This window comes from Camelus bactrianus, chromosome 28 (assembly GCF_048773025.1).
Source record: "Camelus bactrianus isolate YW-2024 breed Bactrian camel chromosome 28, ASM4877302v1, whole genome shotgun sequence".
In the NCBI taxonomy this organism is placed as follows: Eukaryota; Metazoa; Chordata; class Mammalia; order Artiodactyla; family Camelidae; genus Camelus; species Camelus bactrianus.
Window position 1 is genome coordinate 10,038,911 of NC_133566.1, and position 72,089 is coordinate 10,110,999.

The following is a 72,089-nucleotide window of genomic DNA, read 5'->3' on the forward strand; positions in this document are numbered from 1 at the left end:
AAATATAATTTACTAACTATATTCTTAGAGAAATACAATTTTTTGAAATTGAATATCTAATCATGCTGGTTTTAATTTTATCTGGAGCATATTTTAAATAGTTTGTTCTAGAAAGATCTGTTGATTCCAGCATAGCAGAATGAGTGGGATGATATTTTAGATCATGAATGGTGCCCCTAGTGAGTCTCAACAAAACAAAACAGAGCCACAAACAAACAAAAAGATTTTATTGGCTGAAAATGGCTTAATAGGTTATATTCCTTCCTAACATTTTCAGGTTAACAGGAAGTTTTAGTACCTCCAAACAAAACAGTAATGTGAAAATCTCAGGTGGCCAGGCATGGCTTGCAAGGGAGATATATTTGCACAAAGGTAGGCTTGGGCACGAGACACTCTGAAATGCCAGCATTAGAGGCAAGCTGAGGAGGAGAGTAAACCCAGTCTGAACAGGACAGGCCTTGGGGAGCTGACCTGAGCTGAGCTGGTTCTGTAAAGTGCAACTCAGCCTCAGGTCTGGTTTAGGTCATGAAGACGTGGTGATGGGCAGAGGGTAAGTGCAGGGTGGGAAAGGCCCGGGTACTCTGTGTCAGGTGGGGACCCACATCCCAGCAGGGGACACAGACGAGGAGAGGGTATCACAGGCTTGGGGACTCTCCCCAGGGAGCGGGAGGATCAAGCCACGTATTGGGCACACAGACCTGGGGTCCTGTGCCAGGAAGACGAGTCTCCTTCGCTGGTTTGAAAACCAGTGGGACTTAGAGGAAGCTTTGAGGAACTGAGACTCTGCTGGGAAGAGCGTGCATGTGTGCTGCTCACTCCCCGGATCGAGGTGGAGGAAGCAGGTTGAAACCGGCCTGGGGTCTGGTGGGTTTCTTGCCACTGCCCCACGCTGGGCGTCTGCTCTAGCCCCTCTTGCTCTAGCCCGCTTCCCCGCTAGGGTGAAGGCTGCCATTGCTGAGGACAGAGTGCACCAGGGAACAGAGATGGCACTGCATTTGAACAGGGGGGGGTGGCCTCCGCTGTCCTGTGCCCAGAGGTGGTGGAGCAGGAGCTGTCTGGAGCTCTGACTGGTGTGTGGGACCATCCCAGTGCATGCCCTGGCCCACACCCGTGCCCTCTCCAGCCTCATTTGTCATTCTAAAGCCCACAGGAGACACTCTGCCTTTTCTATGTAAGCAGACCTGTCGTCAGGCTTCCCAGGAAGGCAGCGGCATCAACTCCTATGTCACACACATACTTTTCCGTACGGGGTGCTTGTGCATCAGAGTCAGGAGGTGCAGGCAAAACGCACACTCACTGTGTGATGCGAAACGCACATATCATGTTCGTCACTGCATGTGAGTGCGCGTGCCTGTCTGTGAGAAATCAGGTCCAGGTCGTGCAGTGAATGAAGGGCTTGCAGGCAGGTCACCTCCGTCTCTGGTCACTGGCTCGCTGTCCCTGCTCCACTCATGGAGGCCCTTTCCCCACTCTTTTCTTTTCACTTATTTTTCTCTCCTTCTCATTTTCATGCTCTTCCTCTTCCTTTTATTTAATTTTCCTCTCTTCTTTTTTCCATTCAACTCCCCTTTCCTTTCACATCCAGGTCTGTTCTGGGATTCCCCGTTTTGCGTCCCACTTCCAGAAACTCACACAGACTCAGCCTGCGCTGGGGGTGGGGTGTCCCCTGCTTTACTTCTGGTTTGAGCCAGAAGAATAGACTGTGTTTGTATAAACGAACAGACACGAATGTCTGTGTAGAGACAGGGCGAGTCACAACTCGGCGTGGGCAGACGGGGCCACACTCCACTTCTGCATCTGGAGCGAGGGTCCCGGCAGCTGTGCGAAGACTCCGCTGACTCTCGAGAAAGCCAAAGCCTCACATCCCTTTCCCTTCCGGCCCCAGGGCTTGCTCAGGTTTTTCCAGACCCAGAGTTTGTGTTGTGCCCTGACTGTTTATCTCTGTGATGAATACTTAATGCAAATGGCAGGCCGCCCTGAGGGAGGCCGCATCCATGCCCACTGAGAAGGCCAGCAGCAGAGTGTGGAGCACGAATGTCAGGCGCCATTAATGCAAATGAAAATGAACATTTCTCATCAAGGTCTGAAAGCAGGCCTCTAGGTAGGCCAACCACTGCGCCACCTGTTTACAGAGACATGCTGCTCATCAGTCAGTAAGAACCCCACGCCTACCTGTTCCTCTATATTTGCTTTTAAGCCTTCTGAGAGCATTGGGTTGCTTTCAATTAGTAAAGCCCACGTGTGCAGAAATATTGAACACTTTAATTCAATGGAAAGCATCGTGCTGGGTGAGAAGTATCCTTTCTACATGGAGCCCCTGCCTGCAGCACAAGCTGTTGGCTCCGTGACTTGAAAAGTTAGTGACAGTTTATTGGAATCAAAATACTGATGTTGACTTTTTTTTTTTTTTTTTGCATTTCTTAGAAGTCATTAAAAACCTTGATGCTCATTTCTTCCGTATGAAGCTCCATCAGGAAGGCAATGACCTAATTTGTGAGTTTGAGTTTTATCTTTTCTCCTACTGCAGCAGAAGGAAAGCTGCTCCCCCTTGAGTGTTTTTCATTCTGCGAGCAGTTTCCAGACAAATGAAACAGTGAAACACAACCAAGCCGCTGCTGAGACGGCCTCAGACTCCCCGCTCTCATCCGTGTGCGGCTGGCTCTGTTTTACTGTGCCGGAGGCCTGATTTCCAGCGGGAGGCCTGGTGTGATGGAATGCCAGCATCTCCCTGTGATTTAGATGCCAGCTTTGTTCTTGGTCGTAAAGTAAGGGAACTAGATGCGGGTAAAGAGAAAACACATTTTACTTACTAGCCGACGTTTCCGTATTGAATGTTACAGGGGTTCAGGTTTTTAACCATAAACTTCACAGAATTGGTGACTGATAACTTCTGGTTTTCCCTTGGGTCATCACGGTGGGAGCCAGACAGATAGGAGGTAGCAGGTATAAATACATGTAAACTACACACCATCAAAAGGGCTTCTCTCAGTAACCAGGCACAAGAAAAAATTAAAAAGGAAAATCAAGATAACAATTAAATGTCATCAATTGAAAACACCATTTATTCTCGTCTATTATATTATGGAAATAATAATGACTTCTTGTTGTGTTTATCAAAAAAGAAGTAAAAAGTTAAAAAAAAAAAGAAGTCTGGTGCTGGAGCTCAGAAGGGAGTGAAAGAGAAAAGGGGCGGGGTGAGCCCTGGGCTCGGAGCCCCGGACACATTAGAGCCGGATCCCGTGCCCTCTGGGGATGGACTCACATGTCACCTGTGTAGCTCTTCTGCTGGGCCAGCCGTCTCTGGATGAAAGGAACCCCGCCCCTGGGCCCTGCCCCCAGTTCCTCAGCGCCCCTCCCCCCGGCCCCGCCCACCCCGCCGCGGCCCCGCCCCCAGCAGCTTCCCGTTGCCCTAAAACCCCGTCCTTAGGTGTGGCTGTGTGGTCTCGGGGGTTTCGTCCTCCTCCCTGGCCCTCAGAGTCTCATCCAATGGGATGTTAGGGGCGTATTTAGTAAGTTAAAAAATATGTGAGTGTACGCCCAGAATCCGGCATAGGGTAAGTGCTTAATAAATGCTAGTTGTGGTTTTTAATCATCATATCTGCTGAATCCTTCACACCTTCAGAAAGTGCTTCCTCTGTTTAACTTTTGGTCCCTGGTTCTCCTTTAAAGACACCACATTGTCTGTGGTTTTCTGGATTGGAGCCTCCTTGTGAACCCGCAGAGCTGGCTGCTTTGCAACCTTGCTCTTCCTCTTCGAGACGTTCCCTTTCTTTGATGCCAGTCCTTCCTCTCACCCTCCACTTTCTTGTTGGATAATCAGTAACAGAAGGAACATTCTGCAGCGCCCCCCGCACTCAGGACTGGACTCCCAGCCTTCCTCTGGCGCTCCAACGCACACTTTCATTTGAACTTTCACTCCGCTCGGTTCTAGCCATATTCCCGATTTTTAGCAGCCCAGAACTTTGGCACAACTTTTTAGCCTCAGCCTTTGCACTCACACAGTGCACGGCCAAATTGCTTTACCAAATGTCAGACTTTCCTGCCATCTGTCTGGGAACTGTCCTTCAACTTGGAGTTGGCAAACAGTGTGCAGACTGAAATGAACTGAAGCCACATCTCCAAAATAATTAACTTCCACATTATCTGTGGAGATGTGCATCGTATTTTTTCACAGGTAGCTCCGGGAAAATCTCATTTCTTACAGCCTGATGTCAACACAAGTGTCATAATTTTGCTCTGTGGTTTGTACACTAGTTGTAGTCTGCAGAAGCAAAAATGAAGCAACAGTGACACTGCCAAGTCTGTTTCCTCTCATACCATTACCTCTGGGATCAGCAAGTATCCGAGATAATTAACAGGTGCTGAAAGGTGACCAGCACCTGCACATTTTGAAAGCGACTTGAGGTTTGCACAGCATAGGCATTCACACTCACCTGAAGCTTGCCTCTGGAGTGTGCGTGTCTGGAGACTGCCTTTAAACAATATGCCCTGCAGAAGAAACCCCTTTGTGAAGAGAACCCTTCTTTTGTTGCCCCGGAAGAACTAAGTTCCAGTTGCATCCCAGCAGGGGGGTGGCCCCTTCCCCTAGCAGCCTGCCGCCTCTGCTCCGGCTCTGGGCTCACACAGCCCTGGTTCTGTGCCGTCCTGCTCCCCGGCCTCCCCCGGGCAGCCCACCAGGGGTTTTGGCCTCAGTCCTAGCAAGTTCCACAGAAGAGAAAGCCGTTCATGTGACGGCTCTGCCATTTACTTGTGTGTCCCCAGGCAGGTGTGCAGCCTCTGGCAGGGATGAGCTTATTAAGGGCTTGCTCTTTCAAGGGCCCCAGGGACAGCTCTCTGAGGCTTTGTCATCCATGCTCAGAACGTAACAGTCAAGCTTGGTTTGCCGACTTCTGGGTGGGCTTGGCCGTGTGCTTCACTGTTGCTCCTGCACCAGGTCTGCTGGGTGAAGCCTCAGACACGGAGGCCGTGGGTCCCGTGTCCAGTGCAGGCAGATCGTTCTTCCTGGGGCTGGCTGACTTCAGGGTGAGCAGAAAAAATCAAATGCAAGAAACTGCAAAGCGATGCAGTTCAGTGAAATGCTTAGATGTAGACCAATGCAAGTTAGAGTCTGGGGCTCTTTGGGGGTTTTAACCCAGTGTTAACACCCCCTGCCTCCTCCAGGGTCACTTCTGAGTGCTGTGGTGGGCTCCTAGCGGTTTGAGAACCTCACAAAGCCACAAGCGTATGGGTTTCAGCAGAAATACTGCTTCACATGTTTTTGAATGTGTCAAGTGTCAAAAAATACACCCAATATTAATATAACGGCAAAACTGGTCACAGCAGCAGCCAGGCACTCATGTTCTCTTCTTTAGATTAATGTTTCAATTTCTCGGTGAATTACCATTGTGGGAGGAAACATATTGTCACAATGCACATTTTGATTTACTGCCCATAAAATGACAGTCCAAGACTTACAGATAATCACAGGCTCATCCCCGCAGCTTTGCCTTTTTGCACCCCTTAGAAGATAAGAAAACACAGCAGGTTCGTTACACACATTGAAGTTATCATGTACTTACATATCTCCACAGTTTCTCCAGTTGAGATTACAGTAGTAGAGGCTTTTGTGTATAATTTTTATAGCAAAATACATCTAACAGAAGAGTGAGGTTTTAATAGAGTAGAAATTTAATAGAAGACTGAAGATTGGTCACAACCAAAGTGGCTGTAGAAATAAAAAGAAACTTGCAACTTCTGTTTGTCAAATGATAATTGACCATGCAGTCCTGTTTCCTCAAGATAATTGTTTTATTTATTTATTTATTTATTTTATTTATTTATAATGGACGTATAGTTGATTTGCAATGTTAGTTTCAGGTGTACAACAAAGTGATTCAGTTATATATATATATATATTCTTTTTCATTATAGGGTATTACAAGCTATTGAAATAGTATCCTGTGCTGTACAGTAGGACCTTGTTGTTTATCTAGTCTGTATTTAGTAGTGTGTATCTGTTAATCACAAACTCCTAATTTATAACCCCCCCTACCCTTTCCCTTTTGGGAAAGTTTGTTTTCTATGTCTCTGAATCTATTTGTTTTCTAAATAAGCACATTTGTATCATTTTTTAAGATTCTACAAATAAGTGATATCACGTGATATTTGTCTCTGCCTGACTTAGTTCACTTAGTATGATCATCTCCAGGTCCATCCATGTTGCTGCAAATGGCATTATTTCATTCTCTTTCATGGCTTAGTAATATTCCGTTGTATATATGTATCACATCTTCTTTATCCAGTCATCTATTGATGGACATTTGGGTTGCTTCCATGTCTTGGCTATTATAAATTGTGCTCCTATGCACATTGGGGTGTATATCAATTCAACAATGAATTCAGTGAAGTTAAAGAATATAAAACTTTAATTCAAAGCATTCTTTTTGAATTAGAGTTTTCATCTTTTCTGGATATATGGCCAGGAGTGGGATTGCTGGATCAATGGTAAGTCTATTTTCATAGTGGCTGCACCAGTTTACATTCCCACCAACAGTGTAGGAGGGCTCCTCTTTCTCCACACCCTCTCCAGCACTTATTATTTGTAGACTTTTTGATGATGACCATCGTGACCAGTATAAGGTGACATCTCATTGCAGTTTTTATTTTTTTCTCTAATAATTAGCAATATTGAGCATCTTTTCATGTGCCTGTTGGCCACCTGTGTGTCTTCTTTGAAGAAATGTCTATTTAGGTCTTCTGACCATTTCTTGATTAGATTGTTGGCTTTTTTTTTTTTTATATTTAGCTGTATGACCTATTTGTATATTTTGGAAATTAATCCCTTGTTGGTTGCATCATTTGCAAATATTTTCTCCCATTCTGTGGGTTGTATTTTCATTTTATGGATGGTTTCCTTTGCTGTGCAAAAGCTTTTAAATTTAATTAGGTCTCATTTGTTTATTTTTGCTTTTTTTCCATTACTCTTGGAGACAGATTGAAAAAAATATTGCTGCAATTTATATCAAAGAGTGTTCTGCCTATGTTTTCCTCTAGGCATTTCATAGTGTCCAGTCTTACATTTAGGTCTTTAATCCACTTTGAGTTTCTTTTTGTATAGGGTCTTAGAGATTGTTCTAATCTCAGTCTTTTACAGGTAGCTGTCCTGTTTTCCCAGCACCACTTACTGAAGAGACTGTCTTTTCTCCATCATAAGCAATATTAAGACACTTGGAGACAAGCAGAATTATTTAACCATAATTTCAAATAACTCCTTTGCCAATGGCAAATGAGTTACTAATAAAAGTTACATTTAAGTCTTTCTTACTTTTAAAAACTCAGACTTAAATCTTTGGCAACATAGTGTTTTAGCATTTACTAAGTTGTTTTTAGCCATCTTTCTAAATAACAGTGATCTCAGAATTGTTTTGTACATAATAGGTGTAAAAAGGAGACTGAATCAAATGTGTGTGAGGCCATGGACGGATATCTGCGTTTATATTACACTTTAAATTCTCTAGTTCTCTCTGCAAAATGAAATGTGGGAAGTAGTTGCTAAGCATCGCATTATGTAATAGAAACTTTACTACGGAAACTAAAGCAGCATGAAAAGGAAGTTGTTATAAAATGGAAGACTATGTAGGTTAGATTTTTTTCTGAAGGCTAATTTCAACTTAATGTTGATCAACAGAAAATAGACGATGTGGGCTCCATTGTGTGTCTTCAAGCTCCGTGAACACAGACAAACGTGGCTGGGACTGCGGTGGCCTTGCATGGGTTCGACCCAGACGGCTCCCTGCACTTAAGTCATAGATTACATTTTATGCCCTCGGCCATCTGTGCCTGGGACGTTTTGACCTAAATAGAGTAATGTGGTTTGCAGTGTTTTCTTGACCTTGATGTTTTTAAGTTTCATGTTAATTTTTATTGGTTTCCATTAGCACGGTTTCCCACTCCCACCCATGCACATACATTTGTGGGCTTTAAGTCCAGCTTTTGGATGGTTTTCAAATAACAAAATTTGCTTTTTTCAACCTCTTCTCATTTTTATTACTTTGTGAAGAGTTGTTTGAACCATGTGATGCTTTTTTAGCGGGATGATCAGAAATATACAAAGCAAATAAAGAATTTTCAATGACTTTTCCAAACCTACAAGCTGCTTGCAGAAGTTCTGTTCCTTACTCTCAGTACAAAGTACTCTTGGTAGGTGGCAGTGCCTGAAAATTCCAGTCTGAATAGAGGGCAGCTTCCCGGTTAAGCCTGTATCCACACATGGTCCACAATTCAGATGCATTCAGAGTAATACTAAAATCCTGTCAAATTAGGTCCTTGAAAAGCCAAACAAACAAATCTGATCTCTAGCTTAAAATACTTTAAAACGTGACTCTCCTTTCTCCCTCCTAATTTAGAATCTATGTTGAAAACTAGTTGAACATGACAAGTTTCAAAGTCAAAATGATTTCCCAAATAGCTGGATACGCTCTGTCACAGTTTCCCACAATTTGGAGAGCTCTATGTATAGTTCCGTATCTTTACATTTTTAAGGGGTGTTCCACTTGTGGCCTTTTGTGTGTCCTATGACTTCAGCCTACTAACAGGCACCCATGATTGTCACTTGGGAACAGGAGGCTTGGCCCCATGTGTGGCTGTTGGGACCCTCAGTCCGAGGCAGAGCTGCCCCTGAGGCCCCATATCTTCCCTGCGGGCTCACTCCTGAGCGCTGCCCACCCTGTATCACTGCCATCCCTCCCGAGGTTTCCAAATTAGGAGATACAGGAGACTTTAAAGATGCTCTGAATCAGAAGCCTTAAGAAGATCAAACAGAGACCCAGGGGGTTCAGTAATTCTCCAGCGACGCCCGTCTCTGGGCCGGGAGTCGGGAGTCTCTCTCCTGGAGCCCTCGTGCCCTGGCTCCCGTCAGCTGCACCTCAAAGCACTGCTCGGGGTGGGATGTCTCCAATCTTCCTTTCATTAAAACCCACTCCTCTAACTCACCACGAGGCCTTTGGTCCTAACGAGTTTCTGTTTCTCACTGCTTCTAGATCAAACCTCAGAAAACCAACACAACATTTTGGCTTCAACACACACAATACAGTACTTCTTTTAAACAGGTAACCGTAGCTTTCCAACTAAAACAGACATAAAATTTCCACATACGCTTTGATTTTAGAGAATGTAAGTAATATGAGATGGCAGTTTTCACTGTTTTGAAGTTTTTCTTTAGATGAGTGTATTACAAATGAAGAAATAATCACTAATCATTACCCTGTAGCTTCCTGGGTCTCTCAGAATATCTGTCTTAGGAGAAGGCTGCTGGTCATATTAAACTCTCCCCACGCACTGGTGAAAATGGAGCGGGCTCCAATGCCGTGTTCTAAAGCTCTCTTTCCTAGTGCCCGATGGTTCTCCTAGAGTGTGGATTTGTGGTAAAGCAAAGGCACCTGCTTCTGGGAGTGCGTCCGTCTGGCGGACAAGCTGGTGTGACACTTCCCACCATAACTGCTTACTCTCTTCTTCATTCACCCTTGAGCTTATTTAGGTCCCTACTCCATGGGCACCGATGCTCATGGCTAAGGTGTAAGGGGCCGAGGTTCTTCTGAGAGTTTATATAATTACACTTGAAAGACACCTGAGAGAGTGAGGTAAGAGGTATGAAGTCAGCCCCTGGCACAGCGAACCTGTCCCGCACCTAACGACTGGTGCATATTCCAAACCAGCAGCTACCAGACAGTTACGGTGGCTTTAAAAAAGTGGACCTTATATGAAAATGAATATATGTATGTATATGCACGACTGGTGCTGCACACCAGAAACTGACACATTGTAACTGACTGTACTTCAATTAAAAAAAAAAGTGTGTCTTCTTGATACTAATGGGGTAGATATAATGTCTATTGATTTCTTTGATTCAAAGAAAGGCCTGTATACAGTGAAAGAACTTCTTTTCCAAGAAAAGTAATTCACATTTTTTTTTTTTGAGACACCATATCAGACTTCCCCAAGATTTATGGGAGGTCCAACATTTCCGCTGAGCATTTGCTTTTGTTCCAGTAACGAGATGGTTTATTTCAATTCCAGTGCTTAACTGTCTTGAAGCATCATGTATATTCCTTTTAAGAGAGGGCCCCCAAAGCCAAACCCAGACAATCATATCCTGAATTGCACCAGCACAATTTAATATAATACCATTACATTTAAGACATTTACATGGACAGTTGCAAATCTACTTATTTGAAGCACAATTTACATAATATTTTGACAGACAAAAATATACGTTTAGAACTATTATGTGTATCTTTCTCTTCAGTAGCAAACTTATGATAAATTATACATTATACCAGAGTAAATCTTCTTAAAGGCTAAAAACAAAAAGTCACATTTATGTTTAAAATACAACACTAGTTTGTCATTTCCAAACAAAGAAAGCTAATGGCCATTACATTAGATTCACTGATTGCAAGCTTACATTCATTTGATACTCACACGAAACTCACTACTTGTAAGTGTAGCAATGAGGTTGGATTTTAATGCTGAGTGTTGGAAAGCTTGTTGCTGACATTTCAGTCCAGCTGCAAGCTGGATGTTTTGAAGAGTATATGTGGAAAAAAAAAAAAAAAACCCACACAAAAAACAACAACATTAAAGCAACACAAGGAACATGTTACACTTGTAACATGTTCTGAAAATAACAAACCTGTTTTATTCTAACGCTTTATCCACAGGTATTGCTTCCAAAGGTTAACACAGCCTATGTTGGGATGTTTCTGTTTTATTTTTCATGGAGGATGGGCTTTTTGAAAATTAGGTCCAATGGGGAAGTATGTCAACTACAAGGCTGCTTGTTACCTATGATGCCAAGACAGAGCCAGTGATGAGCACGGAGACCCTCCACCACGTTCCACAGCCTCGTTCCTCCCTTGGAACGTGGGGGAAATTTGTGCGTGAACCCGAACAAAGACCTTGGGACCAGTGTTCCATTCCTTTAGATCCTCAACCTTTTTGTCCTTTTGAAAAAAAAATTGTCTGCCAATATCTAGCCATCCACTGGTGTATTTTACATGAAACTAATCTTTTGTATATCTAGTTTGAGAGTAGGTAGGAAATAATGAGTTAAATAAAAACAGAACATTATTTATTAGCTTAAATTATTTAAGTTTTCTAGTTTTTAATATTTTCAACAAGGTAAACCTTTTCCCCCTTTATCTTTCTACTATTACAAAATGAATGAAATAGAAGAAATTTTCACTGTTAGTATTTATTCTTTTTCATTGGATTTAAATATGATCATTTGGACAATTGTTGCCTGACAAAACTGTGAAGCATAGTGTCAGTGGGGACCACGTGGCCCTGTTTCAGTCTACTTGACCACAGGTGATGAGTTTCTTTGGAAGCATGTGCCTCAAGGAGTTGAAACAAAAACTTACGGTGACGGATGGGTGAAAAGAACTACCCAGGCAGTGCGCTGGGAAGCGTGGCAAGTCTGAAACAGCACGTCTCCCGGGAGCTGCAGGCCCCATCCATTAATTACCTTTAGGGGTCAAATGTTTCCAGCTTGGTAGTTTTTTTTTTTTTTTTTTTTATGTATTTTCTGCCCCTGGTTCTTCTCTCAATCCATGCCTGAGAATCTTGGGACTCCTACACTTACTGGTTCCAAAACCATGCTCCTTTCCAAGGACTCCATAGGGTACCGGGCATAGAGGAGAATCTGATCACACAGGTGAGTAACAAGAATTCTCTTTCCTTCAGGTTATGGATGATGCTTGGTAAAGATTCTGAATGCAAAGTCATAGTCACCATCACGTTTGGCTAACGCATTAAAAATGCGGGACATTGCAACATGTAAAATTACTTAATTTCATATTTAAACCATTACCCTGTACATTTAATGTATGTTCAGTAACAAGGGAGATTATTATTTGATGCTTTTAGACAATTGAAATGAAAAAAAAGGAATTCTAGCTTCTCAAACACAACTTATAGACTTAATATCAAATATTGAATTAACTTCAGTTTGTCTACGAATGGCAAAAAAAGAATTTTTCTTTTTTTTTTTTGGAAAAAGTGCTTCAGCTTGAATAATTCAGCCTGCCTTTCTTTTTTGGATCAGATACTTGGATAATTTTTCATCAGGTCAGTTCATTCTGCTTTTGTAGACACAGCGCCCGTTGCTCCTATAATACGCCTGGTGAGAAAGCATTTAAAATTCTAAAATGGACACAAACCATTATGTATATGTATACACATATATTTCTGTAACTCCAGAAAAGGAGCAAAATAATCTATAATGACCAACCTCATGAAAGTTATGTAGACGTCAAATGCTACAATGGACGATTTCTTCCCATTAGGACTTGTTTTCACTTTCTGCTTTCTTCTGCATTTTAAAATTCACTCTTTATCATTTGGAGTGGTGATGTGTCCAGGACTGAAGACTGGCTTATGCATAAAAAAGTGCCACCGAGTAGCTCTCCTGACATTAAATCATCCTCATGAATGAATATCCCAAATTGGGTGGTTTTGTGTTTCTAGTTTACTAGCAGCAGGTGTGGTCTGTCTGTCTCTCACTAACCATCCGTGGGTAGCTACCTCACCTTATGGCTGGCTCAGTTTCACTTCCTGTGCTAATTTAGATGGCTATTAAAAACATTATTTCTTTTATTTTGAAGCAAAACTTTATGAGCTTCAGATGAAGGTGAAGTTCCATTCTCTACTTAACGGCCTTTGTGATTTATTGCTCTGAAGTTCCCTAGTGCCCCTGCCTTCCTCACTGGGTGCTTTTCCCAAGGCATGTGGTGGCTGCAGACACTCTCCAAGGAACCAGGGACCCTCTACCATGATGGACTGTCCTCTCCGATTGCCTCACACGTCAGGAAATGCCGCTCCGCGATATTTTTTGGTGTTTGCTTTGCCTGCGCTCAGGATAATACACACCGCTACTCAAAGGAAAACAAAGTGCATATTCAGCAAATGTTAAAGTTAAGACGTGAAAGAAGGAGTCACTCGTCACCTTGAGAAGGTGAGCTGAGTAACTCACTGCACCGTCCAGTGGGGTGATGGGGACGGACTCTCATGACCTCAGTGCGATGCTCAAACCAGACGCGCGGGGCGTCAGTGCACAGAGTCGGGTCAGGACTGCCCACCTCTGGTTCACTCGTTTCGACTTCCTTGTTCCATAACAAAGGTGAACGGTCTGTCTGACTCTCTCTTCTTTGAGTGGGGCTTGATTCACGTCTGAACAGAGCTACTAGAGTCAGAATTGAATGAGGATGAGAAGTCTGGAGAGAGAGCTGCTGCTTCAGAGGGGCCTCCTTCTGGCCTGTCTTGCCTTTGAGCATCTGCACCAGGATATGGGTCTTTGTCCTCGTGAGCATTGCTTTTAAATATATGTTTTATATGCTGCAAACCATCCTCCGGGACTAGCCTGCGAGCGTGCTGTTTGAGAAAGCGGAGTTTTATGTGGATGGGCGACTACAGACTATCTTCAGTGCCAGAGCCTTCCGGACTGGAATCGACCTCAAGGAAGGCCTCTCGGTTGGTGAAGGTCGAGCTGAGAGTTATGCTCTGCCGAGGTTTCACGGGTGCAAGTTCGTCCAATTTAATGTTTTCATTTTTGACCAGAATTGTCTTGTCCATGTTTTCTTCACTGTGCCTGGCGACAACGGCGTCAAATACATCCAACTTTGGTGGCAAGGTTCCGCTCTCAAACAGGTATTTGGCGAGATAAGAGAAGCAAATGTTGGAGAGGAAGGAGGTCGCCATGGCCAGGGTCTTAAACGGGAATCTCTGATTGTAAATGCCGCTTCTATCCATGTAATACCCGGGGTAAAAGATCCAGGGCTGCAGGTTCAGGTATGGCTCCCCGCCGGTCACCCTCAGGAAGAGGCCGGACACGTAGCCGGCGGCCGCCCCGTAGGTGTTGGTGCCCTTGACAAAGAGCACGCAGAGCAGCTGTGGGAAGATGACAATGTAGACCAGGTCAGAGCTCAGGTACCACAGCCCGTACACCGTCTTCGTCAGCAGGGCCATGGCCGTCGCCGATGCGCCAAACACGAACACTGTGATCCGCATGACCCACACGATCTCCTTGTCCGACGCCTGCAAGACATCGCCAGCCGGTCAGTTTCTCTTGGGACGTGCAGAGACTGAGAAGCCCTCCTGTGCTTTAAAGCCGCTCTAAGAGTCCCCGGGTCCTCCTGGCTCGATCTATGGGCAGACCCAGCCTCAGCCACAGTGAAGCACATGAGGCAAGCCTCACGGGGGGCTGGGGAGGGTCTCAGTGAACACGTGCAGGAACAGAGACCACCCTGCCCTTGGCTGCATCCCAGGGTGGGCTGAGCCCTGTGTCATCATAGGGGAACCAGCAAGCTTACTTCCCACCTTCAGGAATGGTTTTTAATGTGGCGGGGGAGGCGTGGCCCCTCTGCCTTCTGCGCAGAGGAGGGCAACCTTAAAAAACAAGTGGCAGCGCTTTGTAGGCTGGGACCCGGGAAGCCCAGGGAGAGGCCGGCCTGAGCCGGGGAAGAGGGTGGAGGGGACTGTGGGCCCCTCGGTGAGCGCCTTCCACACCCTCTGCTTCAATAAGGAAAATCAAATTGAGAGGCTCTTTTCTGACCAAGATGGACTTGGGCTCCGGCGGGGAGGGGGCAGGAGTGACACCAGCACCCACGGAATCAAGACTTACCACGTTCTGTCCCCACCAGGGGTCTCAGGTTTCTTATCGTATTTAGTTCAACTCAAAGTTTGTCTAAGATATTTTAGGTTTCATCATTCGATTTGTTATGAAGAGAAGATGTTTAAATGACTGCAATGTGACCGTATCTCCTGGGAAACGGTCATAGTGACTAGTGCCCTCCAGTATTAGTGCGACTGACGGAGCGCCCTGAACGCCTCCGTGCGCAGTGTGCGTACGGCGCGGCACAGTTTAACCCGCCGTGTTTGATGGAGGCAGGGTCAGACTCTCACGCGGGGTATTAGGAAGACGACAGCGAGCACAGGTACACCATGCGCAGGGAGGCATCCTTACGTTTTGTCGGAACGACAGCTGGTAGATGTTGCGGGCAAACATGGAACTTGCCGACAGGATGGACGAGTCGGCTGAGGACATGACCGCGGCGGAGACGGCCCCAAGGCCGAAGTAAGAAACGTACACGGGGCACAGGTGCTTCAGGACGATCGGCAGGATCATGTCTGCCTGCTGGTTCTCCTTGGGGTCCTTGGTCCCGTAGCTGGTCTGGTTCCAGTCTGTGGGCAGAAACAACAAACACAACCACCAGCGGTCTTCACCTGGGTCACCCCACTCACCAGGCGGCTTTCAAAATAATTCAGGACGCGTGGATTAGTCTAATCGCGGGGGCAGCTAATAGTCTAACCGGGGATGTTGGTCTAATTAGGTGGGGGGTCCCTGGACTGGTCCAGTGAAGTTGTCTCATTGGTCCTGGTTTCTCACGGGTTTTGGTGACACTAAGTCTTATCCACAAGACCTGCACAGAATGGGAGAGGTTTTATTTACATTTCTCCTCCGCTGCGGTGGCATTACATTGTGCAGAATCACAGACAGTAAGTGTTCTTAAGCCGAAGCGTGGAGTGTGCCTCCGAACCCTGGGAGACGTGGGAGGGCTCCTGGTGTTTCACTGCTCGGTCCTCAGCTGCACACACACATTCTCCCCCTCAATGAAGCCTTGTTTTGGAGCTTCCTCCGCATTGTTTTTCTCTCAGGTAAATTCCTTCCTGCACTGAATTCCACTTACTGGAAACAGGCATGACAGATCAAGGACTGCTCCTTCTTATTGAGTAAAAAGTGCAATTACAAGGCTGAAATTTTCAGGGGTTTTGGACTCCATGGTAAAAGGACTTGAAACATAGGATTATCTTTAGAAGCACGACTTCTTTAGTGTGTTGTGCACTAGCAGGTGCCAAAGACTGCACGGAAGCTTTAAATGGCCCTGAGTACAGCTCCATTTTCACTCGCCCAACTTCTTCAATGTCGTGGTTACAGGACCAGAGGGGAGTGGTGTCCCTTCCCCGATTTTTCTGTTGCAATTGTTCAAAGTCATACTTTGATGGGGCCAGTTTTATAGTGTTAACTGAGATGTTGTGGTGGCAGAAATAACAACCAAGAATGCAGATCTAATTCAAGAAAAAATAGGCTTACCTTTTTTTTTCCTTTAGTCTGTTTTCCTATAACACCCTCCCACCCACCCACCCATCCACTAATGGTCAGACCTGTTTTCTGGTTGTGACATAAATGCTATCTTCTATTCAAAGGCACACAGTCACCTTTGTCAGCCACTTTGAGTGTTTACTCACATCATGGGTGAACCGTGGAGTACAGAATACACTAGGAACCATGACTGCACTCTTAAAAATTAAATAATCCAATTATCATCTCTATTAATTGGAAGTCACAGCAGCCTTGTGAGCATCACCCTGGGTCATCTTTACGGAACGCAGCCGACTGAAAGGTAAACTTCTTTAATCTGCTCTAACTGCCTCTATTAGAGGGCTCCCCGGATGTGGGGTTAATGCGCTGTATTTCCATGAAATGCTCTTGAAAGCGGCATAGCATTGGGAACGTAAGGTTCAGAAGTAATGAATGGGCACAATCACATTAAAGGTGAGATTGAATAAGTGTTCCAGATAGAGGCATCCTGGGAGATAAGCCCCTTAAAAAGCTCTTTTTACCAGTTTTGAGTGAGACACGCTCTAAGGGACTTAGTGCTTTAGTTTATCTTTACCTACAGATGGGTTGATTTCTGCAAGAAAGAAAACCTTTACTTAAAAAACCACTGAAAATGTAAACAGGACCCTCAAGTTCAAAGTGGTCCTTAGCGGTCATACAGATGCAGGTCCACTTCTTCTGAGCCAGTGGCTCTTGGCATTGACTCACCGAGGGGACTTATAACAAACACTGGTCCTTGACGCTATCTTAGACAGTTAAAATAAAATCCCAGTGGGGTAGAATAGAAATAGATACTTTGGGGTGTCCCTCTGCCTCCCCCCATGATGTCGGTGTGCACATTGGCTGAGAATCCATCGATACACCAACCCTGGTGGGGAGGGTCCTCACAGAAGTCTTACTGGTGATGTGAGCAAACGACATCTAAGCTAGAAAACAATCTGTTGAATTTGTAACACGATGGGCAGCTATGAACTGCGCGCGGTGAGAGGAGGGGAGGGAGGGCAGGTGGTAACTGACCACGTGGGGAAGCCGCAGGAGACTCACTTGTGGACGCGCCGATGGCTCCGATGAGGACGGCGGGCAGGGCCATGACCATGCACCCGAAGGCTGCCAGGAAGGACAGCACCTGGGCGTAGGTGGCTGAGGACGAAGACAGGACCCTCTGGAAGTAGGCTTGCCATGGGATCCCGCCCAGCATCTGCACGACAACCACAGGGACGCAGAATCAGCCGGAGGCCAGCAGCAGCTGTTACGCATTGTTAACGTGAGACTTTTTTTTTTTTTTTAACAGTCACGTTCAGAGCAGTCATCTGTATGGCTCTGGAGTGAAGAAAATGGTCCCACCCGCCACTCATCTGCGCTGCTGCCATTAAGTCGCTGTCACGGCTCCAAGGGTGCGGCCAGAACTCCTCCTTCACGATTACATAGCGCAGTCCTTCCTTTTCCTTAATTTACCTACGTAAAGCTGCGTTACAACTACCGGAAGCCTTCAATTTGTTCTTTCCTGGGGGTTCTAACCACCAAAGTTGTCTCAGAAAATTAAGATTCTGAAACGATGAAGCTTAATTTGAATCAAAACAGACCAATGGATATTTCTGGACTCCATTCGTGGGCCAGGCGATGTGCTGGTTGTCAGAGCCCAAAGGTGAGTGAAGCATGGTTCCTGCCCTTGTGAGATTGTCCGCTGGGAGGTCAGCACATTCGGTGTCTTCCAGGCGGGCATGCAGAGGGCTCGGGGCCGTGCAGGGCATCAAGAAGACACTAGAACTCCTCCTTACGCTCGTTTTACCTCGTACCTAAATGTGGTTTTATTAAAGGACTTACACAATGTGTGAGTACAGTACATAGAAGCAATTTATAATTGCATATCCCTACGCTGGGGCATGCTTCACATCCTAGTTCAGGACGTACCATGAAGCAGTTTGGAGACACTGAACTAGCCTGTAGTTTGTTGCATGCTATAAAGAATGAAGAGTACAGAAATGAGGAGAAACAATCATCTGGGGTCGCAGAGGGAGGCAGACTGTGGCATGGGGACCAGGAAAGCCTACGGGAAGGACACTGCAGTCGGTCCGTAAGCATCAGGGAGTGTCACTAGGTGGACATGGAGAGAGAGGCGGGTTCTTGGGAAAGACTCCAAGTGAGAAAGAAAAAGGAGGAACCCAAGAGGCAGCTCTGAGCCCAGTGTGTACTTGGTACAAGGTGAGGTCAGGGGTGGGGGTGGCTAGAGAGGAGGCCGGGAAAATCCTCTGGCACGTCTGTCATATGAGTGGGCGAGCTGATGAGGGGCCCCCCACACCCCAGCACAGAGAGGTGCTTCTTAGGCCCCTTCACTGGGCTCTAAACCTGGGATGTCTTCTTGTTCATTATTGCCAGTCTGTGCTAATCAGAGTGTCCAGAGCAATTTCCTTCTTGTCAAAGCCATACATGCTCAAAAGTGAAAGAAAAAAAAAAAAAAAAGAAACGTAAAAGAAGAAATTCTAAAATTCACAATCCTCTGCCTCCAGTCTGTCTATACTCTTCCACAGCTTTTCCTTCTGGTTTGCAACCCGTGTATCAACGAACCATGAACGCCCTCCAACGCCAATGCATGTTCATCAGTATTTTCAGTGACTACTTGAGCTGACAGGTCATAATTTACCTACGAGTGTCTCTGGACACTTGGGCCATCAGCCTTTGTAAGGAAGGTCAAGTCTGGCTTCCACGGACCAGCTGGAGCTCTCCGGCAGTGGGAATGGGTGGTTTTAGGACAAGGGAGAGACGGCATTCCTGGGGCAAGAGCATCACTTACCAACAACAGAAAGCTATCAAGCCACGTGTAGACCTCAGATGGCTCGACGGTCCCCAGCCAAGGCTTCTGGTACTTGGTGTGCACGGCCGTGAACCCGATGTCGGTGACCGCGGAGTTGGACAGTGCGAAGGGGACGCTGACCCACTGCAAGCAGAGCGCGTTAGTGTCAGGCTGTGTGCGGCCTCTGGGACTCGTGGGACCAGCCTCCCGGCTTGGCCATCCCTCCCTCCTGCTCAGGGGAGGACCTGGAAGCAGGTTCTCTGTGAGACACTGAGACTTGGAAAAGTTAATGTAATGCATTGTCAGCTTCTGTGCTTTAATCGCACTGTGTTCTATCAGCTGCAGAGCAGCCACCGGAAGCCTCTGTGAAGGAAACGTTAACTTTGAGAACTTTACGTATAAACATATAGAAATTTTTGTGTTTTCTTTGAATTAGAGGAAGATACCCATTTATTAAAGTGATGAGGAGAGATCTGTTGAGAACTTGGTGGGTGAAACAAACCCTGGAGACTGAGCCTGGTACCAGTAGGGAGGAGGGCAAGGGAGAGCTGGTCGAGGTGGAGCGAGGTGGAGCGTGGGGACCCCACAGGATGTGTGTGTGCGTGCATGTGTACGTGCATGTGTGTTTACGTGTGTGCATGTGTATGCGTGTGTGTGCAGGTGTGCATGCGCAGTGTGTGCATGTGTGTGTGTGCAGGTGTGCACGCACCCACACACCTGCTGGGTGACAGGGATGCTGGCCTGGGTGACTCAGGGAAACGGGAGAGATAAAGACAGATAAGTGATGGGAATCCTGACCTGCAAACTAAGGGGTTTGTGTCTTGTTTTGTGGGCAACTGGAAGTTAGAGGAATTTCTTCTGAGTTTTAAAAAGATTTTAACAGTACTTCTTCTGAAATTCTTCTGTCGTAGATGTAAACAGTGAGATCAGAGGAAGGGAGGAGTCAAAAGCAGGAGGTGGCACTGAAGTCACCCAAAGGCCTGAAGCAGAGCCATGGCATTGGTCCCAAAAGGACTGAGGAGGGAGATGGGGCAGCCCTCAGAGGGTCAGGGAAGAAGGGGGTGGGGAGCAGAGGGGACGTCACATGGGACCTGGGTTTACATCTGTGCAGCTCCAAGGACAATGCAAAATCAACAGAATTAGAGAAATGGATGTAGTTTTAGGCATACGTTGATCAGTTATGTCTGTACGCATAGCAATTTGAAGCTTGGAAAACGAGCTGTGTTTGGCCTTTTATTCAGCCAAGTGGGGCCTCACCTAGGAGCCAACAGAGCTGGTTCCTCCTCACTAGTTACATTTGCAGCAGGAAAGGGTGCCAGAAAGGGTGTCCTAGGCCTTCCTGGGAGTTAACTGAGGCTCCACTTTTCTGTCAGATTCTCACAATGTCACTAGAGTTTCTCATCTAATTAACTCATGGAGAAATTACAAATTTCAAACAGTATAGGACTTACCAGGTATTACGTCTGGTAAGAGATAGCATTTCTATTAATTTTTGCTCAGTTAGTAGAAAATACCACATCATCTTTTATAAAAGGAGGAAGAGAGGGAGGGAGGGAGAGAGAAGGAAAGAGAGAGAGACAAAGAAAGACAGTATGAGAGTGGTCCCACTTACCAGCCCCACGAAAATGCAGAAGAGCTGGACCACGTCGGTGTAGGCCACGGAGTAGAGCCCGCCCACCAGCGTGTACAGCGTGGCGATGAGCGCGGAGACGATGACGGACCAGTGCACGTCGGCGTGGATGACCACGCTGATGGTGGCGCCTGGAGGGTCGGACGAGACAGCTCAGGGGAGTTTCACACTAAATTCCTGACTCTCTGCAGACTGAACATGCATCTGTCTACTTATGGACACGCACACACGCATGTGTACACACATGAGTTTAAAACCTTTCTCTCTGAAGTTAGTGCCTTGCTCACTTATGTGGGAAAAGCTGAAACTCACAGGATGATTACAGAATCCCATGACACACACTAAATGTAACGCTGCTGTGAGACCTCACAGTGATCCCACTGGCCACCTGAGACTCTGACTGGACTGGGCACACGCAGTGTATATGCCCCCATCCATGAGCAAAACTAGCCTTAAGCAGAATCACCCATTTCCACATCTTACAGTCAGGATTCATTCGCTGATCTGTGTTGACTCTGTCTGACAGCTTTCACTAGATGACTCTCGGCGTAAGGTACCAAGGCTTGAAACAAATTTGCGGGAGAAAATGACGCGATTGGTAAATTGCACCTTCCAACTTTCTCTCTTTCAACTTTGTGAAAAACTGCTTTTATTTTATTTGTTGGTGGAGCATTTTCCAGTCCTGTTCCCAGGACCGCAGGGTACTGAAAAGTCCTAGATTTCAGCATCACGTCTTTAAATCATTTTCATCATCCAAATTTTAAGCCTGCCTTGGAAGTCAGTCTCTGTCTGACTTTATGACTTTGTTGAAGTCTGCATCTTCAATAGAACATTGAGGTGTGGACAGTTGGACCACGGTGGCTCTGGGGCCGCCAGTTCAGAATTCACGTGTTGCTCTGCAAACCCTTTCCCCACTGTGCTCAAAAGTGTCTCGTTTATATTTCATGTCATTAAATGCAGCCACGATATTCCTATCCTGTTAGCGTGCATGCTACAAACCCATGGTTTCTTCGAGTCATTCACTGCAATCTTACGTTCTGCCACAGCTCCTCAGCTGCGTGGTGATTGCCTATAACACCCACCCAGGATGAAAATCCATTCTTTTAAAGAGCAGTCTAAGATATTTTGATCTAAGATAACAACACAAAGTATTTTTCAAGACTTTTTTTGCCTTAGTGCTTTGGCTTTGGTAACAAAACTAAATTAATTTTTTGAGCAAAAACCAACTGAGGAAAGAAATAATCTAGTAAGGAATTGGAAGGTGAAGACAAGGGAAGGAGGTAAATTATTTGTAAATGGCTTTGGATAATTGACTGAGTTATTGTTCTTTGGAGAGCTAACAAGTTATTTATTTCTCCTGAGATTATTTACTTCATGTTAAACCTTCAGTTGCAATTTTTGGCCATTCATCTTTGGTCTTGTTCTCTGCTTTAATTAACAACATTTTGAAGTTATATCTCATGAGTTATGAAAAGTCCAATTATTACCTGACCTCTTTGGGATACTGTTTAATTTTCCACCCATCTGTGAAATTTCTATTAATCCTGTACTTCCAAAAGGCAGGGAGCTATATTTATGGAAGGAAGATCACTGGACTTGGAGCCTAAAGATTGAACACCCTGCTAAATGCTGCCATTTGGTTGTAACCCAGTGGTTTTAAAGAAGTCATTCACTTTTGTACCACTATTAAGTTTGGGATAATTTTTTTCTCTAAAATACTTCCTAAATAATTCCATCATTTGTAGTCACATCAAAGTTACACTTCCAGATCTGTTGGGAAATACTAATTTACTCATGCAGCCACAGAAATAAATATACTGCAACTAAAGTTATAAAAACTCACTGAATTTGAGCTGTTAAAAGTGTAAATAGACATTTCTTTAAGAAGTTGTCAGAAAGTCATCTGTTTGTACCAAGAAGATAGTCTAAGACTCTCGTAAGTTTCAGTGGTGACATTCACAGCGAGGTGGTGACAGATCTCGTCCCAGGTTGTTTGTAACACTGACTTGACTTACATCCAACTATTGCTTTTGAAGAAAATAGAGGTGCTAATTTAAAAACACACACACATTCTCTTTGCCAGAGCCTGTGTTTCCAGAGCAGCGGCACTGTTTTCATGTCTGTTGCTTGATGTGTATGTGTGTGTGTGTAAGAGATAAACATATTTTACACGTATACTGATGGGCACACACAGATGTAGACAGATATTTACATAACTAACTGCCGAAAAGTTCAGGGCTTAGCTATTATGTTTTGTATTTCCAAAATACTTTAGAAATAATGGGTTTTTCAGTCTACCCTCCCTTCAGGGCTCTGTTATATAAATTGGTCTTTCTTCAGCAAGAGTGAACACGTTGTACCCTGTTAGACATTCACCCCACTCCTTTTTTGACATCTCAGCAGGCAGTTTGTTCTTAAAACTGAAATTTTCTGGTGTTGAAACCAATGACAAATAAGCTACCATTGCTTCCTGGCTAATAAGAGCAGGTGGGGAGGGAGGTGTGCTTTTATGCAAAATATATTAGGCTGTGCCGTGGTAGTTATGGAGAATGATTACCCAGAACCAGGAAAGTGCAACATGTTTCAGTGAGTTATTACAGCAATTTATAACTATCAAATTATCTTCTATTCTCCACCAAGTCATTCCTTCATTTCACAACTGGAGGCCAAGAAAATAAGATATGACTGTACGGGAGTCTAGGGAGAAAGAAGTGAAAGGTGGTGTAAACTAAAGTCTGATGTTAGAGACCAGATCAGGTGATACACTGAAACCACAAGCTTGTAGTCTGGAATATAGAAGGAAATTCATCTTATCCGACTTTGGTTTTGGCCACTTAAAGTCTGGCTGTGGACGCAAACCATTTATCCCCATTTGTAAGATGAGAGGGAAGCCTGGTGTCACACATGGACGCAGCTCCCTCAGGAAGGATGAGGAACTCCTGACACTGCTGGTCATCGGGAAGGAACTGCACCCAGTATGGTTGCTTAGGTGCCCCCTCGATGAAAGGCTGGGGTACTGAGCCTGAAGCTCTCCCACAATCTCACCAAAATCTGTTTTTTCTAAGTCTTGAGAGTGGGCTGAGAATCCAAGGTCCGAGGACAGGATGTCTTTAGCATCGACGGATCCTGGCATAGGTGAGACCTGAACGAGCCCATTTCCCACATCCCTGAACAAGCCTGCGGCCCGCACTCTAGGACGCAGTGGGATTTCACTGAGAAGGGAAGGGACACGGGTTTCCTTCTTCTCTTTTGTAGAAAGAGTAGCTGTAGGTGATTCATTCATTTGCTTGTTTGTGATAAGACTGGAACAGCTAGCAAGACACAGGTCCTGCCTTCAAGAAACATAGAATGCCTTTTGTGAGGTTGGAAGTTGGGAAACAGACAAACAGGCACATAACCTTACAAGTGATAAGACCACTGAACACAAAAGTCCCAGCGTCCAAGGAAGGAAGACCAGAGGAGAGGCTTCCAGGGTGACAGTTCTGGGGTAGTGACACCAGAGAAGATCTGAAGGTACCTCCCGGCTGGCTGGATGGAGGTGAGAAAGGAAAGGGGGTATGAGTCCAAACCAGAGAGCACGGGCCTAATGGAGTGTCAGAAGAAGGGAGGGAGAGAGGGAACCAGAGCCCAAGTCACAAGAAGCCTTCCTAGCCTGGCTCAGAAGCCTGGTTTTCAGCAGGAGAGGGACGCACTGCTCAGATCTGCATTTTTGAAGGATGTCTCCTACCAGTGGAGGTCAGCAGAGGGGCCACACTGTAAGCAGGGGGTGGTCCAGGTGAGGAGGGCCAGGGTGGCCCCGCCTCAGGCTGGAGAAAGTGAAGCCATGCACCTGACGCTTCCCCAGCCCGGGTGATGCTGCCAGCCCAGCGCCTGCCGGTCCTTACCTAAGGCGGAGAAGATGGCCGCGGCCCAGAACATCTCCCCCATGAGCGCGGGAATGAACAGGAGCCCCCCCATGCGCTTGCCGTAGATCTGCTGGAACGGGTCCAGCATGGTCACGTAGCCCTTGGAGCGCATGGGCTTCGCAAAGAACAGACCACCTAGAGGGCATGAAAGCAAGTGTCAGTGAGAAAATAAAAAATCCGTAACACAGTAGTAGTCTTGGCCCATCTCTGACTCTGTGTAACGTCTCCAGGAATTTTTTTAGCACACTTAGATGTGTTAAGAGACCAGTCTGCACAATCCTGTGAGTGTAAAACCAAGAAATATTTAGCAACCCAGTGGAAATTTCTGAATACAGTTGTCCTTGTATGCATCCAAGGCTGTGCCCGGCATGGCTGAGGCATGTGAACCGAGAAACCTGGACCAGCACGGCTCTCGTGGAAATGTCTTCATGCGTTTGGATGGCCCAGCAGGACGTTCAGACATCTGATTCAGCACGAGAGCCATTAAAAGTATTCTAAGTGCAAAAAAATATTAGGAACTCTCTGTTACATAATATTCTCAACCTTTTACTAGTTTGATTTACAAAAAGAAATTCAGGTATCATTCAAGTGGATTCATTTTTAATGATACACCCACACTGTTTTTGAAAGAAAAAAAATCACTCTGTTACAAAACCCACTGTTCTGATAACTAAAAGATCAAGGGACATTTTTTTTTTTTTAACATAATCCGTAATCAAGAGATCCGATGGTCTAAACACAAGTATTATCACTTTCTGCTAAGAGCTGCTCAGGGGTTTCTGGTCTCATTTCCCACGATCGTGGTCCACATCACTTGACTTGTTATTTGTATTTCTGGTCTCTACGCTTTACGGACGGAGTCACTCAGGTCTACGGTTTTGCTTACCTAAAATCAGACTAAGAGAGTATCCGATGGGTGCCTGTGCCCAAGCGAGACCGTAGCCTGGCACGTACACGGCTTCGGCTGTGCCGTTGATGTAACCTCCTCCGACCCAGGTGGCTGCAACAGAATAAAAAGTGAGGGGAAGACACGGGCATACGCGGCGTCCCTGGACCTGCTCAGCGCGGCCCAGCCGCCCTCGGCCCCGAGCGGCTGGCGAGGCGGCCACGGGGCGCGCGGCGGGTCCGGGCTGGAGGGTTCTAACCGCGGCGGAGGCGCGCTGGGCTTCAAGGACTTAGGCAGGAAAAATACATGTGCGCTCTCGATACTTTTTTGGTATTGGTTACACGGCAAAGATCAAACATTTCCAATGTCCTAAGTCATTCTGTTATTTACATTAATTCACCTATTTTTATGGTTTTTAAAGTGATATGGAGAAAATCTAAGGTTACCTTTGGAGCTCCCATTATGGTTTCACTGAAGCGTGTGGCCCCAGGTACGTTCTAAATCCATTTAGTCGTCAGCACTTTTAAGTGATTTATTGTATCATAAAGCCTGGGATCATATACGATATGTTATATTATATCTCAATAATACTGCAACAGCCACCATCACAGGGGTCCAGGGTCTTCATTTCAAGATCTTTCTGTTTTAATGGTACTGATCTTTTCTCATTGACCATGACTGTTGTCCTCAAGCAGTGGTGTGTGTGTGCGTGCGTGCGTGTGCCTATGCGTGCGCATCTACATGTGTTTATGTGTGCATATGTGTGGGTGTGTGGGGGCATGTGTATGTGTATATGCATGCATGTGTGTGCATGTGTATGTGTGCCTATGGTGTGTATGTGTGGGTATGCATATGTGTGCACATGTATGGGTGCGTGTGGGTGTGCATACGTGTGTATGTATGCACACATGCATGTATGAAGGAATGTGTATGCATGCATATGTATAGGTATGTGTGGGTGGGTGTGCATGTGCATGCATGGTGGGTGGGTGGGTGTGTTTTCATTAATAGAGTCACTTGGTAAACATCTGGGTACGTAGGATTTTGGTGAATTTGTTCTGAATTGTAACTGAGTTGTATTACTACCTTAAATTGTTGAGGGACTGGAGGGAGGAGGGTGACACTTTTACCGGCAGGGCTCCTAAAGCGGGTTCTAATGACCTTTTCCTCCTCTGACTTCCTCAGTACCCGCCTCACACTTAGCGCCAGACCTGCCTTCAGTAGAATTTACAGCACTGACCACATGGCCATTTGCAATTCTTTGTTCTAATCCAGTGTTTTCAGTAAGATGGCTGCTATTTCATAGAGAATAACAAGAAATACATTTTCTTCAGATGTTATTAAGTAACATTTCTTTAACATAAGACTTGGAGAAAAGAGGTCACAGACCCCCCCCAAAAAAACCCCCACATTTTGATTAAGTAAGCTTGGGCTGAGAATAAGCTATAAACTCTATCATTTTCTCTGAGAAGACAATATAATAGTTGATACTTGCTGAAAAAGGAAAGTTAACGAAACACTCAAATCCTTGCAGTTTATGTCCTTTTAAGAGTATGATTGAAATATTTAAAATTATCCCTCGACAGAATTTGAGTAAAATTATGAGGAACATAGGCTGGTATGAAGCTCATCAGATATGAGACTGAATTCTGGGATGTATCATCCAATGGGGAATAAAATTTGACTCTGAAAAGTTCTCTGAAATCTCACAGTTAGAACATAAGGAGAGTAATATGGATACAAAACTGCCAGCCCCACGTGTTTCTGTTGTGTCTCTTGTCAACATGTATCTGGCTTTTAATCCAAATACAAAGCCAAGAGGAGAGAATGTTCAGGGGTTAACACCACTTTAAAAGGTCACCATGAAAAGACCTTCCTGTAAAGGAATTTTAAGTGCACTTAATGGAGAGTTACTATAAAAATTCTCAGGTGGACAAACGTGTACTTAGCTGCCTCTCTCATCTTCACGGTAGCTTTTCTGTGGGTGTTGATAAATAGCAAACTCTGTGATTTGCTTTTCTCATCCTGAACCCTGCTGAACTTTAAACACGCTTTTTCGCACTGGGCATGTAACCAGGACCCAGAGGAAGAGACTCTTAGAGGCACAGTGCCTGAGACCCTCACCTTCCTGCGAGGCCCCTGGGACTGCTGGCACCGCACCAGCAACGCTTCCCCGCATTAAGTAAACGTCTAGTAAAGAATCTCAAGCAAACACACACACACACACACAAAGAAAAAGAAAATAAGAGGGAAAAAGAAAGTAGACGTCTGATGGTCTTACAAGCACAGCACTTATCAGTGATCATCTTCCACGGTGGGGGTCTCCTCTGTCTTTCTAAGAAGAAAATTGGTGCCTGAATGATTGCAGACATTAAAATACAGACCAGCAGGCTGGTTACTCATTACGATTACAGTCCCTCCACTTTCATCGATCTGATGCTTTCTACATCAGAATTTGCTTTGCGGGTTTGCATATTTCATGTCAGGTTCACGAGTGAGAGCCAGAATTATTCTAAATTACATGCATTCTTATTTTCAATCTTTATTTTTCATCAAAAATATACAATCAATGAATCTGACAAGAGTTAGATAACGTGATTTGGATTTTAATTAAATTATGATATTGATCAAGGCTTTTTTCTGTTCTGAGAGATTTAAAAAAAATCTTTAAAAGCTGAGCTCAGGCATGACACTTTTTAAGAAAAATCATAATTCAAATTTTTAATACACTGTAATAGCCTATTAGATTAAAAAATCACTCTAAATCATAAAAATCTGAATTATTATCTTTATGAACATAATAAATATTAAATTAGAGTAGGAGAATGTTATAATAATTTGCAATGAACAAAATACTTTGGTATACACAACTCATTTATTCTTTTCAACAGTTTTGAATCAACAACTTTGGTCACTTTAATTTGCTTTCCTACCTGTTTTCTTTGTCAGAGGAGAAATCTGAGGGAAATACAATGACAATACTTGAATCCACTTCAGATACAGTATCACGTATGGGTCTTTAGAGGAAAGAAGAGATGTTCAGGCTACAATGAAAACTGGAAGCGAAGATATACAGGTGTGCATGTTGTTCATTGATTAGTGGATAGTAAGAGAAACGCCACGAAAACCTGTGCCAACGTCTCAGCAAACGTCTGCAGGTGTGTGTAATTCTTATTCTTCATGTTTTTATGTTTTTCTAATTTTGCATCTTATGTATCAGAGAAAATATTTTTGCAAAACATATATTTTTCTGTATGTGTGTGTGTGTAGAAAAAACCAGAGACAGAGGGTCCAAAAGAGCTCTGTTCACCCTGGGCCCCTTCATGGAGAATGGGGTGAAGGCTGTGGAGGGCTGGACGTGGTATGTGGTGGGGGCCCTGGCGTGGCTGCCAGACCAGGGTGCGGTCCTGGCTCTGGTCCTTGCAGACCACGTGACTCTGGGTCCTGACTCCACCCAGAGCCCTTCCCTAGTGCTGCCATGAAGATCGAATAAAACCACAGACATCTGGCGAAGAGTTAAACATAAAATGTGGATATCTGACAGGCAGACTCTGGAGTCCAAAAGTTATCTACAACATTGCAGGTTTCGGGTTGATTTGGTAACTATTTGATATCCAGGGTGAATCACCTTTAACGAGCACTTCAGGGCTGACGATTGGCATCATTCTGATGTGACAGTTTTCCAATGAGCGCTCACTGAGTTCCCGTTAGTGTGGGCTAGGCTGCTAATGTTTAAAAACCTAATAAAGACTCTAAAATGAAAAAAATGTGTGTTGTCAGTGAATAGGTATCAAGTGATATTAAAGATATAATTTTAAATTGTTGTTTCGTAGAATTATTGTCAACAACCGAGAGAAGAATGTAAAAGAAAACCAGTCGTCACTTGTTCAGAACCACCTCTGGGCAGAGGAGAGATTCCTGCGGCTCCCAGCACAGAGACGGCTCGCATGGGTTAGAGCTGCGGTTGGCAGCTGGAGGATTCCTACCGCGACATGCCCTGGCTGTTTCCCTTTTATATCAATGTTCCTGGAAATCTTTTTTCCCCCCCAGTGCTGTGGATCCCTAACAATAAATGTGCTTTCCTTCTGTGAGTAAATTATCTTATTAAATGGGAGAATAGGATTTCAAAACAGGACATCAATCAATTTGCAATTGTGTTGCTCCCAAATTAATTTATCCAGGTTTAAAACCATCACTAGTTAGTGTTCATTGACTAGTTAGGATTCATTAAGGTTACTCAAAGTCACAGCTTTCTGCCTGTATTAATGAACAGGGGGAGACGCTGACTTCATCACGTTAAGGAACAGAAACACAACTTTAAGATGAAGACATTTTGCACATTCCTCCACCTCTTTGTTTTCACTGTCTCATCCACTGAACAGCCCAGGGAGCCCAGGCTGCTTTCACTGACACTCTGTCTGGTGATTTATCATAAAATCATTTGTTCAAGTGCTACTGACTTGAAACCGCTGCATTTTTGTTCTACATAAATGTAAAATTATTTTAAAAATATATGAGTAGTGAACACTTGTAATCCCCCAAGGACAAAGAACAAAGTTTGCCTGCAGTCACTCAGGGGAGCAGAGGGAGGGGTGGGCGCAGGGGACCCACCTGTCATGGTGAAGCCGCCCACCAGCAGGCCGATGTCACGGCCGCCAACGATGATGGCCTCGCTGCGCTCTTCGGAGCTGCCACTGTGTTTGGTCCTCCAGGCGGCCCAGATGCCGACCAGCAGGATGAGCAGGTAGAACACGACGATGGCTATCAGCCCCTCCACCTGGAGAGCCATTGTTACCTGGGGCTCCGCGTTCTGCGGCACCTGGCTACTTCATTAAGGCTTCTGAGGGAAAAACAGCATGCTTCATCAACCAGCCAAGCCAACACAGGCAGCCAGGACTCAACCGGCCAGCCCCTGAGAGGGCCGGCACCACTTAAAAGAAACAGTGCTTTGAAATCTCCCGTTCAACCGCGATTACCGACAAGTGTCCATGAGCTCACTATTTCTAGTCAACAAGTCCACCTTGTTTCGAGTTTTCAAGAAACAGAAGCAAACTGGAAATGCTGTTTAAGAAGCATAATCATTTTTTGTGGAAGAAATACTTGCAATGCACAATTAACTTTGTCTTGTATTTTTGCTCAGTAACTCGGTCAAGAAATCCCTTACAAAGAGTGTGCTGTGTTTGCTTTTTGGAGCTAGGTATTTTTCCATCTGGAATTACTCAGTAGTGCAACTGTATCATAAAAGATGACTCTGAGAATTGATACATTCATTCATTCATTGTTCATTCATTCATTATGGTAACCTTCCTTTCAATAATTTCAGGGAATGGTTCCAAAAGCATTGTGACATGCAAATATCTGTGGGGGAAAAAACTTTAGGAAAATCCATTTCAATATCACACGGCCTCCAATTTTCAACAAGTGCTCAAGGTTCAAGTCACCGCAGCCACTGAAGACTTTGTGTTGTTTAAGGGGTCCCCCTCCGGATTCCACCGCCCTCCAGTGGTCTAATCTGTCCCCCACCCCCAATGGCACATACAAGAAAACGTTCAAAAATAGAGAAATGCCTAAAAGGTAACGGGGCGTCAGAGGCATTCAAAACAAGACTCTTGGAAGAGAGATAAGTCCTAATGCCTTCACTTTCTGGAATTCTTGTTCTGTTATTCCCCCCTCTCGTGACCACGGCCATTCACACTCCCGGTTCGCACAGCGAGTGTGTGGGGGAGACTCAGACATCCGCGCGCGCACGCAGGTGGGTGATGGACCTTGGGCCAAAGAACTAGCCCCTCGGATTCCTGGCAGGCGGGACGGGCTTTGCCTTGCCAGCCCGAACACCGGGAAGGGCCGCTGTCTCTCTTGCGCCGCCGGCGCCCCCGGCGTCCCCGCGCCGGCCGCTCCCCTGCGCCCCGCGCCCCCGGCATCCCCGCGCCCCAACTCGCACCCGCGGGCCCGGACTGTGGGCGCCGATCCACCGGGATCCCCGCGGGAGGCACCGAGCCGCGTCGGAGGAGGGGTGGCCCGACGCGCTCCTACCTGGAGATGCGCGGCGCCGGGAAGCGCTCCGCGGGTCCCGTCTGCTCTCGGGAACGGCGGAGGCCGAGGCTGCGCGGGACCCGGGAGGGGCGGTCAGGGGCCCAGGGGCAGCAGGGTCCGGCGGTTCCAGCTCCCGCGTCTCCGCACCCGGCGTCTCCAGGAATGCGGCGCGCGCCGAGTTGATAGGTGTGGGCGCGGCGCGGGGCACTGGGTGCGGAGAAGTGGCGATCGATCCAGTATTGGTCACGGTCCCCTTTATAAGGGCGGCCGGCGGGCGATCGTCAGAGCCGGGGAGGCGGACGTCAGAGGAAAGTGGCCCGCGAGCCGGCGGGCGTGGGGCGCAGGGGACGGGCCGGAGCCGCCGGGCCGGGCTGGGCTCTGGGCTCCGGGCCAGCGAGCCGCGGGGTCCCGGCCCGACAAGGCGGGCGCGGCGCTGCCACTCCCGCTCCCCTCCTCCAGGAAACACGGCGTGATTCCCCAGGGTCATTTCCAATTCCAGCTCCCCACGACTCTGGTTGGAAGCAGGGGATGAGGAGACGGGGAGGGTCTCAGGAAATCAGGTTTTCAGATGGAGCCGCTGGAGGTCCAGCAGAGGAGGGAGGAGTCCAGGGGTCTTGCCCCCCGAGACCTTGTGGGGATGGTTTCCTGAGGCGTCTCTCACTGGTGCGCACCGGCCGCCTCCCGGGGCCTCGGGTGGAGGCTGATTTCAGCTTCCCTGCTGACGGGTTCTTTGAAGGAGACCTTTCAGGAAGGTTTCAAGAGTCATTTTAAAATTCATACCTTTTCCACTTAAAAATGGGATCAAGATGAAAGACTCTAGGAGCTGTCCACATCAATGAAGGTATCTCCTAAGCCAGACAAGCTTGACCAACCAGGTTGCCGCCCATCTAAGTACCCTATTCCAGGGCTGCACAGTTTTGCTATATAAGCTTTAAATCTCTATCTGCACCCAGTATCTATATCTAATACCTAGATTATATGTCTGTGGCTACATTCACATCTAGCTGTACTTAGATATCTGTATAATAGAGAACCACAGACATCGTATTTCTGTGGGTGTGTGAGTGAAGGAAGAGACAGAGAAAAAGGGAGGGGAGCCACAAAGCCACAGCCCCTCTGGCCACGTTTCTCACTTCGTCCCATGTCCCACCAGCCCTGCCAGTGAATTAAACAGCGAAATAGGAAAATCTAATAGCTGACAGAATAAGTGAGTGTTTCCTGACTCCTGTCCACCTCTCCCAATGCAAAATGTCAGGTCGTCCCCCATTTCTTGCACTGGATTTGGAAATGAACTTTCAAATGCACATCACCACTCCTCTTCTTTGTTCTCTGCATGCACAGTGACAGCATCCGACCACTCTGCTTTAGACAAAGTCCACGGAGGCAGAGGAGGACGGGGAGAAGGGCCCGTGCACCCGGTTATCCTGTCTGGTCTGTGTGATTGCACGCCTATCTATGTAAATCCATCTTCACATGAAAGTGTTATGAATGTAAGCAATTTTGAGAAATGGACAGAGGGAAAACAGAGATGGAATTTTACAAAATCACTCGAGTAATTTTTCACAAAAATTCATTCATTCATTTTGTTTTCGACTGTTATAACTGCATTTCTGATTCTGGATGTTGGCTGCAGGTTAATTACATCTTTCCTACCGGAATGTACTTAAGGTGATGATGATGGAAATGTGTGATGGTAGCGGGGCAGGCTTGGGCAACCGCAGCGTATGAAATGGTGCCACGGCTAAGATCAGGAGGTGGACTCACATCCAAGGAGGGACGGAGAGGAGGCTGTCCTCTCCTCAGAGAACTATGCCCGGGAATGCGGCCAGGACGCAGGGCTCTGTGGGGCTCCTCCTAATCCACTTAAGAAGCCAGACTTGCCAGACCCCAGATTCAGTGCCAGATCTGGGAAGGTACAATGACCTTGAAAATGGCCAGAGCAACTCTGACCTGGCAGAGTAGCTGTCCTCCATGATGAGGAGCAGCAGCTGGAAATAACCATTGCCGACGCACGGAGTCTGCTTCTGGGGAGACGTTTGCTCATTTGCTCCTGTGTCCCATCTCGGGATGCTGCTGCTTGTGAATTTCTGCTCCGGGATGTGCCCTCCCTGCCACCCATTCCTCTTTTGTCTTCAGTCTGCGTCTCTGCCCCCACGCTCCTGAGAATATACCATCCCGCTTGCAGGGAGGGAAATTCATGCCAGTGGAAGATCAGTTGCAGCTCTGGCAGATTGAAAAGCTGGGTTGGCCTTTCCAAATCATTCATTAATTTAACAGACATTTCCCAAGAGTCTTTGATGTTCCAAGCTCTGTCCTAAGTACAGAGAAACTTGCAGACAATTATACAGTCCCCTCCCTTCTGCAATTTATCGTCAGTGAGAGGACAGAAGGAAATAAGCAAAAGATGTCCCCAGTAACTACTGTAAACACTGGGAAAGTTGCATCTTGTCTATGCACATGGGTTTTAGGGAAAACACAAACAAAAGGCTGCAAACAGAATGGGGTGCACTTCCTGCAGGAGGGGGAGCATTCATTCAGTAAACACGTGGTGAGCACCCACTCTGTGCCTGGAATTGTGACCCGGGCTGGGTACACAGTCAAGCGACTGATGGAAAACAGCCCTGTCCTCAGTCGGCTTATGCCCAAGCCAATTGCTCAAAGTATGGTCCAGGGAATCATCTTTTTTTTTTCTTTTAATAATGCTGGTAATTTGATGGTGACATCACTTGGCATACACATACTGAACATGACTCCAACGTGAGTGAAAACGCATAATGAGATTTTGGGGGATGCATTTTCCTCATGTTGCAGTCCTCCATAACGTCCAAGTGCCCTCATATGAGTTTCACTCGAAACTTTCAGTTTTTCAGTTGATTACCCTCAGCTTCAATTGCACTTCTGGCCTGTCATTTCCAAGCCAGGGTGATGATCAGAATCATAGAGTGCTTTAAAAATGTCAGATTCTAGGTGCCCCCACCCTCCAGCAAGAATTCTGGTTCAGCAAATCTTGGGTAAGAGATGAAATTGTTTTATTTTTTTTAAATAGACTTTTTTCTCATTTTTTCTTTTTTTCTTTAGAAGCAGTTGTAGTTTCACAGTAAAATTGAAAAAGAATTTCCTTAATTCTCCCTGTGTCCCCTCACATGCAGAGCCTCGCCCAGTATCAACATTCTCCCCAGAAGGGACATTTGTTACCACGGATGGACCTACACAGACACGTCATCAGCCAGAGCTTCCCACAATTACATGGAAACTAATGTCCACCTCTGCATGGATGTTTACAGCAGCTTTATTCATAATCACCAAAACTTGAAAGCAACCAAGAAACCTAGAGGTCCTTCAGTGGGTGAATAGATAAATAAACTGGTCCATCCAGACAGTGGAATATTACTCAGCACTAAAAAGAAATGTGCTATCAAGCCATGAAAAGTCATGGAGGAAATTTAAATGCATACGACTAAGTGAACAAAGCCAGTCTGAAAAGTGTGCATTTCCCTGATGACATGATGCTTTTCATGTGCTTGTGTGTGAAGTCTAGGGATGTTCCCACATCCAGTGACAGTAAATTTCACGACTGGTGTGGTGGATAAAAAATGTCACTGCATGTTTCCTTACCTAATGGCAAAGAAACGTATTGCTGATAACCTTGGGGTCCTTCAGGAGTTTATATATTCTATTAACCACATCATAGACTAAGGTCTGGATTCTACTTGACCAGTTTTTAACTGAATCCAATTTCTGCCTTTGCAGGAGGGTCTGGGAGGAGCAGCGACGAGCTGTGTTGATGGGGGTTGATGGTGTGGAAGAGGCGACAGGCTCCTTCTGCCTCTGCCTGACTCTCTGCCCTCACCAATGGGTCCAGCAACTTTTCCGAGACACCCTCCTGACCTTGGCCAGCTTGTGTGATGCTAATCTCTCTTCATCCTTTTAGACTTGGCTCAGACACTGTTCCAGGAGAAGCTCCCATGATCCCTGTCTGTGTCCAGACCGGGTGACGAGCTTCCTGGCAGCCGTTCCGCGTCTCTCTGTCAAACGTCTGCAGAACCCTTGTCTGCTTCTCAGCAGCCTGTGAACTCCGTGGAGGGGAGGCCGCCGTCCACTCTTCTTTATGTTTTCAGCGCTCAGCACTGTGCTTGGAGAACTTCTAGTCAAAGACCTGGTTGAACTGAACTGCTTATTATTTTACAGAAGATAAAATTTAAACTCAAAAAGAACGAAGACTGGAGCACCTTGGAATAGACCTCCACGTCCCGACAGTAACAATAACGGTGGAATTAATCACTTGGATCCAAACCAGTTAGACTCAAAGGCAATTGCCCGGCAAATGCCAAGCTCTCCCTTCTGTCCTCATGATAAACAACACCTGATGACTGAATCTTCATAGTTTTAAAACAAGAGGTTATACAGGAATGACGCCATTGTGTACCCTCATCGTGGTTTAAAAAACGTATAACAATGATGAGCAATGTATTTTAGGGTCGATGACTTCCTCCTGTTGGTGGGGTCACAGCCATTCTGTGCAACCATAGCTAGAGGTCTTGGTAGCATCAGAAGACATTTTTCCTTCTGGTTATTTTTCTAACATTTTATCATGAAAATATTCAAGCAGGTATCAAAGTTGAAACAGGTACCAAAGCTGACAGTGGTACAGCCATCATTTAGAAGCTGAGTAACATTTTAAAATCTCATATCTGTTTGTCCATCTTCTATACACTCCTCAGTTCATGTTATTTACTTGATTCATTTCAAAATAAACGGCGTAAGTGCGATTCTGAGCAAGCACATCATTGTATTTCAATAATTTTAAAGCCAAAAATTTTACTAGATACAAAACAGACATTTTACAGTAATAAAAGTGTCAATCCATCAAGAATATATAATAATTATAAACATGTATAATTGCATACCTAATAACAGAGCAAAATACATGAAGCAAAAACTGACACAATTTAAGAGAGAAGTTGGCAGACAATTCAAATGTAATAACTGTAGGCGTCAAAATTTGTTTTTCATTAATGGGTGGAACAAGCGGACAGAAGATTAGGAAGAAAATAGAAAACTGGAAAACACTATAAACCAGCTAGAGCTAACAGACATTTATAGAACATTCCTTTCAGCAGCAGCAAAACCAAAATTCTTCTCTAGTACACATGGAACAGTTTTCATAATACACAACATGCTGGACATAAACTGAGTCTCAATAAATTAAAAACATTGAAATCATATGAAGTGTGTTCCATGAACGCAGTGGATGACATCAGAAATTAACAGCAAAAGGAAATTTCGGAGATTAACAAATACGTGGAAATTAAACACAGTCAAAAAGGAAATCACAAGGTTAATCACAAAATACTTTGATTATATGAAATAAAAACACAACACACCAAAACTTTTGTTGAAACAACTGGCCAGCCACAGGTGAAAAAACAAAAACAAAGACAAAAACTCTACACAATTCTTTTAATTGATCAATTTGAACATTCTTATTATAAAATGTTAGGAAGAAAAAACCCAACAGATACTTCTTCCACTAACACTATTTGGTAAAATTTTCAAGCTAATTACATTTAAGACCAACTTATCTCTTGATATATTTGGTTACTATAGGAAGCTTCACATTTTTTTTGAAAAGAGCCACTTTTAATTGCTACAAAATGCTTGATTTCACCCAGAGGTTTGTACAGCGCTGTTGCTTCGGTTTTTAAGAAGAGTTAGTGCCGCTACCACATGGCTTTATTTCCAGTTGGGATTCCAAGAACACCCTGGGAAGAAAGATGGCTGGGAGACCTGCAGATGGCTGGGAGGTCCACGGGATGAAGTTTCAAAATCCTTTAATTGATCCTAGGTTTCTGCTTCAGGGCCCCTGGTTTACTGAACCAAATTGAAGACAAACATGGTATCTGGAATAAACATTTTTAGGACAATAATCTTATTTTCTTTAAAAATCATAGCCCAGTACTAAAAGAGCTGTTAAGGTAATTGACTGTAACATAAAGAAAAACACGAGTTAGCCAGCATGGTACGCTCGCGTTTCGTAATGTTTAGCTAAATACCTGACACTTTTTCTTTTGTAGACCTTTTCTAGTCTTCTTTCCAAAAATGTAATTTTAATGAGTTTCAGTGCTCCTCACTGTTGGCAAGTTATAATTACATGTCATTTCCCCCTTTGTATTTGCTTGATTCTTTGCTATAAAAGAGTGTACTTTTCTCTTTTTCAATTAAACTATCAAACAGAATATAAAGACTTCTGTTATACTAATAATAATACTGATTTCTTTTTCTCTGTGTACAAGTGAAACTATTTGATTGTGTTACATGTTACTTTCAAGGTAGAAAGCCTTTATTTTTCAAAACTAGAGTAACATTTCTCTCGCATCCTTTTGAGAATTTAAATGAAATTTAAATTATGCTCTTTTGAGAGAATAGTTTTACACGTGCCTCTTTATTGATTGCAAAAGCTCCCATTTACAGAGAACATAGGAGCGTGACGTGGGATGGATGGGGTGTCAGGTGCATGAACTAAACCGTTGTTGATGCAGCTTCACCAAGTGTCCGTGGGCTGCCTGGTGCGTTCGGCCACAGTGGCGATGTGGCGATGGCAGCTGCGACGCAGGTACCCCCACTCTTGCTATGCTCTGTGGACGCTGCATTATTTGGCAGACTGAAGGTTTGCCACAACCCTGTGCCAAGCGAGTCTGTGGGGCAGACTTGCCAACAATACTTGTGCATTTCATGTATCTGAGTCACATTGGGTAGTTCTTACAATATTTCAAAACTTTTTCATCCCGATTTTGTTTGCTATGGAGATCTGTGATCAGTGATCCTGGATGTCACTACCACCACTCATTGAAGGCTCAGATGGTGGTTAGCATTTTCTAGCAATAAAGTCTTTTTAAAGTAAGGTATATACATTGTTTTTTAGACACCCAGTTATTTTTTTGCACACTTAATAGACAACAGAACAGTGTAAACATAACTTACATGCACTGGGAAACCAGAAAGTTGTGTGACTGGCTTTACCGTGATGTTCGCTTTGTTACAATGTCTGGACCCAGATCAACAGCATCTCCGAGGCCAGCCTGTACTGGATTTTGATGCTGATAACGAACACACTCCTTATCATTGCAAATACAATTTAAAACATAGCAGAGATTCACTTCCTATATGTCAGGCGTCATCAGTGAGGACTTGGAAATAGTTGTTGGCACAAACCAGCTTTTAGCACTGAAGTCAATAAGGTATTATAAATGTCAAAAATATGGGGAGGACGCAAGCTCTAATGTAGAAGAAAACCAAACAAATAAAACATCTGTAATTACCATTATTCCAATAGGAGAAAAATCAACATCATGTTTTTTTCAATACATTTTTATTTTAGAGTATTTTTAAATTACAGAAAAACTGTGACTCGGTAGCAGAGGGAGCTCCGTGCCCCTCCACCCCAGTGTTCCCTGTGTTGCTGTCTTACATTAGCGTGGTACAGGTGTCACTCTGACCTAAAATACTTTGTTACTAACTGAAACCCATGCTTTCCTCAGATTTCCTTAATCTTTACCCAAGGTCCCTTTCTGTCCCGGGTCCAACTCAGGACACCACATTGCATAGATTCACCAAGTTTCCTTGGATTCCTCTGGGCTGTGATGGTGTCTCAAACTTACCCTGATTTTGATGACCTCAACACTGATCAGAAAATTTACAGAACGTACCTGGGTTGCACTTGCTTGATGTTTTTCTCAAGATCAGACTGTGATTATGGGCTTTGGGGAGGAAGGCCACAGAGGTAACACACTATTCTCGTCCTTTATCAAGAGTGCATGGCGTCGCCACGACTGACCACTGCCAATGCCGACCTCGAACGCTTGGGTGAGGTCCTGTCGGTCACATTTCTCCACTGAGAAGTCACTCTCCCCCCTCGCCTTCCCACACGACAGCCTTGTCTTCGGAAGGAAGTTACTTAAGGGGTGGGGAGTTACACTCTGCCTTCTCCGGGGGGGCATCTACGCAAATTACTTGGAATCCTTCTGCGTGGAAGATTTGTCTATTTTACCTTATTTATGTATATATTTATATTGGTAGTACCTCAGGGATATTTATTTTATGCTTTGGGTTATAATCCAACACCGAATTATTTATTTTGTTGCTTAAATTGTTCCCGCGCTGGACTTAGGAGCTTGACAGCTGTCTTCCGTGTCCCTGTGACGTCTACCATTGTGTGTGTTTGTGTGTGCATGTGTTTGTGTGTGTGTTTGTGTGTGCGTGTGTATGTATGTTTGTGTTTGTGTGTGTGATTGTGTGTCTGTTTGTGTGTCGTGTTTGTGCGTGTGTGTTAGCGTCTCTTTACCTTCTGTCACTACAGGGCATTCCAGGGTCATTCTGTGTGTCCCCTGTCCCTGCTGCAGAATAAGCCATTTTGCCAAAGAACTCTAGTTCATTTTACAGAGAATGTGAGCTCATTGCTTCTGGAATATCATTTCTTCTAGTTCCTCCCAGATAAAAGAGTTTGGAAATATGTGTGAATACCAAGCACTTTGTACGAACATGTCTATAAATCGTCTCCCCGTGTCCTTCTGTATCTGTACACCTGTCTGTGCCTCTGTTGAAACCCGAGTCCATACTGCTGCTCCCACCCCAGCCCCCGGCCCCAGGGGCCCTGCCAGCCTCCTCCCGGCTTCCCGGTAACCTCCCACTCCAGCAGTGAGACACCTGCTTCCCATCATCTTCCTCTACTTGCTTAATTGTTCAATTCCAGCACACTTGAACCACTAGGGAGTTTCAGGATTTTATTATCATAGTTTGTGACAAAACAAGATTGCGTTACCAGGGCCAGCCTTAAATTCTGTGTATTTTTCTTTCGTAAGACAAAGGGTTCTGTACTAAGTGCATAGAAAATATTTTATGCATTTAAGGAAATTAAAATGTAGTTAAGATAAATAATTGGGAATGAACCTTAGGTTTTTTTTTTAACCTCCTATTCACATAATCTACTACTATTGCTATTGCTGCTTAAAAGTGAAAAGAAAGAAAGATAAGCCATTTCCTCATCCTTCACTCCTGTGTCTGGACAGAGACCAGTTTACTGTTTGGAGAAATGCAATTTTGCAGTGAAGAGGCCAGCTTTGATCAGCAGATGCGAAGCCCTGCCCTGTAACCGTGGGAGACAGTCGCCACTGTTCCCAGCATCTCTGAGCAGCCCAATGTCACCTGAGACATACAAGCTACCTTGTGGGGACTATCATGCAGAAGACGGTGGAACCCTAGATTTCTAGGGGATGCGCATCACAAAAACTGGAACCTACATATATACCTCAGGTCTCTTCGCTGATTTTTTGCTAGTAATTATCTTGCTGTTTTAAAGACTAATAACTCTGCAAGCATTAGCACTGCGTTTAATTCAATTTTACAGAAAGGCTGTGGATGAGAAGGCAATGGGCCATTTGGTGAGTCTTCTCTAATTTGTAACAGTGAGGCATTAATCATTCCTCCGTCACAGTGAGGATCGTCTGGACGGGCGTCAAGTCTGCATATGGTAATGGATGACTGTGGTCTGTTTGCTCTGTTCATGGCGAATGTGACACACTCTGTCAGTAAGTGCTCCTGGCATTACTGCTCAGAGAGGAAGAAGATGAAAATGAATGTTACCCCTGCTGCTCTCAACCCACGATCCGACCACATAATAGGTGTGGGGGTTTAGCAGATATTTGATATAAAAATCAAAACAAATGAACACTGGAATTCTTTGTATTACTGATTAACTCTGAAGAAATAAATTAACAGATAGAAGATTTCCAAATTTCATGAAGGATAACATTCTGGCTGTGCTCCTAGTGCAAAATAGTCTTAGAGACATCCTGGGTTATTAAAAGAAGATTTATTCTGTAGGTAAAGTATTCAGCTTTGGTCCAAATAAAATAGTAAAGGAATTTGACCTATAATTTCCACGTATTTCTTTACTGCAGGTATTTTAAAATTTCTATTCAGGTTGAAATTTTTAGCTGCAGGAAGTCTATAATTAATGGCTTTTAGATTGTCACATAAGCAGATCCAGCTACACATTCCTGCTAGCTTTAGTTACAGATGTGTTACATGCACGTATGCTGTCTTGCTAAGCATAAGAAAATAATCCTTTCATTCTTTCATCAAAAGTATATTGATCGCCAACCATATGCCAGGCCTACGTGCGTGATAGCTTTTTACTTTTTTTTTTGCATTTGACATGAAAATTGATTAACGAAAGTCGAATTTTATTTGAAGACGCATGTAATCACACAGCTGTGGGAACTGCAGCTCTGGGAGCAGGCCCTGCCTAACACCATGCTGGTATTGAGAGGAAGCAAAGCAAGAGATGTATCGTTGTCCGTGTCTCCCTCCTGACCCTGAGCTCACACTGCACGCCCAGTGACACACGATCTACAGGACCATCTGTTAGCTGTGCGCTCCTGGTCCTCGCCCAGTGCTTGTAACTGTGTTTCTTCTTTTTTTTTTTTTTTTCTACTTAAGTATTTCAAAGAAAAAGAAATAGGGCATTATTACAGAAAGAACAGTATTTTATTTTGCAAAAGTAAACAAGACAGGAACCGGAGTCTTTCACTTATTAGATGTGATTGATCCATGGCTCAGGCCGAGGGAGCCTGAATCTCACCCCATTTGCCTGTCCTTTCCGTTTCTGCACTTCTTCGAGGTAGGTCATTACATCTGGGGAATTAAATCCTGGCGTGATGTTATAAGGGGGTGCGTGATCTAGGCAAACACAAAGGAAAGCCTTAATAACAGCTTCCTAATTCATTTTGTATCCTTTAAAATGTACCTCTTTTTATTGTGTGTCTCATGATCACCTTCTAAACCAGAGCACATCATTGTTAGTCCAAATACATACTAATCTTTAGATGGTGTCCAACATCAAAACTCACATCTTCAAAGATACTCTCCATTTCAGTCTGCAAACAGATTTTCCACACTTATTAACAGTACATGGCGAAAAAAAAAGTGATAACTGATTTGTTGAGGAGGATAAGGTGACTTCTATTGAGAAAAAATAACTCCTGGCCAGAATTACAAGAGAATACCTAGAGGAAAGGAAAAACCCCATCAGAGGGAAGTCGGTCATCTGTCGTGACTTGAATGGATTTATAATATTGTTTGGGAAAGAAAGAAAAGAATTGTGACATCCATAATCCCATGCAGGCTCTGCCATCAGTCACCTCCAGCAGTTCCATCGTCCGCCCCGGGGAGGCACGGAGTGACCGGCTTTATTTCTTAATCCCGCGCCTGGAAGCGCTCGCAGGAGAAGAACCGGTCTATAAGTCACAGTGGTGGTGGCTTCAGCGGATGCCCCTCTGGTTAAAGCCCTAAGTGACTGCTCTGCTGAGAGCTCGGTCATCCTGGCAGTGAGGCTTGGGGTCGAGGTTGAGGCCAGAGACTGTCCCTGAGGAAGATGCAGAGCAGGGATGAAGAGAAATCCTGAGGCTTGGTTTCCAGGCTTGCTGGTGGGTAACGATGGTGGAAGCTGGACAGAGAAATTCTTGGGAAAGCCCGCAGAAACGTGCCTTCCCTGCAGACAGCCGCACTCCTGTTTCCTTTCTTCTCTGAAAGCGATTTCTGTTTGAAAAGGACTAAAGCAAAACAGTTGTGATAATTTAGGATCATGCGAGCAAAGCAAACGTTTAATCTGGTGTCCTCTCTGCCCCTGAAGGGAACAAGCCCTGTAACTGGATTGCTTTTGGCTGCCGACAGCCTTTTCTTCTTTAGAATGCAGATCACGTTACTAATTCCCAAAATAATATGATTCAAACATTACTTCTCATGCCTGAAGTTGGCAAATATTAAAAGTCTTATAAAGATTTCCTCGTTCCTTGTGTAAAATCTTTTCCCTGGACGGCCTCTCAGCATGCCAGGAAACGGCTCCTTTGTACCCTCTCCAGGCCAGTGATCTTTGCAAATAATTTTTTTTTATACCCAGTTTCACCTATAAATTATTTTCCCTTCATAGTAATATTAATTAAGTTATTATTGGATGTCTGGGTAATGAGCTAAAAGTATCACGTGAATAAAAGATCACAGAAAAGTCTGAGAGATAAACCAGCGCTCAAAGACAATGCCCCTTAATGAATGTATTCTTCCTTCCTTGAGTAACTGAATATATTCAAGCCCCACTTAAGGCTCAATATATTCTTGAATATCCACGTATATCGTTTTGTGGTCATTGCTGCTGGGGTGGGTGATGGCCTGGTTCCCACGTGATGTGAACGAGCTCGTGCACTGAGCTCACCAGCCATGGGTCCTCACACCTAGGACAGGAGGGGAGACAGAACGAGGAGAAAAAATTTACTATGTACCAGTTGCCTTACATCCAGGAATTCTTTCGCCCTTCCCAAAGCAACGTGGAATAGGATCATTGTTCCCATGTTGCCGATGAGGCAGACGAGACCCTCTGGAAAGTAAGTAATTTGCCTGAAATCACACAGCTGGTAAGTGTCTGGTGGAGCCAGGATTCACATGCAATTCTCCATGACTCCAAAGTCCATGCTCTCTGTCCTGATAGAGTCTTTGAACACACGGGGGTTGGCGGGGGGGGGGGGGGGACCCTGTCCTCTTCAGAGATGTAACTTTCCAGACAGCCTCACAGGGAAATACAAGTTCGTCTCAGATAAACACATCATGTAGAATGTGACCATACTGAGTCCTCTTACGGAACAACATCTAATTAATAGCAAATAGATAATAATAAGAAGAAATAAATAAAGTACAGTAAAAAGAAATAGGGCTCATAGATGTCCATCTGCTGAGCTTGAGGATGAGAAGGAAAGTGAAGGCTGATGCCAGTTTCCTTCAAACTGATCTATTATTATGAGAAAAAGCAGACCCACGGCCACGTTTGGGAACTGCTGGTCCAGACGTCTGCAGGGATTTCTTTAAGGAGGGATATCTGAGAGCCCTGGCTACGCTAATGTGAGGGTGAGAGGGCATTTCCTAAGCATGTGATGCAATGTCATGTTTTAATATTTTTTTTTGGAGAGCATTTTAAGAAACTGGCGTTTCTCCAATGACTCTTTGGGAAACGTTGGTCTATGCTACAAAAAGAGAAACCACAATCTTCTGTCCATCTTTTCCACGAGATGCCATAATACAGTTACTGAAAATTTCCACCTCTTCCTACTATCTTCCATTTGATTCCTGAACAGTTTATGACCTTGTTCTGAAACATGTTCATCACTTTTTAGAAGACCAGGTGGGCATCAACTGAAGTCTTTCTTCAGGAACTGCCTTCTGAGCACTTGCAGAAGTCTTCATTTTATTGGAAAAGCAGCAAAGGAAGGCAATGAAGCTGCTCCCTGTTAGAGTCTACGTGTTGACATCTTCCCTCTAGTGACTGCTCTGGTGTGATGTGGACTCACGAGGATCCAGGCGTACGTGGCCGGTGATGATAAAATATTGTTGCTTGTGAACCAGAATGGTCAGTGGCATGATGGCACTGGAATTAAGCTTCTCCCTGCCTTCCCAGGGGTCCACTCTGGCCGTGGATGGGAGAATTTTTCTCCTGGCAAGAACAGAGTCCGCAGAAGAAACTTGCTCAGTGTTGAGGACTGTCAGTGATGGACCCCATTCAAACTCTTCATCTTTATCTTTTATCAAAAATCTACTAGGCTGCAGATGTATCAACATGTTTTGAGATACTGGATATTGTTTAGAAAAGAGAAATTTTCTTTGTTTTTGCAAATTAAAAAAATGCTATAGCATGAATTAGATCATGACTTTGGTAGCTGAATTTATGTACTGGAGTGTTTTAGAAACGTGACACATTTCTAAATGAGCTAGAGTCATAAAGCCACTTATTCTTTGAAAGTTTTTAGTCTCATGTAATTTCCCAATAAAAATCAGTCTCTGAATAAATATCTTGGTAATGTATTCACATTATTGTCTAACAGGAATTTCATATCAGAAATGCAGGAGAATATTTTAATGGATGGGCACTAAATTGGTGAAACATCCTTTTGGAATCTGAAATCAGAGACTCGATTTCCCCCTGCACCCCTGTCGTAGGTGGGGTAGGAATGTAACAAAGTGTTATTCTCAGCACTGGCTGACTGCAGAATAGTAAAGACACACGCAGAGCATCCAGCATCTGAAAGGTGTTTCAGGACTGGCCCCGGGCTCCTTGGCTGATGAGCAGCCTTGCTCTTTGCTGTTACTCACAACCGGGTCCTTATCTAAACACGTGCTGAGTGGGACCAGCGAAGCATCATCTTGGTGGGAGAGGCTTTGACATCAAGAAGGAATTGCAGAGCCTTTCCCTAACAGAAAACCTAATGGACTGATTTAAACAGAAAGGCTTTTGAGCAAACCTGCACTAAATTAACACACGATGAGAAAGAGATAGCCTTCAGTTTACTTCCAGCTTCAGCCTGCTTTCACTGGTGCCCGGGACACAGCGCTGCCCTGCAGGGAGCACTGCTGTCTTCCTAGCACTGACAGCAGAGAACCGCTCAGCAAGTGATACTTTGATTAATGGAGTGACCACGGGAGCTCTGAGATTACACCCACCAGGTTAGCCTGTGTGTTCATCTGTACAATTTTTTCCCCAAAATGCTTAAAAGAGATTTCTAGAAACAGTGGGACTACACCAGTGCTGGGTGAAGACAAAGTGACACCAGGCCTTCCAGTGCAGATGAGGAGCTGGTCTCCACTTGTGGCCTTGGGGAAAGGACCTCTCTCTCAGTTGAGTCCTCCAGCCAAGACTAACCAGGGTAGCAGGAGCTTCGGAAATCCCCAGATGGGCGGTGGCTTGAGTAACATCCCAGACAAATACTCTCAAACAGTCAAAAATCCCACTGAGGCTCAAGGACTGAAACCCTGATGCATGTAAACGGCTGTGAGTGCAGACAAAGATTCATTCAAAGCCTGCGGGGGTAAAAAGGGTTTGTGGTGGTGGGTTTTCCAGAGAACTGACACACCAGCCTGCGTGCTGGAGAGGGGGCTGCAGATGGGATGCTGGCAGGGGCTTGGTCCAGAGGAGCCTGACTCAGAAGCCGCTGCCAGAGGCGTGTGCTTGGAGGAGTCCCGGGTCACTGAAGACAAGGAGGTGTCTCAGGGAACACAGGTCCCAGGAGGCCAGGTGATTTTCTCTTGACCCATCAATGCTTAAGATGAATGAGGAGTTGCAGACCAGAGTCAGTCTTTCCAAGATGCGTTCTTCTGTCCTTATTAGCCAGAGCCTCTCCCAGTGCACTGGGCTGGTGACGCCCAGAATGACCCCGCTGTCCAGAGGCGGACCTACGGCTGCAGGTGGTCCTGGAAGCTGGGAGGCAGAGATGATTTCCACGACAGTGTCACCCCGGAACCACACTTAAATCCAGTCTTCAGCCTTCTTTGTCTACTCTGCAGTCCAGAAACATGTCTTTAAAGCCAGGAAACCCATAAACACATGTGGATATAATGGAATTCTCTCAGCCATAAAAAACAATGGATTTGCCATTTGTAACAACATGGTTGGACCCTGAACGGCGTTATGCCAAGTGGCATAAGTCAGACACAAAGACAACCACGGTGCGACTTCACCCACACGTGGAATCTAAAAAGCAAGGCAAACAGACAGAAACTCAGCTCTCAGATACCGAGAACGGATTGCTGTCTTCTGTAATCTCCTAAAACGTCTTGCCTACATATCTTTGTTCACACAGTTATCCTACTTAAGACACCCTTTTCTTCGATTTTTTTCATGTCCAAATCCTGGCTATTTTTCAGGGATTAACTAAAATGCCAACTTATCCGTGGAGTCTTTTCTGATCCTTTGAAACCAAAAATAACTCTCTTCCGTGTTCTTAAGCCATTTTCTCTCACTTCCCTTACTGTGTCAGTTAGGGTGCTCTGGTTATGGGCCACTCAATCTGCTTCTCACTTCGGCCCCAAAGAAGAGATTTAAGGCGGTCATAGCATCAAGGGGAAGGAAGAGTCGGATAGCCCTGGTTAGATGGGGAACAAGAATGAAGGGTGAGCACGTGCATGGCGCTGCCGGGAGGTCCTCAAGGCCAGTCATTCCCCAGCGTGTGTCAGCTCATTAAGTGTGAAAGCTCTGGAGGGAGCGTCTGATTGAGCCGGCTGGGGTCGTGCACCGGCACTCGGGTAGAAAGGGGCGGGTCTCACGGCGGATGGGCCCAGCAAGACGAGGGGGCCCAGCAAAGCAGTGGCAACCAGGTGGTTGTCCTGCGGAAAATAGGGTATTTGGTCAACAAAATAAAGGGGGAGCAAAGCTGGACCGTAGAAGAAAGAAGACAGTCATCTTTGCCCTATTGTTACGGATAGATGGTCTTAGCTCCCGCCTTTTATCAATGTTTTTGATCCTTACCACACCAAGCACATCACACACACACACACACTTACATCTGTTCAGTAAATGTAATCATACGTAAGTATGACTTCTTATTTTAAGATGGAGAAAAACTAAAAGACAGAAAGCCTTCGACAAAGCTTGGCACACACATACTGTATATGTGTGGCGTCTACCTCCGTGTACGTTCACAGTACTCCTCAGGGATTTCTTTTTTATTTTGAAAATCTTTACCTTTATTATATTCATAGTTTTTTCGTTCCTGGGGTACTTTACTTTCTGTGCTGGAAACATTTCCTTCTGTAGAGCCTGCTTGCGGGGAACAAAGGAGCAGAGTTCTTCCCTAATGAACGTGTCGAGTTGCCCTTCTCCCGAGGTCTGTGACGAATGAGGGAAAATTGGGAGAAGGGATTTATAACTTTTTGTTTCGGTTGTGAGCTTAGCAATTGGAGTCCTATGGACAACTTGTAGTTTACCCATTTGAAGGTTTTCATTGTTTAGTGATGAAAAGATTCTGTAAGCATCTTCTGTTGGAGACTGAGGGATTCAGGCGGAGGACACAGTCCCCGTGGTCCATGGGGAGCTCGAGCCGGGCGGGGAGGGCGGCGTCTGGGGCCCCGAAAGGGGCGGCACGAGGTTCCCTCAAGGTAACTGGGCAGGCATCAGTCATCTGGGGACGTGCAGCCGGGAAAGTGTCCCCGCGGTGGAGGCCGGCATCTAGGAAGGAGTCCCCGCACAGAAGGCGACAGAGAATTGCAGGAAGAGGTCACACGAGCACGGAGCAGAGAGGAGGGCGTACTTAGGAAGTTGCAAATATTCACGTTTTTATTTTATTTACTTGTACAGAACTTAGTGTGTTTCAGGCCTTGTGCTAAGAGTTTTATAAGCCTGAATTCATTGCAGGTCCTTTAACGTATGTTTAGAACTGGGGGTTGGCGAGTTAACCTACAAGCCCAGCCCAGCTGAGCATCCACTCCGGTAAATACGGTTTTATCAGAAGCCCTTGCGCTCGCTGATTCGTGTCTTCGCTACGGCTGCTTCCACGTGCAAGCGTGAGTGCTGAGAACGGCAACGGAGCCCCCCCGCCCACGGCGTCTGAGACCCGCGTCATCGGGCCCGTCCTACGAAGCGTGTGCCAAGCTCTGGCGTCGCTTGAGGGGAGACAGGCGGCGCTGGAGGGAGGGCCGAGGTTCCGAGGTCGGCAGCTCGAGGAAGGAGATCCGCTGACCGCACAGGAGAGCTTCTCGTGAGTTTAACTGCACCCCAAACAAGCCTGATGAACAGCGGCCCTCGGAGACGGCTCAGGAGGGGCCCTGAGTGACCCCAGCAACACCCCAGTTCGCGGTCCACCCCGCTCTGCGTCAAGCGGGAAACGCCCAGGAAGCTGCGTGTCTGCATCTGCCCCTGGCCCTCGATCGACTTCTGAGCAGCAGGCAGACAGTTCTGTACTCCCAGCCCAGTCGCACAGTGGATAAAATATCCTCGGTAAAAAGACAGATCTTAAATATGTCTCTCAGCATCAGTGGTATCCAATATCTCACGCAAAGATCCTGTTCATGCATAGAATCTCATAGTAGGTCCTTCCACACGTAAGATCTCTTTCCCAGGTCCTTACTAATCCCTTGACCTAGGGGAAGTTACATAACCTCTTTGAGCCCTCCTTTCTTCATCTTACTTCAAAATAATGAAAAAAAAATTGAAATATGAAGTTTCGAGGATTCAATGAGATAATAAATGCATAGCCTTTGGTATAGAGTTTAGTATACCATAGGAGCTCAATAAAGAATTTTTGTTGTTATGGAAAGCACAAAGCTTTGGAGACCTCTCTACATATCTCTTTAAAGCTATTTTCTTGCAATCCGTTTTTTTTTTGTTTGTTTGTTTGTTTTTGAAGAACAGCTTATAGTTGGAAGTCAGCACAATTTACGTCACCTCCAAGCCCGACCGAGTGAACGGCTGTGAGACTCAACGCACGGTAACAGCACAGACGATGCTTATTGGGTTTCTTAGCTCAGATTATATTTATTGGATTTTTTTTTCAAAATTAACCTGGCACAAGGCAGAAATCATCTTTCTGAGAAGAGGTCTGATTTCAGTGAAGTCTGGAAATACTATCAGAGGAAATTGATATCTGGATTTGTTTTCAATTTTCCAGACTCTAAAAACGGGCAAGAGTGAGCGTGTGTGACAACTGCGATGTCGAGAAAGACAAGGGATGATGGAACTGGCACCAGGAACTGCTCCCCCAGTCACGCTCCTGTCCCCCTGGTCCTAACTGGGAGAGCGGAGCCCGCCCTCCGTCTGGGTTCCGATCTGCCCAGAAAGCAGCTCCGTCCCAGGTGTCCAGGCTTCCTGCTTGCTCCGGAGACGTCAGATCCTCGCCTCACTGGTCCCCACGTGGCTTCTGAGATGTTCTTCGTCAGCTCTGGTGTTTGGTTTTCAGTCTTGGCTTCCCTGATGACAGGCCTGGCCCCTCCTGTCACGGCGACTGCCTGGCTTGAGAGTCAGGGATGTCTGTGTCTTCCTCATCCTTCCTTGCGGCAGGAGTCTCTGGAGGTGGCCCTTTTGCCTAGACATATTTGAAACATCACCTTAGAATTTGTTAGAAATGCAAATTCTACATGCACCGCCCTTCCCCAGTAACCTTCTAAGTCAGAAACTCTGACTAAAGCCAGCAGCAGACTGAAAAGTCCCCAAGGTGTGGGCAGGTGTGGCCAAACGGTCTCTCTTCCTCTTGCAGGGAGGGTGTTCAAATCTTATTCTATTTCCTCCTTTCTTTGCTTTAAAACTATTAATAGACTTTTCATTTTAGAGCATATTAGGTTTATAGAAAAATTGAGCAGGTACTACAGACGGTTACCACACCCCCCTTCCCGGCACCCAGTGTCCCCGTGACTGTCTCTCCTCAATGCGGTGGGTTTGTTAAGAGCTGAGCAACCGACATCCGTATGTTATTGTTAACTAAAGTCCATAATTCACACTGGGGCTCACTCTGTTGTGCGGTTCTGTGGGTTTGGCAAATGCACAGTGTCACATAGCCTTTGACACAGTGTTAGACAGAACGCAGAACTTAATTTTAAGTAAATTAGCATTCTGAGACCACAAGGTTTCCCCAGGGAAAATGAATTAGATAAGTGAAGTCCTTAATCACCATTGAATGCTTTGAGGAACAAAATCCAGTACAGGAAATAAGGCAGTTTATGGATTTAGAACAGTTTACTCCCCAAAGAGACAGTATGAAAACCCACTGCATTTATAAAGCTCAAATTTACTAATTAAAACTAGGCTGGAAGCAAGTAATATTATTTAACTGACTAATTTACACTAAAATTCTAACAAAATAATGGTCTTGGATTGCCCAACTTGACTGAAGACTAAATTTTGAGTTAACTTAGCCTGTGAAGAAATCAGATCCTTTTTGAAAACAAGCATTTTGATATTAATTCTGAAACCTCATTTACAAGAATCTTCACATTAAATACCGTGACCTTACAAGCACCTCTAATTGCTTTTAAAGTTGATGATCAACAGGATATAATCTTGAGGATTCTAATTTTTCTGGCCACGTGTTCAGATTGTTTTGTTTGTTGGGGGGAGAAGAAAAAAGGTATCAGGGGGCCCTCTGCTGGTGAACCCAGGTAAGAAGAGAAAACAGGTTAAGATTTGGGAAGGATAAAATGACATTTTTTGGAGCCTTCCAACCTCCACGTCCACCTTCTCCACACCCAGGCCTTTGAAAACATTACAGGACGTTCTTCTGTGCAGCACAGGGAATTATATTCAGTATCTTGTCATAACTTATAATGGAAAAGAACATGAAAATGAATATATGTGTGTGTATGTGTGACTGAGACATGATGCCGTGCACCAGAAATTGACACAATGTTGTAACTGACTACATTTCAATAAAAAATACCACAGGATCAGGATTCAGAGACTTGAGTCTCACATTTAAGGTCTGAAGGACAGAAAGCTGAGACTGGGTAAGAGGGCACAGCTATTACAGCCGGATTCTTTTCAGCTTTATTGAAATATAATAGACAAAATTATAATATATTTAAAGTACACAATGTGGTTATTTAATACATGTATGCATTGTGAAAGGGTTTCCACCTGCAAGTTAATTAACGTATCCGTCACCTCATACACGTATGTTTTGTTAAACTGGTGAGAACATTTAAGTTCCCTTCTCTTAGTAAATTTCAGCTATACAGTGTTATCAACTGTAGTCACTGTGTTATGCCTAATGTGTAAGCCTTAGGACTTACTCATCTTATAACTGAACGTGTGTGCCCTTCCACCAGCCTCTCTGTACTTCCCTAACCCCCTGCCTTGGCACCACCAATTTACTCTCTGTTTCTATGAGTTCAACTCCTTTTTTCTTTTCTTTTCTTTTTTTTTTTTTTTTAAGATTTCACATGTAAGTGATAACTGTGCAGTATTGATGTTTTCCTGTCTGGCTTATTTCACTTAGCACAATGCCCTTCCGTTTCTTCCATGTTGTCACAAAGGTTGACAGGATTTTTTCTTTTTTAAGGATGAATAGTGTTCCATTTTATGTAAAGACCACATTTCCTTTATCTGCTCATCTGTCGACAGACACTTAGGCTGTTCACGTAGCTTGGACTCTGTGAGTCGTACTGAAGTGAACATGGGGATACAGAGACCTCGCTGGGATCATGACTCATATCCCTGGTGGGGTGCAGGGTCCCCCGGGGGGTCCGTTTTTCATTTCTTGAGGGGCCTCCATGTTGCTCTCCATGGAGGCTGCGCAGTTTACACTCCCACCAACAGGGTACGGGCTTCTCTTTCTCCACGTCCTCGACGGTTTCCTAATTGTTTCTGTTCCTTTCTTCCTCTCCCCTCTTTTCATTTGTGATTTGAAAGCATCGATGTGGCATGCTTTGATTTCTTACTTTTTCTCCTTGTGTATCTACTGTAAGTTTTTGCTTTGCAGCTACTATGAGGCTTACATAAAATAGCTTTTAACAGTCTATTTTAAGCTGATCTTAACTTTGATGGCACACAAAATCTCTACATTCTGAGGGGAGGGCACAGCTCAGGGGCAGAGCGCGTGCTTGGCATGCACGAGGTCCTGGGTTCCATCCCCAGTACTGCCATTAAAGTAAATAAACCTAATGACTTCTTCCCTCAAAACAAAAACAAACAAACAAAAAAGCTCTACATTTTTACACTCACCCATTTTATGTTTTTGATGTCACCATTTACATCATTTTATATTGTGTACCCATCAACAAATTAGCATAGTTACAGCTATTTGTAATACCTTTGTCTTTTAAACTTTATGTAAGATTTACTCACCATTACAATATTAGAGTATTCTGAACTTAGCTACATATTTACCATTAATAGTGAGTTTTATGCCCAAATGTTAAGCATCAGATAAGATCCCAGGCTCTCTTAGTACCAGTGTCAGCAGCTCATTGTGATTTTAACACATCACTTAGCATCTCTGGGTCGGTGTTTTCTCATTTATAAGAAATGAGTTAGAAGGCTTAGCAGTTTTCTAGGTTTTAAAATGCTGCAAAATCTATTTTTTTAATTTTTTAAAAGTTAAGATATATGTTTATTGAAAACCATGTTTATATCACTGGAAGCTTCTGTATTAAAGGACCAGTGTCTCTCTGCTCAGAGCCAGCTGGAAGTGCCACCTGTTCCTTTACTAAGATGGAATGACCAAGAAGACCCCAAGCTCAGACTTGTGAACAGGAAGGGGTCCACTCCATCCTTGCCCAGAGCGCACCCACTGCATCCTCTGAGAACAGACACCACTAGTGGAGGCAGATCTTACGGATCTGTTGCTCTACACCCTGCTAGACGGAGTTTTCCTTGGCAACTGCTGTGTGAGAAGATGCCCGCCTCCTTCCTGTCCATCTTTCAGTTTCTACTCATCCCTTCTGAATCCTTTTTCCAAAAAAACCTATGTTAGGAACTGGACCCTCATCTGTGCAGGTGATCCCCCATGCAGGTAACTGGACCCCCACCTGTGCAGGTTATCCCCAGACACTTAGGAATCAACTTGGATTTGTTCTCTTCCTTGTATCCACATCCAGGTTGTCAGCAAACCTGGTTGCTTCTCTGCCCATAAAGCGTCTCGCTTTTACTCACCCATCCCCTTCTCACACCACGGGTCTCCTCTGAGCCACCACCAGGCCACTGAGTTACTGAACACGCTTCTTATCTGGCCTCTGCTTCCACAGCTGCCCTCCCCCACAGCCAGAGTGCTCGTCTAAAGCACATAGGATTTTGTCCCTCCCCTGTTTAAGCTCCTTCAGTCCTTTCCACAGACTTAAAACCCAAACCCCACGTGGCCCTTACTTTTCTAGTTCACCGTAACCCACCTCACCTGACTCTGAGCCCTGCAGCCGCACCTCCCTCCCCTCCCCTGGGGCGTGGCCTGGGGTGCCGAGTCCCAGCCTCTCCCCTTGCTGGGCCACTCCCCTAACCTGGCTCTCCACCTCGCTGTGCCTTCTGGGCTCACCTCACTCAGGAAGCCGCCTGGGACCAGACCCTCCACGCTGCCCCACTTTGTTTGCATTCCCCCCCCAATTTAAAGTTTGAGATTTGCAAATGTTAACCACTGTGTGTAAAAATAGATAAGAAAACAAATTTCTGTACAGCACAGGGAACTATATTCAATATCTTGTAATAACCTTTAATGAAAAAGAATATGAAAAAGAATATATGTATGTATATGCATGGCTGGGACACTGTGCTGTGCACCAGAAATTGACACACTGTAACTGATGGTACTTCAATTTAAAAAAAAATGAAGTTTTAACAGGATGAATTGCTTGTGTTTCTTCTGTTTTGTTGCCTTTGACTCACTAGAGGGAGGTAGAGGAAAAGGTTTCAGAGAAGCTAAGCCAGAAATCACACGGAAAAGCCGTCGATGTGGTGTTCTGCCGCTTTCTAAAAACAACTTGGGTCAAAATGTCAAATCTAATGATGCAGCAAATTAAGACGCTTGTTTTTCTGCGCTCTCATCTTGATGACAAACTTATTATGGATATTTCAGTCAGTTCATTCTTTGGCTAGGAATTGATTGCTGATTGAATAGGATGTCTTCAGTTTCTATGTCAATTAGAGGCATTCACAAATAATACATCTATTTTTTCCCTGCTATTTCTTCACTTGATTTTCACTGGAAATAATCTCATGAAATCATTTCCTTGCTAGTTCTCCAAATTTCTCTTATTTGTAGACAGCAGAAGCATCTTAAAAGTTTTGAAGGTGGCACTCGGCCAACTTCAGTTATTGGGAATCAGAACATAAATATGGTTTCTGCGCACTCACGATATTTAATAATATGGTGACCTGCCAGTCACACGGCTCCCCCCATCTCTTCTGGGGATTGAGTGACAGCGTATTTTGAAAGGAAAGGTCACTTCGTCTGACCATAAAGGCTGACCTCTGGGATTTGAGTGCCTTGTGATATTTACCAAACTTGTCAATCCTTCCCTCTCTGTGAAGTGCACGTGTGCAAATGAAAATAGTAGGGTGTTTCTGTTACTTTAAAACATTCCACAAATGAATAGCAATGACTATACTCTCAGTCCAAGTGTAGCAACACAGCTGACCTTAGCAAGATTCTATTTTTTCCTTATTGAAGTATAGTCGGTTTACAACGTGTCAGTTTCTGGTTACAGCATCATGTTGATTCTTAAGGAGGTGATACTTCCCTTCCTCTCCCCTCAAAGGGCAGAGCACACCGCCCCCTCTGTCTCTGAGCCTCTCTCGGATTCTGGCAGCTCCATCTTTGCCCTCCTCAGTAAAAGCATTTCAGCCTCCATTGCACTGGAGTCATTTAGACGTATTTGTTCGAATTCTGCATTGTAAGCAGCAGAAGGGTCAATAGTTAGATATAAGATAAATGCCCATTTCACTAATTTTGAAATTTTCTTCTCTGGTTCCTTTAATCAGGGACCCCTCCTTCGCACATTCCCAGGGCCATGTCCCGATGCAGAGTCCCAGTTCCTAGGATACTGACCACACGTACGACGCCCAGATGGTTCCTCTCACAGGAGGGGTACCCCTGCCCTGGGTCTATCTAGGTTTCTCCTAAAACCCTCTTGTTCTGTGCTCCATCCTCTCGGGAACCAGCGTGTCGCCTGGTCACTGACGCACGCTGAGGTGTGAGTGACGCATCGTGCTTTGACATACGAATTTGTGGAGGGTTTGTATGTGGTGGGATATTTCTGGATATACATGTGTTTTTAACCAGAGGGCTTCAACTTTAAAGGCAACATTTTGGGCACTGGGACCAGCCACTGAGAAAGGTTCTTTGAGCTGAATTTCGGAGCCTGCCCTGGTGTTCTCTCTGCACCCAGACTCAGGTGGGGTCCTTTAGCTGAGCACCTCTCACTCCAGGATCACAGAAGTGAGTCATTCTGGGTGAAGTGATGTCTTCTTTCTTCCCACACCTGGGCACTGGCAAACCCTTACTGGTCTGTTGCAGACGTTGGCCAAAACCTACAGAAGAAACCAAGACTGGCCCTTGAGAGAGAGGTTCGTTCTGATTTCCCTGGGGTGGTGAGGCATACACACCTGGGGGGTTGAATTTGAACTCTCTGCTGACAGGTGTGTTTAAAGGATGATTGTGGTGAAGTGAATACAGCGCCTGCCCCCTGCCCTGCAGCTTTTAAAAGGTGAAGGAGAGGATTGTGGCAAAGAGGACAATGGCCTTCCTCTGGGGTGAGGGTCCTTCCCCTGTGGTGAGGGTCCTCCTCTGAGGTGAGTCTCCTTCCCCTGGGGTGAGGCTCCTTCCCCTGGGGTGAGGGTCCCTGCCAGGAAGGTGAATGTAGAAGGTAAAGTGTGGCAGTAGTGTCACCGCCTCCTGTTAATTACAGAACAACCGCATTTCATTTTCGTTCTGAACGGCGTACTGTTCCTCTGTCATTAAATATGTATGTTCCATAAAACGTGGATTAGCGCCGGGCTTTGCTGGTGATCAGTGAGTTGCAGGCTTTCCAAGCTGACCTAAATTATTCGTGTTGGTTTTATGACCTGGAAAGCAAATGTATGCATTCCAAAGACTCTTGCTAAGATGTTTTAAATTATTCTACTGGAATAGGGAACAAATCCTTACATGTCAACTCTGGGAAGAAACAAAAAGCAAGCCCGTTACGCTGCAGAGATGAGTGAGCCGTTAATTCAGATAAGAACTTGCAGCCTGGTGCACACAGCTGCCCACCGCTCACCCAGGACGTGCTGCCTGTCCGGCTGGACTCCTGTTGTCCCAGACACTGTGACTTGTTGAAGGCTGGATGGCTTAATGAGTTGTTATCATTCTCTCTTTTTTTTAATCTGTTCAATGTTTAATTAAAAAATTTTCCAGTATCTTTATTTTGTTACTCAAACATTCAGGCTTCATCTGTTTTATCAAAGTTTACCTGATTAGAACATCAGGTAAACTAGTACACATTATCAGGCAAACTTTTAAAAAATTTAGAGTTATTTTCATTAAGTTCAAATGTCTATTTAAGATCTAGTTACTACACATAGTTTGAGGCTGAATATACATCCTATCAAGTATATGTACATTTTCAAGTTGTTAGCATTCTTAATAATAAATTGGGGTTTATTCAAAATATAAGTAAACCAATTGGTTCTGTGCCGAAAGGATATATGGAATCTTGAAAATATATGGCTTTCATTGAGGGAAAAAATGGCATGTGAACAGACAACAAATGATAATAATTCACAGAATCATAAAATGTGGTTAAACCTGGCACTCTGAGTTAATTTTAAAAACTAGTCAATGTGATCACTATTTTATTTTTATGAGCTCATAGAAGAAAATGTGTTTTGTTTGCTAGAAAGTTTGTGGTTTTATGGGCGATGTCTAGGTTTATCAAAATGTAAAATAAAATGTGCTGGAAAGAGCCCGCTTTCTCTCCTCATGATAAGCTAAAACTCAAATGTGGAACGCAGCTGAAGATTAAAAACACCATCTGCTGTATGGAATTGTACCAAGTCAAAGGCGTGCATCATTGCTGGGGTGCTGCCTGAGAGCAATCTTAGAACATAATTTCAGGACTTTTATTAAGCTAATGAATTTTTTATTTCTGAGTAACAGACAGAGTGAGTTCACATTCGTGCAGGATACATGTCTTCTACAGATGTATTAGCTTATTCATATTTAATGACGTTCGTCTCTTCATAACTTCCTTTACTGTTTATGTGTAATTAACATTGGCATAAAGCTTTGCATTTACAAGACAGTTTCAAAATATATGACCTCATTTCATCATCACAACAACTTTAGAGGCAGCAGTCACCAGCCCAGTTTTACAGATGAGGAAGAAGTAACTCGGAGAGGTTACATTTCTTCTCCAAACTCCAGTGGAGTAGTAAGTGGCGAGGCGGGACACAAATCACAATTCAGGTCCCTGCTTTCAGCTCTGGTGTCCTGAACCCCCCAAAGGTCACCTGCCATTTAGACCCTTCCCATCGGGAGAGGCACATGGTGACGTCTGCACCTGCCTTTCAACTCAAGGACCATTCATAGATTTACAGGCAGCCCACACATCCTTACTTTTCTCCTTCCACATCTAGTTAAAATTACGTCCTTGCTATTGAGGGGAAATATCAAATTAGTGCAATATCTCCACTTTGAAATTTTGACCCGCTAGTTCCAGTCACCACCCGCACTCAGCTCTGGTGGCTCTGCCCCTCGTGGACACAGCTGTGCACCCACGGTCTCCTCTGCTAGAAGGTAAACTCCTTGAGGGCAAACCCTATATTACCACACCTGTCCCCGTACTCAGCGGCTTCTTCTACAGTCGATGTCCAAAAAATGATCGTCAATGACAACACTTAAAAGGCAGAAGCAGATCTTACTCTCTGGGAGCCAAGCTATATGGAGCTCCCTTCTATTTGAGTGAATCTAAGGTTTTATGGCAAACATACAAGAAATTTGAAGTCAGTGAAACTAAATCATGGAAAGTAGTTTCCTTTTACTGGATCTCACATCTCATATAAAGTTTATGTTAATGAGATTGCAGTTGAAGAAGGTTTTGAAGATCTACTTTCCTTATCTGTTTCATGGGCTGAGAAGTTAGCCTTAGATACTTGACTAGTGGAACTGGCACAGCTCACAGTGCCTGGTGAGAGGCAGAGACCTCCCCACACAGGTGTCGTCCTCATCAGACCCCAGCAGAACTCCTGGTTAGAATGCGTCACCTGGGAGTTTCACTCAGAGTCAAAAGGAAAAACAAAAATGTAACAGAGAATTCTCATCCAATGAGCTACAAGTTCAGAGCAACCTGAACACAGTGTTCAAGAAATATGCTTCCACTGCTGGTGGGAATGTGGTTTGGTACAGCCACTATGGAAAAACAATATGGAAATTCCTCAAAAAACTAAAAATAGATTAACCCTATGATCCAGCAATACCACTCCTGGGCATATATCCAGAGGGAACTCTAATTTGAAAAGATACATGCACCCCAATGTTCACAGCAGCACTGTTTACAATAGCCAAGACACGGAAGCAACCTAAATGTCCATTGACAGATGACTGGGTAAAGAAGCTGTGGTATATTTATACAACGGAATACTACTCAGCCATAAAAAAGAATAAAATAATACCACTTGCAGCAACATGGATGAACCTGGAGATCATAATTGTAAGCGAAGTAAGGAAGGGAAAGAAAAATACCATATGAAATCACTTATATGTGGAATCTAAAAAAAAGATAAACAAACTCATCTACAAACAGAAACAGACTCACAGACACAGAAGTTTGTTAACTTTTGGTTACCAAGAGGGAAAGGCGTGGGAAGGGATAAATTGGGAGTTTGAGATGTGCAGATACAAACTACTGTATATAAAATAGATAAACAAAAAATTCATACTGTGCAGCACAGGGAACTATATTCAGTATCTTGTCGTAACCTATAATGAAAAAGAATATGAAAAGGAACCTATGTATGTATACGTATGACTGAAAGGTTATGCTGTGCACCAGAAATTGACACAACATTGTGAACTGACTACACTTCAATTAAAGAAAGGAATGTGTTTCAATTACTCAAAATGTGGAAGGTGGGACTTGAATCCACAAGGAAACCATGACATGGTAGGAGGTAACGCTGCAGCTGGACTTGGAAGAGAGCTGGCATACGTGAGGACGGCTCCTCTGGCTCCAGGTAGGGTGTCCCTTGAGAGAAGGGAGGACAAAGGTGTCCACACGGGACAGGCCTGGGGGAAGGGGTCAGTTCTTCTCAGGAAGGGAAAGCACGAGTAGAGGGGCCCAGGTAGCAGCTCTGCCACCCGGACCCGCCCTGGAACCTCCCCCCTGCAGCAGCCTTGCTCCCGGACGCTGCTCATCCCACGGAGATCACACCAGCTCCACGGACAGGTTTACTGGGGGGGCCTGGGGAGTCGCGGTTCCCACCCCACCCTGGGGTGAGCCAATCACAGGGGACACTGGGCCAAGTTGGGGGGACATGCTGGGTCATCACCCCAGGAGGGTCGGTGTCGGCGTCTGGTGGACAGAGGCCAGGGACGCCCTCCAGTGACCACGCAGACCCCATAACAAGGCAGCTGCGGTCCCAAGCGCCAGTCATGCTGAGACGGAGAAGCCCTGCTCTTGACCCAGTAGGACTGCAAATATTATCCTATTAATAGGGCACTGTGGCCCATCTCGGTGCTGCAGCCGCGGTGTCGCCGGTGGGCCAGGAGGTAGAGGGACTTGCTGGGAGGGACAGCGTCAGGAGGTACTGGGAACACGTTTCCTGTCTCACTTTGTGGAGAAATGAAGGATTCTGCCCAAATCTAATAAAACCCCAAAGGATAAAACTGAAACTCTTAGTTTTAGGAGATCAAATTATATTGAGATCTGAAAACTGTAATATAATTTTTACAATAACAATAATACACAAAGAGTATAAACATTGTGAGAAGGTGCACAGGTGCACAGGAGGGAGGTGCTTCATAGCACAGAAGTTAGTAAATGCAAATCAAATGTGATCTGTCAGGAAACGGAGACATATTCCACAGCTTTCTTGTGTTAATCAGCAAGTGCACTGAAAGCAGAATTTATTGAAATACTGGGGCTGTTTGAGTTTCTTAACGATGTGAATATACTATTTCTAATTAATAAACCGATTTTAAAACCAACTGTTAGCAAGAGTGAGTTGTGAATAGAAACGGACCCATCTTTCTGGAGGGCGTTTCGGTGATACGTGTCAAAAGCCTGTGCGACGCTGAGATCAGCTGACCCAGTGACTCTGCTTTGAAGTATTTATCCTGGGGAAATAATTAGAGATGCAAAGATAGCTTTATATTCAAGAATATTAATTGAAGTTATTTTTTATGTGTAATAGTTAAAATAGTAGTAGTTGACATATCAGAGTACAAATTGGCCAAATGAAATGTGGAGCATCCAGGCGAAGGAACACAGGGTTCTGTTAACACTGATGTTATCAAGTCTTATTCAGACACACACACAACAGTGATCATAATATAAGGGTACATGGGAGGAGGCTTTTTCAAAAATGTGCTCCCAGTTATGTTAAATATGTATGATTATCAGAAAGGCACCTCTACACATAGAAAATAAATTCACGGTTACCAGTGGGAGGGGGTGGGAGGGGGTAAATTGGGAATTTGAGATTTGCAGATACTATGTATAAAATAAACGACAGGTTTCTACTGTCTAGCACTGGGAACTATGTTCAGCATCTTAGTGACCTAGAATGAGAAAGAATATGAGAAGGAATATATGTGTGTATATGTATGACTGAGACATGACGCTGTAGACCAGAAATTGACGCAACACTGTAAACTGACTACACTTCGATTTAAAAAAAGGCAGCTCTCCACGGAGAAAAAAATGTGACAATGAATATATATGTTCATGTATGACTGAAAAAATTGTGCTCTGCACTGGAATTTGACACAACATTGTAAAATGATTATAAATCAATAAAAATGTTAAAAATAAAAAGGCACCTTTTACTCCTTTTCACACCCAACTACTTTAGGGCAAAACGGGCTTAACTGTTAGATTTTCTGATAAAAACTTTGCTCTAGGAAGAGTTAACATGAGGATCATGTTGATTCTTCTAAAAGCCTTTACAGAATATTGTTAAGTAAAGAAAATGTACATTATCCCAGAACATGTGGATTTTGATTATAATTTTGTAAAAAAAAACCCCAAACAGTCCATTGGTTAAAGATAGAATAGATCAGGTTATGTGGAGGGGGGTAGGTGTCTGTAAAAAACACTTCACAATATTAACAGAATGTGCTGGTGGGTCTTGGAGCAGTGGGTGCTGCTGGATTTCTTCTTGATTTGTATTCCAAATTCTCCACAGAGGGAAAAAAAAAGTCTTTTGTGAGTATCTGTTTTTTTCCCACCAAAAATTCCCTTTCTGGTAACTACCTTCGTTTTCCAGTAGGAAGTCACCTGGTCCTCCACTCACAGGCCTTGTGACTTGGCAAAGTATCTCGGCCACAATCTGAGGGTGGAGCATGGGACCTGGACACTGTGGTCCTCTGGCCATAAGGACGGGTGGATGGAGAGGTACATGTAGGTGAGACTTGGAGATTTCTGAAAGGGACACTTTCCTGCCTTGGACATGAACTTGGAAGGATGTAAGACCCAGAGCTTCTGTCTCAGAATCTCCAACAGCCAGAGAGAAAGCGGATCATGGAGGGGACCCCCAGGGAGAGAGGAGCTCTGGGCTCCGCCCAGTCTCTCTGGACTTTCCAGTTACGTGAATGAGCTGACACCGAAGGAACTTGGGGTGGGGTCTTCAGTCATTTGCACCCAAAATGACCCTATTAGCTTTGTATAAGGTTTAAAAAATTTTTTTTATTCCTATCTTTGATGGGGAGTTTATCTTGGAAGTTGCATTCCTGTGGTCATAAATCTCTGAAAAGAATTGTAAAATTCATTTTGGGGAATGATTTATTGTACTGGGGCTATTTTTCTCCTTCAGTTGTGTAAAAACCGAGGTGCTCACTCATTCTGATTAAATAAAATACTTAAATTCGTGGTGATTCATTATATCTCTGTAATAGTCTCCAAATATACCTTCCTTGAGAAAACAAATGCGATATAAATGGATTTTCTCTCTCATTCAGTCCAGGTCTTCCCTCCCAAAGCAGGAAGGCAGGATCCAATGTTCCATCAACTCAGGCCGAAAAGTGGGGAAAGGCACTTTTGAGCAGAAGTTTCTCGCCCCGTCCCCCTTGATGACAAAAATGCCAACGTAAACCGGGGCAAACTTGAGAACTACCACATCAAAAGCTGGCTTCAGTAATTTTGGGGGAAAACAGTGAAGATTCCGTCCACTTCGGGGCTGTCTATTCTCCACTTGCTTGGATGCAGGACAGGACCGCTGGCTGGGTCGGTGCGAGGCTGACCACTGAGTTAACCCACTCGGGCCGTATCAACACGGACGCTGAGCCCCAGGAAACCCACCTTGGCATGAACTCCCAGGCCTGTTGGGTGTCAGCGAGTGGGGTTAGCCAGTGAGACGAAGATGGGAACCGACCTGTCCAAGAGATTCCAGATCTGTCACCTCCGGTGCATGTCTGTTTTTGACAATCCTTGGGGACGATGTCCTCGTGTCCATTGGTGTGGGTTTTAGCTTTCCCACTGTGAATCAAAGAGATTTTGATCCCCTGGAAATTTTGCCTTCTTGCTTAATACCATCGGAATTTTCCAGTATTTCTTAGGGAAAGCCACGTGCCTGGCTCCCTTCCTCCCTCCGCTTTCTCCCACTTGGCTCCGGGCTTTTGGAATTACCGAGGGGTTCAGGCTTAGGAGACATAAACGGGGGCACCCGGGGGTGCGGAGGAATTGGGCCTTCTGGGGGCTGTTTTGATTGGGCTGAGCTAGAAGCCGAATCTGATTATAAAAAGAAGTTAGTTCTTTAAGAACCTAATGATCCTCCTTTTCACGCCCGAGTCATCCTGCCTGACGGAGGCTCCCTGGTGGATGGGACAGGATTCTGCTGGTTCCCAGTGTGGTTCTGCTTGGTTTTCACCTCAGGCTATGTCACTCCTGCTGCGGATGGAACTGTTTCTCTCGGTCTCTCTGCTCAGTTTCAGCTGCACTGAACACAATGATGCTAATTGACCCATTTCAGAGCAATCTGGGACATGACACACATGAACAAGTAAAAATTAAGCCAAGTAGAGCTCAGGGCCCAGAAAAAGCAGCCATAGCCACTTGTAAACAACTGAGGAAATATATGTATATATATTGAATTATATACATAAATTTTGTATGAATTATATATATGTAAATGAATAAACGATATAAAACAATTAATATGTGGAACACTGTGCAATTAAAACAATTAAGATGTCACTTGGCCACATGGAGCCTTGGGCCTCGATGACAACGTCGTGGCAGGTAGCGCAGACAGTTCCCAGCGTGGGGCTGGCTGTGACAGCTTTCGGTCTCGGCCGTCCTGATGGGGGTGACAACAGCAGTGGAGATGCAGGTAGTAATGACGAGCTTTTGTGTTAATTTTCGGTCACCCCTTCGTCATTTTTACTTCCCCTGCGAGCCCTCCGGGAGCTTCCGTCGGGCTGTTTCCCTGCACAGTGACCCGGAATGAATCAGCCAAACTTTCAGGATAATGTCCACCATTTTCAAGCTTTTTGCAAATATAAGGTACTTGAGAGTGTATATTCCCTAGCTGGTATGAGAGATAAAAAATTTAAATTTATCAGAGCATCAGATTGTTTGAACATGAATACATAAATTTTTAAAGGCTAGAGAAATACAAACGAGAGTTGATATGACCTGAATTTTTCCCTGGACGCTGAGCACGGCTTACACTTCAGCTGGGCATCAGGGGATCCTCGTACTTCACAGTCACACTTAATGCTGCTGGAACCCGCATGGAGATGGCTCAGATGTCCCAGGGCAGCCGGTTAGACCGCCTCCTTCTGAGCTGAGCAGCTCCAGCAGGCGAGCGAAGGGCAGGTGGGCTCTCCGCTGCGAGTATCGTGGGCTACTAACTTGGAAAGAAAAATACGATGAAAAATAAAAGAGACAAATGAGAAATTTGCTTTAATTGGGAACTAATGGACTGAAGAGACAGAATCTTTTCTGAATCCCGATTAAAACATATTCCTAGGCACATTTTGCCTTTTTGTGGAATTTGATCTAGAAATGAGGAGAGAGTGCACAGTAAGTCATTGCTAGAGTTGGCCTCAGTCCCACCAGGAATGGAAGGTTCAAAGGGAAAACCCTGGCAGGGACACCGGGGGGCCCTGCCTTAGAGAGCACATCCCTCTCGATGCCTGGTCTCTCCCCTTGGGCTTTGTTCGGAAATGCAGTCATTACTGAAAAGAACCAACTCAGAACATATTCGTCTGCAACGAACAGTAAGCATTTACAGAGTTATGTATTTGTAAAACCTATCTTGTATTGAAGAAGCAGTATGATATAATTCAGAAATAATCGTTGAAAGTAAGACACCTTGATCAAGCAATGAACAATAAATCATCCCATTTTAACTGAATATGTAGATTTTAATAGAATCATGTGCTCCCCACAAAATGGAAGGTATAATAAGACGAACGTCAACCTGCCTTCCAGTTGTTTACGGTCCAGCAGGAAGGACACGCCTGGGACAGGGAGTCACAAGTACATTGTTTGGCTAAGTCAGTGACCTCCTGAGAGGCGGCCCACATCGGGCAGGATGGGGGGCTAGGCTGTCAGAGTGCACAGGAGCGACTCTTCCTGAAGGGAGTGCTTTGCCTCTGCCCGCGGGTGCTGCACGGCCAGTCTGCACCCTTAGCCCCGTGTGCAGGGGTGGCCTGGCTGGCCCAGATTCCTGGCACCGACGACTGCAGAATAAGGAGACACCTGTGGTCGATGCGGGTGGGGGTAGCTTCGTGGATTGCAGTTGGGTGGATATTCAGAGAGACTTGAAATATTGCAGGGTTTGGGGTCCTTGGTAGTGCCAGGTATTCTGCATCTGTTCTGGAGCTGCGAGGACCCCCCCCTCCACCCATCCCCATTTCCAACATCACCACAAACAGAGAGACAATGAACATTTGCCCCAAACTCTACAAGGTTCTTCTGAACAAGCAGAGTTTTAACTACACTTTGAGTTTTGACCTTCATTTTATCCAGAGGGGTTCCTCCTTTGTGCTTTCTCTGAGGACACATTGTAAAGGAGACACTGCTGCTGGCCTTCGGCTGCTCTTGGCATCCAGAGTCAGGAGCAGCATCTAAATTTCCTGGGATCTAGAAACAGGAAGGTTGTCAGAACAAGCTTCTGGGCAAGTAGATGTCTGCATAATTCGAGGTGTCATGCTGTATAAAACAGGGGAGAAAGCCACACTGATCACGTTGGGGAGAATTCCCGCTGACACAAACCGTAAATTCCTAGAGATATTTTGGTAAGGCATTTCCTAACAAAAGGGAGAGAAAGAGCACAAAAAAAAAAAAAAAAAAAAGAAAAGAAAAGAAAAGAAAAGAAAAGGAATAAATATCGAATAATTATTTTAAGTCGGGGAAAAAAAACCCAATGCAAGAATCTCTTAGGACAGGTACAGAAATTATGTTTCCACTGACGCACATGAAATGCTTGAGTCTTTTGTTTGCGTTAATAAACAAAATTAGTTATTTTTCAGCTTTTGCATTTATCCACCTGTGACACTGAAGATAGGTTCACCTGTTGTCAAATACCCATTTTCAGAACACAAGAGCTGACAAAAATGTGAATGTGAACTATGAGACCGAATCTCTGTGGATATCGGAGTAATGTAGGATTAAGGCTTACCATTGACTTCATCTCTGCAGAGCAAGGTGCAGCTTGGAGAGAAAATAAAATGGCAGATGGAAGAGATATTTAATCTCATGCAAAGGAACACAGGTCTTCACGTCATTTCTGAATGATGCTGGAGGTTAATTAGGTCTAATTGTTTATTTAATATTTATTTTTAATGGAGGTGCTGGGGATGGAGCCCAGGACCTTGTTCATGCTAAGCACACACTCTACCACTGATCTATGTCCTCCCCACTTATTATAATTTTTTAAATAAAGATGGCATCTCAGAGGCTGACACCAAAGAAGACAGGGGAACAGTGGATTAGGGAACCGCTGCCGCCGAGCAGGACATTTAAGAGGCGTTCCTTGTCCTGAAGAGCAGGTGGATGAAGGATTCCAGCCGGACAGAGCAGTCCACTGCACCACGGCCATCAGGGCAGGGGGGCCAAGTTAACACTCATCACACGAATCGTGACAGTAACAAAACTGACAATGACAGAACACCGGCAGTGGCAGCTTTGAACAGGGGCTCACGTGTGCTGCGAGCCTGACTACCTCGCTTCTTCTCTTCAGATCACCCCTGTGAGAGGAGAGCTGTTGCTAATCTGCAAGGCACAGGTCAGGAAACTGCAATTCAGAGAGACTAACTAACTCACGCAGTCAGCCCCAGCTACGTGAGCTGCAGGGCTCAGGGCAAAATGGAAAGTTGGGGCCCTTTGTTTAAAATTATTTGGAATTTCAACATGGTGACAGCAGAGAACTAGGCCAAGGGGGGCCCTTCCGAGGTGGCCCGGGTCCGGGCCCCACATCCACAGAGCCGCACGGCATCCGGCCACGCCGGTCAGTGTAAGAGGCAGGCCTTGCAGCCAAGGCTGGCCGACTCCAAGCTAATCTTGTCAAACTGACCTTTTACCAAAAACGTGACGTGCTCCATGGTTTGTCAGTATGAAAGAGAGATTTCCTGGCACTCTCTGTCACTCTGGAAAAGTCTTCAAAACCTCAGCCTCTTCTGGATTCCATATATAGGTTAGGTCCCCCCTCGGGGACTCGGGGTAGGAAACTGGGAAGGCTGCCTGATGGGAGCTCTCCATTCGAAAATGAATTAAGAACTCTGTGACTTCCAGCTGCGGCCGTGAAATCCGGGCTTCCACGCCTGAAACGGGCATGTGAGAAAAATCAGGCTGCGTCCACGTTTGATGCTGATTTGAGCTGACACCAGCCACCACCGGTGCTCGGTGCGAGCCTTCTGAGCGTTTATTGCTGTTTCTCCTTTCCAGCCTCGAACAGACGGGACTCCCGTGAAAGCACCAGACAGCAGCATTAAAGCCCGCTTCCTCACGCCCGCCTCTACTCAGCCTTGTATTCAGGGACTATCAAGTTTTTCCTTCCTTTTTTTTTGTGATCAGCCTTCACCCAAGCACCGCTGTGCTCCTGTTACAGCTTTTAAATTAATTTCTCCACCGTCATCAGCTTTGAGATGAACACTGCTTCTCCAACACCTGGTCTGGCTTTAAAAATTATTTGCCATCTGGACAAATACTGAGTAATGATAACAACTTAATGGCAGGACACGACACAGTTTGTTAAGAGACTTGATGGTCTCCTCAGAGTTAGGCAGCATTAAATGAAGCTCTGCCGTTAACTTAGTGGATGCGCCCCCTTTACCGACCGTAGGACGCGATGGTGCCTGGGGAGGGGAGGCAGAGCATCTCGGCCGCCTGGACCCGTCACCATGGGGATGATGCAGGCTGCCTTTTGTCACCGGATGACAGGACCACGTCCCTGCAGCTCTGATTGAGACGCGGTGAGCGTCGCCTGTCCTTCCACAGCGCAACCCCCAGTCACTGATAATACCCAGCAGGGCTCCCCACTCCTGGTGGGGATGTTCATCTTTTATTTTTATTTTTGAGGTTAATTTGTGCTTTTATTTGCTGGTGTAACTTAACTACAGTGGCCTGCAAGCTTTTTTGACCTAAAAATACATTTTACATCACAATCTAACAAACACACACATACATGACATGTATACATGTTGCATATGTGTATATCTGAAACCAAAGTTTTGCCAAAAATGCCTGCCCTAACACAGAGACTTTTCTTGGGAGCAGTTTTAGGTTTACAACAAAATCGACAGGAAGGTGCAGAAATTTCCCACACACCCCATCTCCACACACGTGCACAGTCATTATTTTTATTTACAGATTGCTACCTTTTTTTTCTAACTAAGGGTGAACGTACATTGACACATCATAATCACCAAAGTCCACAGTCCATTAGTTTGGACAAAGGCATCCATCATTTAATGTCATACAAAGTATTTTCTCTGCCCTAAAAACCTTCTGCACTCCAGAATGCACATGAGATCTTTCTTTTTCCCCTTGAAAAGAGGTTCAGAGCCTTTATGTCTGTAAAACCCCTCATGGCCCACCCATGCGTGGACCGGACAGGCTCCAGGTGGCAATTCCCCCATTAAATACTTCAGCTTTTCTTCCAATATTGAGCCCTGCCCGGCTGGTCCAGCCCAGCAGCCATGCGGAGGTGCGGGGGACAGGTGGAAGGTATTTGCTCACAGGACAAAGGCACCAAGTCTGGTGCCCCTTGTCACAGTGAACCCAGATTCCTGTTGAGTGTCTTGTAAACAGGAGCCGTTTCTTCAGGCCCCCTGTTCTGAGCACACCCTGGAATAACCATCTTTTAACTACGTGTTCTAAGGGCAACTGCAGGCCAGGTGCCCTGCCTGCCATTTTCCCCACTTGGATCACTTTAGAAACAGAGTACAAGGGAGTTTCCTTGTTTCTACACATCTCTGAAATGCCAGGATGTCTTTGCAATCCAGGGACGACAGCTGCTCTCCCTCCCTTGAACGCCCAGAAGCAAAGATCATCTGCCTGCTAGTCTAATGGATTCCACGATAAGCCATTTTTTTTTCTCTTGAACAGGTGCAGTGAACAAAACATAGAGGGAGAGACAGACAATGAGACACTCATCTCTGCTAAAGGCACCTGGTGATTGCTTAGTAGGTCATAGCGAGAAACAGGGAAACAGGGTGACTTGATCCTCAGGCCTCACAGAACTCCTGCTGGAGGGGTGCCACTGCAGAGCCCTCTTACTGATGCTGCTGAGGCGGGACTTGCTGATGCTTCTCTGATTCCCTTCCCTGCTGTGCCTCTGAGGGGCTACCAGTGAGCTGTAAGATAGGAGTGTACACGGAAGGGGGGCCGTCTGAACAACGCCTACGATGGGTGACTGGTCACTTACCACCAGGAAACACAGGGTAGAGACGCAGTAGTGTGGGCCAGTTGTGTGTGTGTGTGTGTGTGTGTGTGTGTGTGTGTGTTTGCATGCATGTGTGTGTGTGAGAGAGAGAGAGAATGGTAGGACTACTGTATGTACCAAGTTGACCGATTAGGTAATCTGAAACGTTCCTGCTGCCAAGAGCAACTCCCAAGGGCTGAAAGCACGGAGAAAAGTACCGTTAAGAGTGGTCGCTGGGTACTGAGCACGCTGCCCTGGGAGCCTTGCCAATGTCAATAACCAGGAAGTGTGCGCTCTGTGGCCATAAAGAGTAAGTCCTGTGCTCAGTCAGGGTGGGGGACTGGACTTGAGATCCTGCACTCGGTCCAGGCCTTGAGAGGGAAAACCCCCAAAGCAAGCTTCAAACACGAGCAAAGGGCTCATTGAGAAGAGACAGTGTAGAAGCTTGTTTTCATGATTTGGGTTTGGTGTGGAAAAAAAAATCCGTACTCTTTCTGAGAGTTTGTGATCACAGGTGTCCCATAGAGATGGGTTTAAAGTTTGAATTCATGTTAACTTTTGATCCCAAATGACAAATACCATAAAAGGCTGGACATCACTGAGGTACTACAAAGGCAAATACATCATTTATTTGGAGTCATCCCTTCTTAATCTGGGTGGCGCAGTATTCTTGCATATACAACCCTACTGATAATGCATTCACAGTCCAAAATTACAGAGGTGCTAAGCAAGAATCAGCAAACAACAGATGCCAAGAGCTAGTGCCCCCAGAATTTTAAGTCCTAACGAAACAAAGGAGGACCTTATAAAGCCTTCCTGGGACAGACACCTCCCTCCCCAGATACCCCACCTGCCTTTTTTCTGTCAAAAAACTTTAACTAAAGAATACATTTAATCATAGAAATGAAAAAAAGAAAGCAGAAACAAAGAAAAGCAGTCAAATAGGACAAAGCAATAATAGTTTAGTCATTAAACCAAGTCCAGGACCTTTAGTTCCTCCTCAAGGGCTGTAGATAAGGCTTGGAGCCATGTCCTTTGAGCTTGTAACTACTGGAACCCCCACCAGGTGGAAGAAGTTAACTGCACGATGACTAGACTGGAGCCAGGAAAAGAGCTGCCACAATTCTGAGAACTGGCCTCAAGAACTGCGAACAAACTGACCCTGGAACTGAAGATTAACTGTACTTAAAACAATCAAGATGACACTGACCAGACCACCAATTTCAAGATGACTGTCAGAGCTGACTGCGCTGTTCTGCATACAGACCCTCCCTCTGCCTGTGCACTCCTGAGATTCCCCTTTAAAAAATCCTGCCCCCTGATTGGCAGGGGAGTTGGCCTTTGGACATGAGTCCCCCCTCCCCCTAGGTAGCCTGCTTCTGGAATAAAGCAAACTTTCCTTTCTACCAAACACTGGCCTCTTGAGTTGGCTTTTGAGTAGCGAGCAACTGGACCTGAGTTTCAGTAACAACAAAAGTAATATAGACAGAAACTACAAAGTACATATGTTTTAAAAAAATAAATCCAACACAAATAACAACACAAGAAATGAACAAGGTACTGTAAGTCAAGATTAGGCATAACTGAGAAGAAAAGAATTATTTTGAAATTCTTCCACTGTACCTTTGTGTCTTTAACTGCATCAGTTAATCTTTTTTCTGGACTAAGTGGACTGATCTGTAAGACATTGTCTTGATTTTCCTGTCTAGGCGGAGTCTAGGCTCCCTCCCTTATTACTCTGAGAGACCAATGACGCTCTTGGCACCCACCTCCCTCTTAGGGAGAACTGACCAGGAAGGTGGCCATGAGGTCTGGTGACAGCGGGGAACATGGAACAGGCTACAATCACCCTTTCTCAGCATCAGCCTGTAGATGGACGGGCCACTGGGCATTCTGGTTTGCACCCCAACCACAAAAGGACCCACAGCAGCTTGCTGCTTTATTATTTCATATATGGATATTTCCACTTTTGGAATGTGGATTTCATTTGTAGAGATTAGCACTCTTTGTTAAATACAGGATTAAAAATGAGCCCTATTATGGGATGGAAATCTCTCTAGCATAAGGCGTGATTTCAGGGCAGGTTGGAGTCAGAGTGGGGCCGGTCTTGACGGCGGGCAGAGCTCATGGGCAGACACTAAGCAGACCGTGCCTGTGGCTGCAGGTGTTTACCTCCAGGCATTTACCTGAAGGAAGTTACTGGAAATCAAAGCAAATCTAAGTGACTTCCATATGGGGGGAAATCAGCCTGCAGTAATCCTGCAGACACACACTTCTGTCAGGAAGTTTTACTGAACCTATCATCCTGGGAAAGAAACAAGAAAATTATGTCCTTTCAGTG

At 45.0% G+C, this 72,089-nt stretch overlaps 1 protein-coding gene and 1 non-coding gene across 2 annotated transcripts; both read right to left on the reverse strand.

The window, feature by feature from the left end:
- Nucleotides 1-10,127: 10,127 nt before the first annotated feature.
- SLC5A7 (solute carrier family 5 member 7) lies at nucleotides 10,128-31,804 on the reverse strand. The gene is made up of 9 exons (XM_074354546.1): nucleotides 31,399-31,804; nucleotides 29,977-30,205; nucleotides 25,366-25,479; nucleotides 24,459-24,614; nucleotides 20,557-20,705; nucleotides 18,945-19,088; nucleotides 17,198-17,351; nucleotides 14,999-15,216; nucleotides 10,128-14,070 (listed from the first exon to the last, which is right to left on the reverse strand). Exons 2-9 carry the CDS (start codon nucleotides 30,152-30,154, stop codon nucleotides 13,444-13,446), a joined length of 1,740 nt encoding a protein of 579 aa, XP_074210647.1. The 5' UTR covers nucleotides 30,155-30,205; nucleotides 31,399-31,804; the 3' UTR covers nucleotides 10,128-13,443.
- A 37,238-nt stretch (nucleotides 31,805-69,042) lies between these two features.
- Nucleotides 69,043-69,173, reverse strand: LOC123618076 (small nucleolar RNA SNORA11). Its single transcript, XR_006726446.1, has one exon. It is a non-coding gene; the product is annotated as a small nucleolar RNA SNORA11 (small nucleolar RNA).
- Between the last annotated feature and the right edge of the window lie 2,916 nt (nucleotides 69,174-72,089).

Bases quoted from the DNA above. Each gene is read 5' to 3' on its own strand.
- SLC5A7 (XM_074354546.1), bottom strand. From the start codon at position 30,154: ATGGCTCTCCAGGTGGAGGGGCTGATAGCCATCGTCGTGTTCTACCTG. The intron at 19,089-20,556 runs GTAAGTGGGACC...CTCTGCTTGCAG, and splicing joins TCTGCATTTTCGTGGGGCTG to TGGGTCAGCGTCCCCTTCGC. The intron at 17,352-18,944 runs GTAAGTGATGCT...GTTGTCGTGCAG, and splicing joins TTGATAGCTTTCTGTTGTTG to ATGCTGGGCGGGATCCCATG.